General features: G+C 42.1%; 3 protein-coding genes and 1 pseudogene across 7 annotated transcripts; all 4 read right to left on the bottom strand.

Moving 5' to 3' along the window:
* Nucleotides 1-3,449: 3,449 nt before the first annotated feature.
* Nucleotides 3,450-6,445, bottom strand: C3H19orf53 (chromosome 3 C19orf53 homolog). The gene is made up of 3 exons (XM_001377524.4): nt 6,182-6,445; nt 5,709-5,764; nt 3,450-4,028 (listed from the first exon to the last, which is right to left on the bottom strand). Exons 1-3 carry the CDS (start codon nt 6,276-6,278, stop codon nt 3,885-3,887), a joined length of 297 nt encoding a protein of 98 aa, XP_001377561.1. The 5' UTR covers nt 6,279-6,445; the 3' UTR covers nt 3,450-3,884.
* A 1,113-nt stretch (nt 6,446-7,558) lies between these two features.
* MRI1 (methylthioribose-1-phosphate isomerase 1) lies at nt 7,559-16,369 on the bottom strand. The gene is made up of 6 exons (XM_001366715.4): nt 14,932-16,369; nt 13,747-13,985; nt 12,831-13,006; nt 11,433-11,609; nt 10,267-10,491; nt 7,559-7,844 (listed from the first exon to the last, which is right to left on the bottom strand). The coding sequence occupies exons 1-6, from the start codon at nt 15,061-15,063 to the stop codon at nt 7,726-7,728; spliced, it is 1,068 nt and encodes a 355-aa protein (XP_001366752.1). The 5' UTR covers nt 15,064-16,369; the 3' UTR covers nt 7,559-7,725.
* Nucleotides 16,370-18,750: 2,381 nt separating this feature from the next.
* Nucleotides 18,751-28,767, bottom strand: YJU2B (YJU2 splicing factor homolog B). Of its 5 annotated transcripts, none has more exons than XM_007489092.3 (11): nt 28,490-28,767; nt 27,207-27,408; nt 26,567-26,617; nt 26,204-26,257; nt 24,470-24,552; nt 23,519-23,574; nt 22,588-22,648; nt 20,599-20,741; nt 20,344-20,516; nt 19,624-19,762; nt 18,751-19,418 (listed from the first exon to the last, which is right to left on the bottom strand). In XM_007489092.3, the coding sequence occupies exons 3-11, from the start codon at nt 26,567-26,569 to the stop codon at nt 19,030-19,032; spliced, it is 1,101 nt and encodes a 366-aa protein (XP_007489154.1). In that variant the 5' UTR covers nt 26,570-26,617; nt 27,207-27,408; nt 28,490-28,767; the 3' UTR covers nt 18,751-19,029. The 5 variants fall into 5 exon arrangements, with proteins under 5 accessions (XP_007489154.1, XP_056678600.1, XP_001377571.2 ...); XM_056822622.1 differs by having other exon boundaries at nt 28,338-28,497; XM_001377534.5 differs by having other exon boundaries at nt 28,071-28,497.
* A 23,757-nt stretch (nt 28,768-52,524) lies between these two features.
* LOC100617558 (integrin beta-1-like) lies at nt 52,525-65,861 on the bottom strand (annotated as a pseudogene).
* Nucleotides 65,862-70,585: the final 4,724 nt, after the last annotated feature.

A 70,585-nucleotide genomic window follows, 5' to 3' on the forward strand; every position in this document is an offset into this window, starting at 1 on the left:
AGATGGGTCACTTGAGTGATAAGGACTGACCCCTTTCTCTGCCTTGGCTCTCCAGGGCCTTAAACTCCCGCTGTGGCTCAGCCTGAGCCAGAGCGGGTTTTGAGTTAAACTCTTTTCCTTCTCTCCCTCTAATATTTTCTTCCTCCTGTTGTAATTAAATCACCATAAAATTTGGCAGCTGACTTGGGTATTTTATTATTTGGGATTTCCCTTGGTAACCACTTAAATTTATATTTTTTTCAGTCTCAACCATAATTTCACCCTTAACACTGTCCCCAATGCCTTGAATGTGTTCCTTCCTCATCTTAGGCTCTTAGAATCCCTGGGTTTCTTCAAGTTCCATCTCAGGGGCCATTTATGAGAAATCTCGTCCTAGCTGTTGATGTGCTGTCAAAGAATCTTGGGTTTACCAGCCTTTTCATGTGTCAAATTCCTCAGAGGCTGTTTTTCATGTCTGTGTATCACAGTGCCTACCATATGGCCTTGGTTTGGGCAGGCTCTTACTGCTCCTGGTAGCAAAGTCAAAGCTCCACCCATAACCCCAGCCAGATCGTCTGACTCTAAATGCATACACGATTTCCACTATACCAAAGTTCTCTTCAATACTAGTATGCAGAGGAACATGTCTTCTTCCCTTTCAAATCTCTTAATTCTGACATTCCTGGAATTGCTGACGTTTGCCCAATAATCTTTCCACAAAGGCCTTGTTTATTGAAAGGTGGAGATTGGACCCAGATGACCATAATGTCTCCATTTCCACGTGGCAAGATGCTTGTAAAAAACTTACTAGGAGGGTCAAGGGATAGTAGATGTGATTCCCAGGAGGGCTAGGCCATGGGATTATAGATCATTGGCTGGAGAGGACCTTAAAGATCAGATAGCAGTTTTTAGTCTGTGATCTTGTTTTTAGAATATTTTGATCACTGTATTTCAATAAAACTGGTTTTCTTTGTAATCTTGTATATGCTATGCATTTTAAAAACTTATTCTCTAATTTTAAAAAGACTATTCATTGGGAAACCTCATTGTCTTGCAAGAATGAATCTTCACAGAACTCACTTCACAGAAACCTCAGTCCTACCTGCCCCTCTGGTTAGACCCAGACTAGAGGGCAAAGCCATGGACTCTAGTGCCTCTATTTAAAGAGGGGGCTCAGGGGGCAGCTGGGTAGCTCAGTGGATTGAGAGCTAGGTCTAGAGATGGGAGGTCCTCAGTTCAAATCTAGCCTCAGACACTTCCCAGCTGTGTGACCCTGGGCAAGTCACTTTACCCCCATTGCCTAGCCCTTACCACTCTTCTGCCTTGGAGCCAATACACAAGACAGAAGGTAAGGGTTTAAAAAAAAAGAAAATAATAAAAAAATAAAGAGGGAGCTCAGCACAGTTTTTTATCTGCTCCCATGTCAGACAACTTCTTCCTACCTCTACCCTTCCCCTTTCAGCTTCCTTTTGTGTGGTTTTACTCCATTAGATTGGAAGTTTCTTGAGCGCAGGAACCATCTTTATTTTTTATTGGTATTTGTATCCCTGGTGCTTAGTTCTTGGTGTACAATAAGCATTTACTTTATTGTATGTATATACATACAATAAGTACAATAAGCTCACTGATTTGACTTATTCAGTGAAGGGGCTAGAAGGCTTCATCAGATTGCCAAAGTGGGGTCCATAATGCAAAAAAATAAAATAAAAATTAAGAACTCCTGATACTGACCACCTCCATATGAAGAAATAAGAGTTCAAGGAATTTTACAAACACCCTACAGTTATTAGGTGTGAGCCAGGATACAACCAGGGTCCTAATGTTTGATTGAGCAGAACACTTTTCCTGCTCTAGTATCTTCCCTTTCTCACCTTCAGATGTTAGTCAAGACTAACTGAAGTCCTCCCTGGGCTCCATCTAGAACTTTCCTTTATTTTTATCCTCTCTTGTTCACTTTCAAACTAGCTTTGAGAACCACAGAATTTTCAATTGGAAAGGATCTCAGGAGCCATTTGGTCTAATACCGGAACATCATAACAAGTGGTCAAGGTGACCAGAAAATCCCGAGAAGTGATTATCCAGCCTCTGAAGACTTTTTTTTTTTTAAACCCTTACCTTCTGTCTTGGAGTCAATACTATGTATTGGCTCCAAGGCAGAAGAGTGGTAAGGGCTAGGCAATGGGGGTCAAATGACTTGCCCAGTGTCACACAGCTAGGAAGTGGCTGAGGCTGGATTTGAACCTAGGACCTCCCCTCTCTAGGCCTGGTTCTCAATCCACTGAGATACCCAGCTGCCCCCTTCTGAAGACTTTTAATGAGGAGGACTCTGTTACCTCCCAAGGCAGCCTGTTCCACTTCTGGCTAGCTTTGTTAGGAGGTTTTCTCTAACATCATGCCCGAAATGGAACCTTTCAATGGTTCCTAGTTCTTCTGTATGGTCTTTCCAAATTGAACAGCCTAATTCTTCATCTGCATGACAATCCTTTAAATCCTTGAAGATGGCTACAATGTCCCTTTGAACCTTCTTTTTTTTTTGGATTAAACATCTTTTGAGTGAACTTCATGTGGCATGGATTTAAGACCTTTTCTTCTTTTTGTTGCCCTCCTCTGGATAGTCTCCTGCCTTGAATGTGAGACCCAAGTCTGAACCTAGTGAATAGTGTGACTCTTCTAACCATTATTTTACTAATCATGACTATGTCCAATGCACTAAGGACACAAAAATTCTATTCCCAAGCTTTCCCTGTTCTGAGGTGTCCTTCCTAGATGCCTTTTTTCTTTTGTCCTCCAGAGATGGAAGAGTCAAAATACTGGGGATAATAAAATCTGGGCACAGAACAACTATCCTGTGCCTTAAGGTAGCATAGCTTCTTTTCTACCTAGTGATTTCTGTGCCTGCCAGGTCAGGCTCAGCTGGATGGATCAGGGAGTCTGGCTCCAGAGGCAGGATCCCAAGCTTTTTCCAAAGATGTCCTCTGACTTGGAGAATGTATAAAGTGAGACTCTAAAAAGATGCCACCAAATCAAAGGAATAACAGAATCCTATTTCTAAGCCTAGAGCCAGGCAGCATAATATGTAAGGCTCCTGAAAAAATGGCAACTTATATATATAGTGTGTATTTATTCACAAAATTCCTTCCTCTTCAAGCTTCCCTTCTCCCCAGAGGTGGTTAAGTACCTGATTTCAGGAACTCAGGCTGAGAACAGTGGCACTTTCATTAAGGCTTATAAAATGGTGTGTTCCCTTCCCTGCCCCCACACCAATCTGAAACAGAGACACCAACAGATTCTCTGACTTGCCTGCGGATCACAAAGCCAGTGGGGGACGTGTTAGAGCCAGCACTGAAATCTAGGCCTCCTGGCTCAAAGTCCAGTGTTCTTTCCACTGCCTCATCCTGTCTTTCCCCACATGTAGTCATGAGAAAGAGAAGCTCTTCCTCATGCATAGAAGCCCAGAGAAATACACAGCATAGAGCAACTGTTTCCTTTTTATTGCTTCAAGTTAGGTAGAGGGGATGTGGGACTCAGAGAGGGTATAAGGAAGGAGAAATGAGAAAACAAAGTAGGCTGAACTGATTCCGAGAGCTGCTGCAGACACTACCAGGCTCCTGACAGGCTGGGAGATGTTCAATCCTCCCCGGGAAGGCCTCTACTCTTTCCCATTGTACTCTTCAGGGGATTTGAGCTGTTTTGATCAAACTGAGGCCTGAGAGGTTGTGGCAAAAAAGGACAGATGACAGGGCAATCCCTGCCTGAAGAGAAACCTATTATTTTTTTTCCTCTAAAGCTCTCACAACACATATATCCACAAACATACCGGGGCATCAAAGATATCAGGGCCACAGGGCCAGACAGTCAAGCAGGGTCTGGGACAAAGAGTCTTCCGTTTCTTCTCTTGTCCCTTATCAGGGCTGATTCTTGCTACCAGTTTGCTTTTTCTTGGCTCCCTTCTCTGGGGTCTTCAATAGGGCCAGTTTCTTGGGCAAGCTTGTGCTGGCTTTCATCATAACCTCATGTTCAATCTTTTTTCGGATGCCAACCTCAAGGCCCTAAAGAGGAATAAGCAGGATTTGTAATTAGGAGGAATGAGGGAAGTTGGTTAGCTTCTAACCTGAAAATCCAACCTGCTTGCCCCTTTCCCAACAAAGATAAAAATATTGGATAAACCAGAGTAAACATGAAAAAAGGGGTGGGAGCAGGCAGTCTGTGCAGGAAGGTAAGTTTTCTTAAGTTTCCAAAAGCCAAATAACAGTTTAAATTGAGAACATAGGTCTGTGCATCAAAATTCTGTAGGAAAATACATAATACCTGGGTTAAAATCCTAAGCTGAAGATCTGACTATATGTGGGCAGATACAGTTAGTAGTCTTACCACACCCAGCCTTGGCAAAGACCTGGTTTAGATGTTCAACAGTTTGTTTTATAGGTCTTTGACAGTTAATTAACATAAGAGTTCAACAAGGTCACATGTTCAGAGTATATTAGAAACATGTTATAACATTTTGGTAACATTTGCTAAGAGTTAAAAAAATTCCAGTACAAGGCTAAGATAAGATACATTGTCCAGCATTTTAACTGGACCTGTAACTAAAAGCCTAGCACCCTCAGACTCAACCCTTCACCCTGACTCTGGGAAAAGACTTAAAGATAGGCCTGAGGCCCCTTATCTTGGTCATAAAATTCTAAGTATAAATCCTCACAAAAGCAAATATCACCCAGGCCTATCAAGGTTGTTTTCCTGTTATCTCATTAGGACAAACAACTCAAGCTATGCACTCAACATCCCAAATGACCACAGTTCATTTCCTACATGAGTTACAGTTCCCCTAGATTACTACAAAGTCCTGAAGTTTTATTTCTACAACAGAAGCTCTTAATATTGTTAGTTGCTATTAAATTTTAACACACTAATATGATTAATATCCTCTTTGGGCATTATAATTAGTATATTATAAGCAGTTAATTTAATAGCTGGGTCTATTTCTAAAATCATAGTTGCAGTTGCCTAAGTAAAGGATTATATATGGGATTCCTTGTTTTTATAATCATTGATACATAAAGCAATAAAAGCTATTTCATTTATAGTTTCTTCAGTTTATATGGGGGGATAGGGATGTGTGTGTGTGTGTGTGTGTGTATGTGTGTGTGTGTGTGTGTGAGAAAGAGAGAGAGAACATGTACTGGAAGGAAGAGAATGATATTGGGTATTCTTGGACTTATAAGAGAATTATGTATGCAGAGTGTGTATGTTGAGGGTGGGGTGGGAGAGAGAATAGGGCAAAAAAGTGAAGGAAACCTTAATTGTAGGAACAGTGTCAGTACTGGGATCCAACTGAAAAGTGTTAAAAGAGATATAGGAAAGTGAGGCTGAGCTCCACCGACAGCCTAAAGTAAGTGTGTATGGGGTGGGAGAACAGGCAGCCCTGGGACTGGGAGAAAAATGTGACAAAGTAGGTAAGTTAATAATACTTGATACTGGTTCCTGGAGAGAGGGAATGGGAAGACAAACTGAGCCTGTATAGAGGTGGTCAGCACTAGAAGTGACATTTTTGCAGAATGGGAAAGGAACTTGCCACCAGTCACCTTTGCCTCTAAATAAGGGGCACTGGGAGAAACTGGTATAAATAAGCCCTGTGGGTTATGGGGCAGTCATGACCTTCACAGGACAAGAGAGGTAAAGACCCTTGGTCTATTCCTCTGGGTTGGGTCCTTCCCAAGCAAGGCACTCACCTTTTTTAGCTTCCGCTGCTGGATGACCCGGGCCTTTTTGGGGGCTATGACTCGCCCTTCGGGAGAAAACAGGTGTAAGAGATGGCATGAGATGGGGAATTGGGGGAGGGAGACAAGCATGACAGAACGGGAAAAGGGGGCATAGGAGTGTGGGGATGCGGGAAGAACCATGGGAAAGGACAAATGTGTGAGGGCTTTGGGCCCTAGGGTCTTGGATTAAGGGCCAAGAGGTCCAAAGGGAGACACGGTAGAGGGGCCGTGGTCAGGATGACCATAGAGGCATGGAGGCACGAGAGAGGATGCTCTCGGGGGAGGGGGGGCATAGGAAAGTGGAGCTACAGGAGTTTGGGAGGGAACGTTGTTAGTGGGATCATGGGGTTGGGGGTGTGTGTGGAAAGACCGGGAACCTGGAGCGGCGCATGCAGGGACAGCTGGGCCCAGCCGCCTTCCTCTCCCTTTGCCCCGCTCCTTACCGCCTTTCTTCGGGCCCCGGCAGGCCGAAGAAGAAGTCGCCGCCGCGGCCTTCTTGGCGGGCTTTCGGGACTGAAACTTCTGCTTTCCTTGGGCCATGTCCGCGACTCCCCACCGTAGAAAGGGAACCCGGAAAGGATAGAAGCTGGCGGGATATAACGTACAGCGGTTTGGAATGCGCAGGGGCCGACGGGATACAGCATGCAGTGGGTCGAGACGCGCGAAGGCCGATGGGATACAGCGTACAGAAGGTTGAAACGTGCAAAGGCTCGTGGGATACAGCGGGGCCGGTCCCTGAATTAAAGAGATAGTACCCAAAATTTCAATGGGATTATAGAATCGTAGATTTAGAGCAGGAGGGAAGTTTACAGGTCATCAAACCCAATCCCTTCATTTCACAAAGGAGGAAACAGGAGAAAGGACAACAGGAGCATGTCCAAGGACACACCCTGGATTCAAATTTACACCTTCTTTCTCGTAATCCAATAGAAAAACTAACAGTCATCATTTGCTACCCCCTTCTTTAACAGCCTGGGAAAACTAAGGCATGAACGATTTAGGCAAAATTGCGCTAGTAGAAAGCAGTTTAGTGGGAATTTGAACCAAAATCCCAAAGCTCCAGACACTCTCCATTATGGCTGCTCCTTCCCTCCTTGTCTTCTTCCAAATTTAAAGTTTTCTTAGCCTGAAACTCCAGGAATCCTCCATCCTTCTCTGAGGAAAGCCTCTTCTTTCTCGATTTGGGAGGCAGCACAGAGGATTCCAGTCCCAGAAGTACCACTGATTGCAAATGAATGAGCCTCATTTGACTTTGCTTTCTCAGCTGGAGTTCAAATGATAGATTCAACAAACCTTTATGAGACATCCCTTAGTTGCAAAATCCCGTTTTTGTTTTTACTCTCTGAAATTCCTCATTCTCCAGACTTTCTCCACTAAACTAAGGCTCTTGGCCCCTGAAGATCCTCTTCTTGACTGGAACTTTCATTTTTAAGGAAGTGCTCGAGTCACCTGTAGTCTTCATTCCCCTCTGGACATTCTTCATCATGTCTCCAGGCATAAGTGGGCACTTTGTCGTCCACACACCTCCCCTGATCCACTTCACTTTGAAGTTTCTTTTTCTGTGTTTGTTGCTTTACCCCATTAGAATCCAAGCTCTTCAAAAGCAACACCTTTCTGCTTGCATTGTACTTCTAGTACTTAGGCTACAAGCTTTAGAAGAAAATGGTAAACCATTCCAGTCTCTTTGCCAAGAAAATCCCCAAATGGAGTCAAAAAGAATCACACACGACTACGGGGGTGATTGTGAGAATGGGAAGTGATAGGACTTGATGTCTAATTGTCAAGAGATAAGACAGGAAGATATAGGGACCAAGAATGACTTTTTTTTTTTGACAGGAGGATATTTAATCCAACAGATATTTATTAAGCAAGGCACTGTGTTTGGGACAGGAACATTTAAATAGACAGGACAGCACTCTCAAAATGCTTATAATAGAATCAGGAGGTAGAGGAAGAGAGACTTGGGTTGTGAGGAGTCTGAGTCCACTCAGGAGGTCAGGGCTATCTGGAGTTCCTTGGGAGAGAAAACTCCCCGCTCAGTGATGATGCCGCCAGTGATGAGCTCATGAGGGGTGACGTCAAAGGATGGGTTCCACACTCCAATACCTAAGGAAAAGGGAGATTGGGTGAGCTGGAGTCTCAGTTTGGATTACTGGCTTCAAAGAGAAGTTATGACCCACAGTCCGTAATCTCCTTTGACCAATAATAACTGATAGTGATAGTGTTTTAAAAGTTTGTTGACATTTCATTGGCTATCCTAAACAGGATGAAATGAGGTAGCTCAGTGGATAGAGAGTTAGGCCAGCAGATGGGAGGACCTGGGTTCAAATATGGCCTTGGATTCTTCCTAGCCATTTCATCCAGGGCAAGTCACTTATTCCCACTTGCCTAGCCTTTACTGCTCTTCTGCTTTGAAAGCAATGCTTAGTCTTAATTCTAAGACAGAAGGTAGGGGTTACAAAAACAAAACAAAACAAAACAAAACAAAAAACCCCCAACTCTGGATGAAAACACTGCTTTGTGAAGAAAGAATTCTATATAAAGGTGTATTCCCATCCTCCTTTCCTTTCCCTCCCCACTTCTTGAGCTCTAGAATGATCATAATTATAACTTTTAATTCTAAATCATTTTAAAGTTTATCAAATACTTAGTACAGATAGAGTGTTAGACCTGAAATCAAGAAGACTTTTCCTGAGTTCAAATCTGTCTTCAGATACTCATTATCTGCATGACCCTGGGCACTGCAGTCACTTAACTCTATTTACTTCAGTTTCCTCATCTGTAAAGTGAACTGAAGAAGGAAATGGCCAACCATTCCAGGATCTCTGTCAAGAAAACCCCAACTGGGGTCAAGAAGAGTTGGGCACAACTGAAAAATGACTGAATGAGAAAATGCTTTCCTTGGAATCTTATGCTCTAGGTAATGTAAGGATTATTCACTGATTATGCTTACCCAACTCTGATCAGCACAGCAATTAGAACAGTGCTGGGCACCTAGGAGGCATTTCATGAACGTTTACTGACAATACTAGCACTAGTACTTGAAAGGTGTGGAGTGGAAACAGCTCTGGTTTTGGAGATGGAGGACCTTGAGACGAGCTCAGGGTTGACTACTGTGATAAGACACATCAGTTTCTCTGGGCATCAGTTTCATCCGTGAAATGAAGCTGAACTAAGTGATTTCTAAAGTTTTCTCTAGGAAACATTTTTGTTTTGTCTAGGTAGCTGGTGGCACAACAGAGAGAGGGCTGGGCTGGGAGTCAGAAAGACCTGAATTCAAATCCAGCCTTGGAAACTTATTAGCTGGGGCAGCTAGGTAGTTCAGAGAACCAGGCCTGGAGTGGGGAGGTCCTGTGCCCAAAAGTGGCCTCAGGCACCTCCTAGCTGTGACCCTGAGCAGGTTACTTGACTCCAATTGCCCAGCGCTTACTACTCTTCTGCTTTGGAACCAATATTTAGTAAGGATTAAAAAAAAAAGAAAGAAAGAAGAGAAACTTATTAGTTGTATAACTCTGGGCAAGTTGCTTAATCTCTTTTATCTCAGTTTCCACAACTATAAAATGGGTATAAAAACACCACCTATCTACTTTGCAGAATTGTTGAGGGTACCAAATGTTTATAAAACATTTATATCAAGTAATATTTATTCTATTTCCCCCCCATGCATTTGGCTTCTGACATTTTGTGATCCAAATTCTCTCCCTCCCTCCACTTTCCCCTCTCAGAGACAGCAAGGAATCTCATATGGGTTATACATGTGTTATCATGGAATATATATTTCCATAGTCGTCCTGTTTACAAACATTTATACAGTGCTTAGAACAGTGCCTGGCACGAGGTTAGTACTACATAAAGGCTTACTCCCTGTCTCCTCCCCTTCCTTCTCTAATTCTTTAATTCTTATAACTACAACCTTCCTTCCATCCTTCCTTCCATCCTTCCTTCCTTCCTTCCTTCCTTCCTTCCTTCCTTCCTTCCTTCCTTCCTTCCATCATCCTTCCATCCTTCCTTCCTTCCTTCCTTCCTTCCTTCCTTCCTTCCTTCCTTCCTTCCTTCCTTCCTTCCTTCCTTCCCTTCCCTTCTTCCCTTCTGTCTTAGAATCAATACTGTGTATTGGTTCCAAGTCAGAAGAATGGTAAGAGCTAGGCAATGGGGGTAAAGTGACTTGCCCAGGGTCACACAGCTAGGAAATGTCTGAGGTCAGACTGGAACCCAAGAATTCCCACCTCCAGGCCTGGCTCTACTGAGCCACCTAGCTGCCTTGATTATACAGATATTTAAGCACTTACTCTGAGTCAGGCATGGTGTGAGGCACCCTTGCTACAAAATTGAAAATAAAATTACCCCTAGCCTGGAGGATTTTAACTTCTTTACCCTGCCTTCCCTGCTGATTAAATGACTTCCCTTTTGAGGAGGGGGTGGATGGGTCTGTTCTTTCCTTGCCGCCCATCCCCAAGGGGAGAGATAGGGTTGAGGACACAGCCAGGTCTGAGCTCTCTGGTCCTATCCTGTACTGTGATGGACCCACCTGGGGCAGCAATACGGGTCCCCCCGAGGCTGGTCAGCTCCTGGCTCGGCCGCTCTTCGATGACAATTTCCTGACCTGTCTTCAAGCTCAGATCACAAGAGGAAACAGGGGCAGCCACGTAGAAAGGGATCCCGTGGTACTTGGCTGTGATGGCCAGCTGGTATGTTCCCACTTTGTTGGCAGTGTCACCATTGGCTACCACTCGGTCTGCTCCCACGATGACAGCTGAGAGGAGAAAGAAAAGACCCAGAGAGTTGTTGGGTTGTAGGCAAGTCATGATGCCTCTGAGTTCCAGGTTCTTTGTCTATTACATGGGGGTAATGATGAGGAGTCAAGTAGGGTATAAACTCGGAAGAGCCATACAAATAGGTGTTATTGGGGTGGCTTGATGGATGGCGAACCGGGCCTAAAGATGGGAGGTTCTGGGTTCAAATCTAACCCCAGACACTTCCTAGTTGGGTGATCCTGGGCAAGTCACTTAACACCCATTGCCTGACCCGTAGGAACCAATTAAAAATTAATTAATTAGTTAAATAATTAATAAAAAATTTAATTCTAAGATAGAAGGTAAGGATTAAGAAAAAAGAAAAAGAAATAGGTGCTAATTTATTATTATTACAAAAAGGCAAGGGATGGAGTTTTGAAAGGGGGGGGTGCAATGGGAAAGAATGGTAGAAAGGACAAATAAGAATCACACAGACAGAGGAGGCATGGATGGGTTTGGAATTGCCAAACAGAGGGAAAAGATTAAAGGTCTAACTAAAGTGCTAAGGGTTGGGTGACAAGGAAAGAGAGAGAACAAGTTAGAAACTGCAGGAATGTGGCTAAGGGGATCCGTGGCATCCATGGGGGTGACAGGGATAAAGACTTGGTTATTAAGGCAGTAATGCAAAGAGCAGTGAATTTGGAGTCAGAAATCCTGGGTTCAAATTGATTCTGCCAATTAAATGCCTGGGAGACCTAGGTAGATCATTCTCTTTTTTTATTTTCATTTTTCAGATCATTCTCTTTTTCTGTATCTCAGTGTACACATCTGTAAAATGAAAGGATTTTTACTGTATCCTTAAGATTCCTTCCAACTCTTATGACCCAGGACTTCCAAAGAGCATCGAGGAGCCTCCAGGTTCTAGAGTTTTCCAGTCCCATACATAGTCCCCAGGCCTGACCTTTCACATCCTTGTGGGCCATGGCGGTAGCTCCCATGCTGTCGGTGATGAGGGTGGCAGGAATATTCTCATACACCAGCTCATAGGCTGTCAGGCGGGCACCCTGGTTGTTGGGCCGAGTCTCTGTGCAGAACACATGCTTCAAGCGGCCCAGGGCATGGAGAGATCTGATCACACCTGTGGAAGGCAGAAGAGATAATAAGAAGTCCTGTGCTGGGAGGGAAGAACAAAGGCCCCAAGGAGTGACAGAAAGCAAAGGCTTCCCAGAAGAGATGGCAGCTTGAGCTGATCTCTGAAGGAAGAAGATTAGGATTCTGAAGGGTGGACATGAGAGGGAAGGCATGAGGGCAGCCAGGATTAGGAGGGAAACAACAAACTGGGAAAAATGCTTTATAGCAAGTGTCTCTGGCAGAGGCCTCATTTCTCAAATATATAAAGAACGGAGTCAAGAATATCAAGCATTCTCCAACTGACAAATGGGCAAAGGATATAAACAGGCACTTTGGAGATAAAGAAATTAAAATGATTTCTAGTCATATGGAAAAAGTCCTCCAACAATGAAGGTACTTTAGCTTATTTCTTTCATTGTTACAATCAGGAGATAGCCAAATCCAGTCTTCACACTGAACAAATTGTGGTATATGATTGTAAGGGAATACTATTGTGCCATAAGAAATGACAAAGGAGGATCACCAAAAAATCCTGGAAATGAAGTGATGCAAAGTGAGGTGAGCAGAACTAGGAGAATGTTGTGCACAGGAATAGCAGTAAAGTAAGATCAACTGTGAATGGCTTAATTATTATCAACAAGGCAAGGATCCCGGACAATTCCAAGACAAAAAAGGCAACCCACTGGCCATCGAAGGAGCAGACAGTCTGAATGAAGATTGTAGAATACATTCTTCACTTTATTTCCTCCATGAATTTTTCTCTAGTGTAAGCAATGTGTGTCTAGTTTGAACATGACAAATAGGGAAAAATATATATATATATAATCACATAATGCATATTATGATCTCTATCTTATTACTGGCCTTTTTTGGGAGGGAAGGAGGAAGAAAACAAGGATTAAGATTGTTTTCTTGATTGCAAGAAGGATTGCAAAAAGTCAGAAAAAGAATAATGGAAATTGTATAGATTTATAAAATGGAGAAATGTATATTTAAAAAAAAGAATGCAGTAGGAGAAGTCATATTCCATAAAAAAAAAACCACCCTTACTTTCTGCCTTAGAATTGATACCATGTGAATCAGTTTCACAGCAGAAGGGTGGTAAGGGCTAGGCCATGGGGGTTAAATGACTTGCCCAGGGTCATCCAGCTAGGCATGTCCCAATTTAAAGAGACTTGGGTCCCTTCCAGCTTTCAGGCCTCTAATCCTACAGCCTTTCCCCACTCACCCAGGGCTGTTCCATAGCCCGCAGTGGCCAATGAGCCAGTGTTGCAATGGGTCAGCACAGTCACCTGGCCACCCCCGGGTGCCACCCGCTCTAAAAGGTGCTGGGCCCCAAGGTCCCCAATGCTCTGGTTGTCCTTGATGTCTTTCTCCAGCATGTGCTCTGCCCAGCAGATCAACCTGTGAGGGAGAGGGGACAGGCAGATGGCCAGCTGAACACTGCTCTCCTACTGTCCTCAAATCTGTTCCCTGCCACCCGCCACACCACTGACCTAAAAGGTTTTCCCATAGCTAGGGGGCACAGTGTATGGAGTTCCAGGCCTGGAGATGGGAGGTCCTGGGTTCAAATCTGCCTCAGACACTTCCTGGGCAAGTCACCTTGCCTAGGCCACTGCCTGGCTCTTGCCACTCTTCTGCCTTAGAACCAATTACACAGTATTGATTCTAAGACAGAAGGTAAGGGTTTAAACATTTTTTTAAAGGGAGGAGAAATAATAGCATCTACCTCCTAAGTTTGTTGTGGGGATAAAACAAAATAATATTTGCAAAGCATTCAGCACCAGTAGCTAGTTGTTGTTATTAGTTAACAGTGATTGGGGAATTTCCTTTATCCACGTTTACCTTGTACTGACTAGTTAGCACCCAGGACTGGAGCTCAGTATTTCTTCCGTTGCCTAAGGCAGAAAGCTCAGGGCTGGAATCTGTCCCCATCCCTTTCTAAGCTTCGGGTTCTTTAGAGGAGGCTGGCCTGGGTGATTCCTCTGTCTCCTCCTTCTCTTCTATGATCTACCCGACAGACTGACTCTTTTCCTTGGCCCTCCAAGTTAATGAAACTGAAGAGAGGGAGAAAAAAAAAAGCCACCAACAGACCTATAAACGCTTGCTTGGTCTGTTTTGGGGTCCAGAGCTCTTTCCCTTACCTTTCTCGGACTGCATCCTCTGTGGCTCCTTCTCGTCCAGCCTCCCGGGTGGCCACCTCGGACATCTCCCGAGCAGCCTGAGCCATGTTGACGGCCGTGGGCCTGGCCGTCACCAGGTCATTCAGTGAGTCCTGCACAAAGGTCACCAGGGCCTCGAGCCCCGGTCCCCCTGCTCCCGCCTGCAGCTCCACGGCCAGGCTCAGGCAGCCCACTATGGCAATTGCTGGGGCGCCCCGCACCTGGGACCAGGAAGAAAGTGTAAATCAAGGGGCCCGGCCTGCTAGGCCTCAGGCTAGGGTACATGCAGTTCTGGTGGCAGCCTGCCCTGCACTAGAACCCAAACTGGGCCTCGGTTTCCCCATCGGAGGTCAGGGACTGTTTTTTGTTTCTTTTTTCCCATCCTTAGCACATAGGAGGTGCTTAATACATGTTTACTGATTAATTGAGTTAAGTGCAGCATGGCCCCTGAAGAAGGGCTCATAGACTCAGTCCCGATTGTCAGGACAGGAAAGATTGGTTAGTTCAAATATCTCATTTTAGAGGACGCTCAGAGTGGTTCCAGCTTTCCCTGCGACTAAGCAGCCCATCCTGGTCCCCCGCCCCAAAATGTCTCATTTTAAAGCCAAGGAAACTGTGCTGGAAAAAAGGGGGCGTCTTTCCCAAGGCCAAGCTACCAGGCACAGGCAGAGGGAGATTTCAATCCGGGGACAACAGCACCCAATCCAAAGCTCTTTCCTCGGGCTGGGGGACAGGATAAGCTCAGCTTTAGCCCAGCGATGCTGATGCTGATGCTGATGCCCAGCGTCCACAGGAGGCCTCTGGCCCCTACCCTCAGTTACTACAGATATTCAGCTCTGACAGACAGGAGAGATGGATCAGCCCTTGGACAGAGAACATCAGGCTAGGGAGAGGGCTTCAATCATAGATGTCGACTGTAGAATGGGGTGTCGGATCTGGGGGGACTCTCAGGACATGGGGTGTCGGAGCGTACACAGTGTGAGGGCTGGGATGGCTGCAGGACCCAGAAGGGGTGAGCTACGGAAGCCTTTATGGATTCTCCAGGCACCCCCGCCCCCAGTTGCCCCGAGCTCACTTCGCCCCGGCAGTCGGCCTTGGCTCGCTCCAGCTCGGGTCCTCCAGCCCTTCCACCCGGTCCGGGCCCCACGCCCCCTTCCCTCCGCCTACCTTCATGGCCCTGATGGCCTCCCAGGCTTGGCGCACGGAAGTCACAGCCTCATAGCGGCACTCTTGGGGCAGCAGCAGCTGGTCCAGGACGAGCAGAGAGCCGCGGGAATAGCGGACCGACTCCAGGGTCATGGCAGGCGAAGGAAGGAGCCCCGGGACGAGACCCAGGAGCCGAGCAGCGCGGAGGCAGCCGAAAGTCGGATGCTCACACTTGAGCGGGCTCCCCGGGGGCCCTAGAGAGAGCGGCAATTCGGGGCGGGGCCAGGGCGGGGGATCGCGCTTGCCCTTAACTTTAGAAATGTTTCCAGATTAAGACCTTCCTCCCCGCGCGGCTTCCCTTCCGGGTGTCTAACCTTTGCTTCTCTAAGTAACAGCTGTCTCCCTCCTGCCCCGAGGCATGTGCTTAAGCACCTCCCTCCCGCGGGGGTCCTGGAACAATAGAGGACTTGATTAACTCTTGGGAGGGTCTAAAGAACCCAGCGGGGAGGTGACAGCCTAGTCTGAGCCCGGGGCTGTTAGGGCACCGCTTCTAAACCCGCCTGGCCTCGTCCTTTGGCAGCAGAATCTAATTTGGCTATCCGAATCTAATTATCTCAGTAGTTCCGCGGACAAGTCATTTCCCTGGACTTAGGGATCTAGTGAGACGCCTGGAGATGGTGTCCACTGCTGCTCCAAATCCACGATCTTATAACTAGACGAACATTGAGATCCTTTTGTTTCTAAATCTACGATTCTATCCTATTAACGGGCTAGCTACGCGGTGGTTAAAAGCCCTGGCTATGCAGTCAGAGTCTGGATCTGAAATCTGGTTCTCGCGTGGACCTTCCCTTGGAGCAGTTTCCTCAAACTTAAAATGAGAGGGTTGCGCCTGTAATCAAATAAATGAATAGAACACTGAAATAAATGTTGAGTAGTGCCTAACGATCAGACTTGGTGCTAGAGAAGGGAGCACCTCCGTCCTTTGGAGAGAGCAGGGACTGGTGTGAAATGTTAGCCAACACGCTGTCATTTTCGGTTTCATTTTGTCTGACCATTTTTGTTCCGGGCAAAGATGAGCATACTTAAGAATTGACAGATGGAAAAAAGGCAACATAAACCTTTAAAAAAAAAAAGAACTCTTACTTCCTATTTTAGAATCAATACTGGTTCTAAGGTAAATTTCAGCCAGCAGCTCCATTAAAACATTTCTTAAAAAAGAAGGGGAGGAGGAAGGTAAGTGTCTCAGTGTATAGAGCCAGGCTTGGGGACAGGAGGTCCTGGGTCCAAATTTGACCTCATACTTCAAAGCTGTGTGACCCTGGGCAAGTCACTTGACCCCCATTGCCTAGCCCTTTACCCACCCTTCTGCCTTGGAACCAATAGTATTGATTCTAAGACAGAAGATAAGGTCTTAAATTTTTTAAAATTAGATTTTCTTAATTTTTAAGGGCTTTCCCAACTCTGATCTAGGACCTTCCATGCTAATTTAAAGCTTGCATGTCCTGGTGTGCTTTACAACTAATATAATTTATCAAGTAGCTAAGGTATCCCCTTCTAACCCTGACACTTCCTTTCAAGCCTGTAACCCAAGGAGTGCAGAACTTAGGAGAGTCTGAGAGGCCCTTGAAGTCCCTAAAGCAATTGATATCTCTCCTCTTGTGGTTCAGACTGTAAACCTCAAATTTCCTTAGACTTATAAATGTTGGAAATTTCACCATTGGGATATTTCATACTTGGAAAATTTCTTACTGATAGTCTATTGGAATGGGAACCCCATTGGCATGGGAGGTTCCTTCTCTTCCCTTCTTAAGATTACTTTAGGACAGAAACCCTTTGCTGAACAATGGAAAGGACTTTGACCTATGCTTAAGCATAGAACAGGAATTTCTTTGAGTCTTGATTGATTTTAGAATTGATACAATGGAGATACTTGGAATCAATCTCCACCCTATTCAGTCCTAATAGGATTGAGTAAGGGCTGCAGCCTAGATCAAAATTTAATTATTCCAACCTCTACCCTACTCAGGTTAACAGGATTTAGAAAGGGCTGTAGCAAAGGAGTAAAGATTTAATCATTTGAAAATATGACCTTCAACAGACATGTGCAAAAGCCAGAAACCTCTGGGCGGTCCTGGGTTAAGCTAGAGCCTCCACTGGCACAGGGAAATTGATGAACGGTGATTGGGAGATGGGAGAACTGAGGGGAGGAACTTGGATGGTTTCCTTAAAGATAGGGGGTCTGAAGACTCCAGGAGAGGAGGTGGAGAGTTGGTCGGTGTGGTTCCTGTGGGCTCTGAGAAGGCTTGCTCTGAAGGAAGCTGAAGGTGGGGGCCTCTGAGACTGTTTCTCCATTTTGGACACGTGAGTAATAGGGACTGATCTCTTTTCTTTGCCCCAGCTATCTAAGGGCTTGGGCCTTTTGGCCCAGCCTAAACAGAAGGGGTATTTAAGCCCTATTCCCTTCTCTCCCTTTTTCTCTCTCTCTATCTCTAATTCCTTTCTTACTCCTATTGTAATTAAACTCCAAAAAAGGCTGACGGCTGACTTGAGTTTTTCATTTAGGAATTACATAGCTGATTCCTTGGCGACCTTAAATTAATATATATCAGTCTTTTAAAGTAATTCCCTTGTTACAAGACATGATCCTATTTGGGATTTTCTTGGCAAAGATATTGGTTTGCCATTTCTTTCTCCTGCTCATTTTACAGATGAGGAAACTAAGGCAGTTAAGTGACTTGCCTAGGGTCACCCAATTGATGCATGCCTGAAACTGGATTTGACTCTATCTTCCTTACTGTGGGAATAGAAATGCAGAAGAAAAACTGCTTGATCACATGGATTGATGGGGATATGACTGGGGATGTAGACTCTAAATGATTACCCTTGTGCAAATATCAAAAATATGGAAATGGGTCTTGATCAAGGACACATGTAAAACCCAGTGGAATTGCTTGATGGCTATGGGAGGAGGGGGATAGAGGGGAGGGAAAGAATCATGTAACCATGGAAAAAATATTCTAAATTAAATAAAAATTTCCAAATTAAAATATCTTTAATCCAGAGCCAGAGCTCTATCCTCTGTGCTACCTAGCTGCCCTCCAGCCTCTCCCCTCTTACTCCCCCCCTTAAATTCTGGAATGCAGATTCTTTAACCCCTTGGATTGGTCAATAGCAGGTAAACTGACTTGCCTTTCTGTTTCCCCAGGAGCTGGACTGGCAGCCATCAGGGTTCAGCAGATAGAGCTCACAGGGCTTGCTGTTGTTTTCCCAAGGGCTTAAAACCTCCCCAGGACAATATGTGTATGTGGGGGTAGGGCGGGGGGTAATGGTTCCTTAGGATCCAGTCCTGGGACTGCTGATTTCACTGTTTGACCAGTTTTCATGGAAACCAACCATAAGTGCATTTCTGTTCCATCTGTGCCCAGAGCAAAGAGGTCCATCTCAAATATTGAGTTGGCCTGTGTAGGCAGTACAATGTAATGTTAAGAACTGTTGGATCTGGAGTTAGAAGACCTGGATTCCTTAATCTGAGTCTCCTTCCTAATCTGTTAAATGAGTATACCTTTTAAACTACCTATTTTACAGTTGTGAGAGACATGCTTTGTGAGCCTTAAAGCACCATTTTATTTCCCATGTATATATGTGTGTATGACTGAGTCAGAGTGTATTTTTATGTGTGTATGTGTGAGACCTGTGAATCCTTGGTCAATTCCCTTGCCTTCTCTGAGGTCCCTTCCAGGTCAAACCTCCCTGATTTCTTTAGTCTCACTTAGGAGAGACAGTGGTTGGGCTCCATCTTTTATCACTGCCCTCTCCACCAATATACACAGCAAAGAGGGCTGAATTTAATAGGTGGGGGTTTAATAATTCAAGCCAGATACCATGCACCTCCCTCCTCAGTAAAATAAATAAAAACCCAATTATTTACAGGGAAATCAGGTCTTGGGAAAGAAAAAAAAGTTTCTTAGAAGGCCTGGTAGGAAGAAGCCCAGGTATAATCTCTTTGTTGAGAGGGAGTCTTCCTGGGAGTGAGCACATACTTCAGCTGGCAGAGGTAATCCTGAATTTCTTGGAGAGGGAGGTGCAGGTGGAGACCAGCCTAGGATGGAGGAAATGACATTAGTCACTCTCAGAGTCTGAATAGTCTGCAACTAGTGAAGAATTGAGGATAGAGGTGCTAGGCCCCCTGTGTGTCTCCACATCTGGAGAATAGTCTCTAACTGCTGAAGATCCTCCCGGCTGGTTTTCTTCTTCCGCCTTCATTTCACTTGGCTCTGGAGCTTCTCCAGATCCTTGAGGACTCTCCAGGCCATCCCTGGACTTCCTACGAACAATTCCTAGGTCGCTGCTAGAGATGGAGGACCCACTGGGCATGAATTTCCGACTAACTGCAAGCTTCTTGAGGACGTTGTTCACCTTGCTGTTGCTGGTTCCAGGTCCTGAGGCAGAAGGGAACCAGGAACGGCCAAAGATTTCTGTTCGTTTCAATTTCTGTTTGTCTTCATATGCTGGCAAATGGAGATGAGGTAGAGTAAAAGGCAGGGCAGGATCCAGTATTTCTTTAGCCTGCTCCAGACAGGCTCTAATATACTCAGTATTAAGGGTTCCCCTAGCCTCCACTCCCACACTCTCCATCCTCACCCTTAATTAGACATCTCCCCTGTACCCATCCCCCACTCCCAGTCCACAACAGGTGACAGGAAGAGGACGCACAGTCCAGACTGTGGTACTTGAGTAGGGCAGCAAGTTTCCGGTCCTCCTCTGTTTCAGGCACCAGGGGGATACTGAGGTTCGCTTTGGTCTGTAGGGCCAGTGTCTTTTCCTCTTCTTCTTTTATGGCCTTTTTTTTTTCCTAAAGTAAAAGATTCATAAAGGGAGGAGAGAAAGAAAGTTGGGGAGTGGAAAACTTCCTTCTGATCACTGCCCTCTGAAAACTGAAGGCTTTTTTCTGTTCAGGAACAAGAGCACAAGTCAGCTCCATTGCTCCAAGGCTGACTTGGCAACTCGGAGAAAGGCCTTTCTCTCTTCAGTCTTGCCCATGGAATGGAAACAGTTTTGATTTTAGGCAATTTAGAAAGTCTCTTAAACTTCTTTGGGCCTCACTTTTTAAATCTGTAAACCGAGAGAGCCAGACTAGATGGGACAAAGACTCCTTCCAGCTCTAGACCCTATAAACTTATTCATTATCTATGACCTTTGTCCAAATCATTTAGCCCTTCTAGGATTCTGGTTCCTCCTCTAGAAAGCAAAGTGGTTGGATTAGATATGTGAAGTCTATTCTGGCTCTAAATTTCATGATCCTAATATGGGAGGCTCAAAAAGTTCTATTCAGAGACTGACACCCCTCCCTGAGCAGCTCAGACTGAAAGGTACGGACCTACAGTTATTGTCCAGGATACAGGTAATTCTCCCCTGAGCCCCAGCCCTCCTCACCCTAAACTTCCTCCTTAGCATGCTGTTAAGGGCAAAGTCGTCCTTCCAGGCGTTCTGGGCTTCCTGGATGTTGGACAGGGTGGGAATGGCCTTCTGCAACTTGCTCTGGTCTGTTGTGCCATGCTCCAGGCGGAACATGGCGTCCGTCTCCAGCTTCTGTTTCTTCTCCTGCTCTGGAAGGAAAATGGGGCTGGGTATTTGAAGGTCCTGCTCTTGGGCAGGGGAGGGCCTGGAGGGATGGAAGGCAAAGCTCACCTGTGGTCAGGATCTGTTCATTCTCTTCCATGTCCCAGCGCTCCTCCTTCCTCTGAGCACCACTTACAATCACATAGTCACAATTGGCAGGATCTGTCTGCATCTCGATGTAGTTGACACAGAGGTGACATTTCATTCTGAATCTGGGCAGAAATTTATAGATAGCAACCATGAGGATAATAAGCAATCAACCTATTGTGATTTACTAGTGAGTCCCAAAGAGCCAAAGCTGCAAAGTGGGTTCCATAGGAGCTACTGTAAGAGAAAGGGACTTCTAGGCTAGGCCCTCTTTGTGTAGAGACGTAGGCAGAGAGAGTAAGGCAATGGAGATGACATCCATAGCCTGAGACCTGGAAGGGACCTTCAAACTTATTTAGTTTATTTATTTATTTAATTAAAAAAAAGTATTTTTTTCCATAGTTACATGATTCATTTTCTCTCCCTCCCTTCCTGGAGAAGACAAGCAAACTTATCTAGTTTAACCCCCTCATTTAAGAGATGAGGAAACTGAGGCTCAGAGAGCTCAAGTGATTTGCCAGAAGGTCCAGAGTTCCAGCTCAGGCCCCTTCCACAATATCATGCTCCTCCATGAATAACTCTTATTTCCAGAGAGTCTTATAAAGACTTACAAAGTGCTTTCTCCACCAACCCTGGAAGGTAGACATTGCAAAGAAGGATAATTGACTTGCCTGTAGGCACATGACTATCAAATGTCAGTGCTGAATCAAATAACTTGGGTCATTGACCATGATGGGAAATATAAAGCAGTCAGAGAGCAGGATAAAACTGGAAAATGACCTAGTGAGACCAAAAGTAGATGCCAAAATGGCAGAAGTAGCAGGGAACTTGTGAGGCTCTAATGAATCCTGCATCCAGAGGATAACTAAACATGGGCACTCACTGGGTCATTAACATCTCTGTGCTTACTCTCTCTCAACCATGTGCTTATTTGCAAGGTCCAGGTAGCTTCTGTGCAACCCAGCAGCATACCACTGAGGCTGTGAATTTTAAAATGACTCCACCCTAATTAGACATACTTTAGGGGAAGAAAAAGTTGTAAACTCCTGATTGAACAATGAAAGTACTTAACTCATACCTTAGAGTGAAGCTAGAACTTTAAGCTAAGTCTATTTCTAGATCTAATACAAAAGGGTTTTAAAAGGTTAAATTAATTCCAAAAAGGTCAAGTAACTCACAAAAGGTAAGCTTAACAAAGAAGTGTGAAGTACCTCAGAAGATATAATCTAACCAGAGAAGGTGAGAACTAAAGAGTGGATGGATAGTCCTGGAGAAAATCTAATCAAAGAAGGTGAGAACTAAAGAATGGGCAGTCCTGGAGAAAAGTGTCTACTGGTAGATGTGAAAATTTAGGGGAGGTGACATAAGAGAAAATTTCTTTAAAAGGAGGCTAGAAAAGGCAGTTTGATTCAGTTCAGAATTCAGAGTTCAGTTCAGGACTGAAACTCAGTGTTGGAGGATCTCTCCCTCAGACAGCTTCTTGGAGATGGTCTAGTGGTGAGTGATAAGACTGACTCCCTTTCCCTTGGGCTCAGGGAGGCCACTTTGGCCAAGGCCTTTAACTACTGCCTGGCTCAGCCTGAGCTGGAGCTGTTTAAATTAACTTGCTCTCTCCCTCTCTCTTAATTCCTTCTCTCTATATTAATTAAAATCACCACAATTCCCAGCTGACTTGGGTATTTTATTATTTGGGAATTTTCCCTGGAGACCAAATTAACTAGATTTTAAGTCACAATGCTAAAATTATCTTACAAGGCCTGGATATTTATTTAGTAGCATGTATCTGATTTGAGAGGAGATGGTTTAACATTTTACTCCACCAGAACACAGTTGGGCCACTGGAGCCTGAGTATCTTGAGTATACATCCTTGACCCCTTTCACTTATTTTCCTCCAAAGACACCTGAGTTTTCTGAAGCCTTCCCCTTTACCCTCCATGGTACTTGTGACACCAATATAAAGCTGCACTCACCTATATATTGGGGTTGTGTAATAATTTCCAACTTTCTTCTTTTCGGCATTGTAACGAACACCTGGAAAGTAAGGGCAAGAACAAAAATGAAAGACTCAGGAAAATTTTGTGGGCAAACTATAACATACTCTCAAATTCTTCTCACTAGTGCTCTGCCACATCACTCCATTCAGTTAACATTTATTAATTGCCAACTGAATATGAGGAAATGTGGTAAGCACTAAGGTTACAAAGATGAAAATAGCATAGTCCTGCCCCAAGGAGTTTACAATCTAAATCTAACTATGATAGGAGGTAAAATATACTCATAATATACCCAAACAATTACAAAATGAGAAGAGGTAGAGATCACTTTTAGTTGTGGGGTAAGTAAATAAGAGGAGATCTCTTGGAGTGAAGTGGGCCCTGAAGGAAGAAAATGATTTTAATGGGAGCAGAGTCAGAGAGAGTATTTACCTGGTATAACAGATAGCCTATTCAACTGCACAAAAAGGGGAGGGGATGAAGACAGAATGGGAGACAGTGTATATGATGGAAAAAAGGTAACTGTGAAATATGGCTGGATCACAGGGACATCGATCTAGAGGCCATCTAGCCCATTTACCAAATGAACCAGAGGATGAAATAGCATTCTGTAGGCAACAGAGAAACAATAAATATTTTCAAATGGGGATGGGGTGGGGAGTGATATGATCAAACTTTTGTATTTGGGAGATTATTAATCTTCCAAATTACCAATGCTGTGTAAAAGACTTACAGAAGGGAAAGATTAGAGGTTGGAATTCAGTTACAATAGTCTAGAGAAGAGATGGTGGAGAAGGGCCCCCAAATAGGCTGGTATCAAAGGGCATACAAAGAGGGGGATAAATGCAAGAGATATTTCACAGATGGAATCAACAGGTTTAGCTGGCCTCAAAAGATGATGACTCACCCATGCCAATGTGGTTCTTACAGCCATCACACCATATGTTATAGGGCATCTCAAATCTACTCCAAAAAAATAAAGAAGTTAGAGCACTATTTCCAAATGCCTGCTTGAGATTAATACCCAGAAGGTATTCACACATCCAAGCATGTTTCTACTCTAAATGGCAAAGAATTAATGGTCAATTGTGGAGGAAGGCAGAGATCACGGGTATGCCCAGCAGCTTTGGAGAACCATAGTAATGAGGCTGCCCTAAGAGAATTTCACATGGGGGAAGAAATATTTACCATCTCACCCTAACAAAACTCTCCCTAGGAAGATTGATACCCACAACAGGTCTGGGTTGGTTATTTTTTAAACCAAATCTCAACAGGTATATTCATTAATTTATACTGAACAAACGTTTATGAAGTACCTGTATTTGGTGATCTATAAGGTAAGGTACTGGGATGCAAGTTTAGACAGTATTGCATAATAAACATTAATACTATTATAAGAATAACTCATAGCCCAGATCTATCATTTATACTGATCTAAGGAAGCATTTCCATTAGTTGCTCCCCTGATCACCCCTAACTGGTGTTAGCATATCTCCTGGGGGGGAAAAAAAAGAGCTCACAGGGAAACTTTAGTATCATGCTTCTAGCCCAGGTAAGGGTGCCAGAAAGGCTGAGGAGTGCTTGACAGTTGGGGTGGGAATGTCCATTATGGCCTCTCCTTTGCTCTATAATATCCTAGGCTTGTGTGGGGTATCTTCTGCTTTAGTCCTGGGACTATTTTTCTCAAATAAGCTTGGGAGTCCAGAGAGGTAATGTCAATATCCAGGTCTCTTCCAAACATCATTCTCCTTGTTATGACACCACTGGAAATTCCTATTATCTAGATTCCTAATTCTGCTTAGTTTGTTAATGAGGCACTCAGGCTCAATTCAAGGGCTCCAATACCAGGAGACCTTACCTGATGACAAGAATACCCTGTGAGAGTTTCCGTGCCCTCTCCCGAAGGGGGTGGCTGTGGTGGTATCGATTGAGAGAGCCATGCTGTGAGACAGAAAAGAATAAAACTGATCATCACTACTGGTCAGTGTCTAGCCCAGTGCTCTACAATGACCATAGCATTTCTATGAAAACCCCTCAAAGGGCTTGAAAAATACTGTGTCAGTCCTATTATGTAGACCAGGGGTCCCCAAACATTTTACACAGGGGGCCAGTTCACTGTCCCTCAGACCGTTGGAGGGATGGACTATTAAAAAAAATTTGAACAAATCTGTATACCACTGTCTGGGATAGCGGAGGCTGCAGCGCTGGCTGTGATAGGCCTGTCACACCTTGCACAGGCCCATCACCTCCATCACTATACCAGGCAGAAGTATACACAGTGTGGAATCCATCGCCTCTCACCATGTTGATGTCTTCCATTATGCAGCCACATAATCCTTTGCATGGTGCCTCATTATCTCAGAACAAGGTGCTTTGCAAAGGATTATATCACTGGAAGTAGTACTGTACATGAGTGCTGCCGCACTTTGCGGCGCTGCCATATACAGTGCTCCTCTCACTGACCACCAATGAAAGAGGTGCCCCTTCTGGAAATGTGGTGGGGGCTGGATAAATGGCCTCAGGGGGCTACATGTGGCCTGTGGGCTGTAGTTTGGGGACCCTTGTAGAGTATTTGTGGACATTGTAGAGTATCACTATACTGGGAGACTGAAGAGGAGCAGCCCATTCAAAGAGAAGCACAACCCAAGGTCAAACCTAGAAAAGTCCAGGCCTTGGACCACCTTTTACACACAATGATTATCATTATTCTAAGATTCTTATGCCTGGGTTATGAGATCATAGATTTAGAACTGAAAGAGACCTCACAGGTCACTCAGTCCAACTATTTCATTTTATAGATAAAAGAACCTAAGGTGAAGAGACCACAGGCAGTAAATAATCAATGATTGTCTACTATGTGAAGTATAGTGCAAAAATGAAATAATTCCTGTCTCTGAGTAGTATTCTATTTGAGGAGATAATATGTAAGTCTATACATTTGTGCAAAGTAACATTTTTAGGGAGAAGGCACAAACAAATTGGGGTGGGGGGGAGGAAAGGTTTCATGTTGAAAAAGGTTTGTAATAAGTTTTGCATTATTTTACATGTATAACTAATATGTTGCTTGAATACTCAATGGGTGGGTAAGGGAAGGAGAGAATTTGGAACTAAAAACTTTTTTTTAAGTTAAAATAAATTGAAATTAAAAAAAGAAAACGGTTAATGAACTGAACTGGGGGAAAAAAACCAAAGAATTCTAATAGGTAGCAGTTAGGAGGAAGTGATTCCAATAATGGGAAGCAGGCAGGACAAAGGCCCCAGGACCAGAGCTGTAAAAGCTAAACAGAGGAGTTTGTATTTGATCTCAGAAGCAAATAAGGAGTCATGGAAATTTATTGAGCAAGTGAGTGACATAACCATACCTGAAATTTAGAAAAATCTGTAAGGAGGATGGATTAGTAAGTACTAGAGTTGGAAATCAAATCCAGGACCTACAAATCTAAATTCTGTGGCCTTTCCATTGCATGATGCTGGCTCTCTGGCACTCTCATATGCCATCCATGTGAATGTTAGGTTTCTGTCAGACCCAAGACCATGTTACCACATAGATTTCTTGGTCACAGTTTGATAGAGAAATGAAAATATGCCTTACCTTTGCTGGATCAAAGTCTGGAGGGTAGTACTTGTTTACACCTTTTCTTTCACCCTGAAAGCCCAAAATCAGATGTTATTGTATGTTAAATAAAAAAGATATCTCAATACAGACTGTATGATGAAATTTCTAAGAGGAAACAAATAAATGGCATGGTATAGAGAAATAATGTCTTTTCAGAGAAAACTCACTGGGATCAGGGTAAAAAAATTCTGGTAATTAAGGTAGATCTGTAAGCATGTAATAAAAGGGTGGACCAATGGGGAAGAGGAGAGGAGCTAATATCTTTGGGGTGATGACTTATGCAATTTGGGAACTTCTTAAAGTGGCTGAATTTGTTTTTTCAGAAGTGACTCAACTCACCATCTTGGAAAATGTTGATTTCTCCTTCTAAGTAAATTGAATATGTCCAACCTGTAAAAGACAATCAAATACCCTGACTGTACATGGTTCATAAAGATACATATATACCCACACTTTTTCTATAGTTTGCAAGGAAGTTTGGATGGTTCTATTGAATTTCCTACTGGAAATTAGGGGGACAAGGGATTATTTTCAGTTTACTAGAGGGCATGGGCCCATTAGGTACTCTCCTCAAAGTCTATAAATGATAGACTAAAAAATGAGGAACTATTACAGAAAAACAAAATATAGTAAATGCTCCTAACATCAGTGAAGAGGGATTTGTTCACCAATCTCTGAATGCTAAACTTAGGGATACTTTGAAGAAGTTCTAGGATGAATAAAAGGAAGTTCTTTATATAGCATATCCAAAGAGCACTGGACTAAGAGTGAAGCATTTTGGAGTTCTGTCCCTGCCATGAAGTACCTATTATAATATCAATCAAGTCACTAACTTCTCTCTGATTTGGTTTTCTCCTATGTACAACTCACAAACTACAGGGCTACAAAGTGCTTCCTTCACAACACTGTGTGCCAGCTAGTGGGAGTATTACTACCATCCTTTACTTTACAGACAAGGAAACTGAGGCTCATAACTTACCCACTGCCACAAAGCTAGTGTCAAAGCCAGGATTTGAACCCAGGTTTCCTGGATCTTATGCCCAGTGCTCTTTCCAAACACCATGTGGTGTCTTGGGGCTAGACTAGATGATCTTTGAGGTATCTTCCAGCTCTGATATTCAGTAACTCCATGTTCCACACATCTACCTTAGGAAGTAGTCCAGGTGAGAAATATGAAGTGGCTGAGGATGAATTTAGACAAATTAAAGGATGACAGATCCCCATATACTGTTTTAGGTGGAAGTTATGGCTTTTCAGGGCTATGATCCTAAACTGGTGTGAAGGTTCTGCCACAAATGACCTTTTGAATTTATACCAGATATAATAATGGATTCAATTAACCATGGGGGTTAAACTAGAGGGAATCATGCTTTTAAGTCTATTGATGAATCTTTAGTGTCTAGTCCTGGGTCATCAGGGGACTTTTACCTGCACCTGCTGTAAATTATCTTATTCCGTATTCTCACAGCACTAGAATCATAAGATACAAAACTGAGAAGGGCTTGGAGATTATCTACTCTAAATCTCTCAATTTACAAAATAGGGAAGAAAGGAGAATGACTTCTCCAGGATCCACCATGTAGTGAGTCACATATATGGGATTTGAACTCGTTTTCTAACTTCAAAATGAGCTCTTATTACATCACATTGAAATACAGGATTTTTGCCATTCTCAAATATCATTAGAAGAATCTTCTAGTTGTTGTTTTAAGGCAATGGCATAGTAGAAAGAGCTGTAATCGGAAGCCCTGTATTCTTTGCTGCAAGTGGACTGTGTGACCTTGGATTGATGCTTTCTCTCTGGGTCGGTATCCCCACGTGCAAAATGTGAGAGTTGAGCTACCTGATCTCCAAGGTCGCTTCCAGACCTGATATTGTGATTCTTTGAACAGACCTGGTTAGAAGGGGTTCAGAGAAGAAGGCACTGCAGGTTCGGAGAAGGGGCACTAGGGATGTAGGTGATAAAGTTGACAGTTCGTAGCTACACACTCTTCCCCCTTCCCAACCCTTCTGGGGCTAGTCCCGCCCTTCTCCCCTCCTCCCCCGCCCCTGCCCCTGTCCCCGGCCTTCTCCTTCCTTTACGCCACTAGGGGCCGGGGCGGTTTCTTGCCCCGATGACGCCGCGGTGGCAGGAGTAGGCTCCAGTTCAGAAGAGATCGGTCCCCGGAATTCCTGGGACTGCTCCGGGGTACGAAACTCGAAGGCCCAGCGAAGCCCGCGCCCTACCGCCACCTCCGACCGCCTCACACCACCAGCGCTTACCTGCCCTCTTCTCTACGTCATCACCAGGCGCCGCCCCAGAGACGGGTGTCCGGGCCGGCCCAGCCCACGTGACTAGGGAGCCGCTGTCAGGCCTACTAGACCCGGAATGCTACGTAGGTCGACCCTGAGGCTTGGGTGGGGCTGCGAGATCCATTCTAGCCCACGTGATCGGGATTGCTCCGCCTACGCCCTCCACGAGGCGCCTTCTGGCCCACGTGACAGGGACTACTATTCGGCCTCTTGCAGCAGAGACTGGGACGTGAGGTTCGGGATGTGGAAAAACTCCGCAGTTTCCACCTGCGGCTCTTGGGGCTCCTCCCAAAAACTCTCTCCTCTGCGTCACTTACTTTTGAAATTGTTCGGCTTCTCGCCTCAGCAAATTACAGAATTTCCGGGCACTAGAGAAAAGAACTTGAACCACAGCGAGTTGGGGTGTTGGGAAAGGGAGGGTGAGGAGAGGGATGGAGTTCATTGTCAGGCTTTTGTCTTTGGTGTCCTGCTGCAGCCTGGACAATGAAAGAGCCACTTGTGTACAGAGAGCCCTAGGAGGGGACTAGGGTGAAATTCTCTTCCTGTGAAATAGGGGTGTTCCTGTGACTCTGCCTGTCTTCTTCACTCCACTGTTTTCTTTCTCCTAATTCGTCTTCTTTCTCCTTTTCCCTCTTCCCCCTCATTTCTTTCCCTCTTTTTCTTCTCTTCCTCCATCCTTTTTTCTTCTCATTCCCATTCTCCCTTCTTGTCTCCCTCCCTCTTCTTTCTCCTCTCATCCATCTTTTCCTCTTTTAGTCTTCTCTCCCACTATCCTGTACTTCCCTCATCTGCCTTTTCCCCCCTATTTCCCCCTCCTCTTATCTTCTTTCTCCTTTGTCTAACTCTTCCCCTCACCTCCTTCTATGTCACCTTTGCTTCCCTTCTCTTCTTTTCCCCTCTTTCTCTTCTATCTATCCTTCTGTCTCTGTCTCCTCCTTTCTCTCCCTCTCCCTCTCCCTCATGTCCTGGCTAATAGTACTCAAGCCTAATATCACAATGGAAGTTTCCTAAGCAAAAATGGGGAAGACCCTCCCTTCACCAAACCTCTTGATGATCTGTTTATAGAAGCACTAGGAACAGGAGTGGGTGTTTGTGAAACCATTCCTGGAAATCAAATGGAAGAATGACTTTTCTTAAAAGGTCACCTGGGTGACTTGGGAGAACATTCTGGAAGATTGGTCCTGGGGGAAGTGGAAATGTGAGATGTTTATTAGGTTACTGCTGCTGGGAGTTTTAATATTTTCTGATTTAACTTAGTATGTGTATTTTGAATGTAAGTATGACACGGCTAGGTCCTGCGATTTAGAAGGTAGGAGAGGAGAATAATTTTCTGTCCCTGGATTTCACAATCTCCAGAAACTCAATCTGCCAGATGAAATCAACTCTGAAACTCACAACTCCCTAGCAATCCCTGCAACTGGGTTCCCTCTGGTTGGAGAGGATAGGGTTGGACATCTTGGAGCTACCCCCCCCCTTTTTTGGAGGAGGCCAAGGAGGGAATTCACCTCATAATTTTCCACTTTATTGATCTCCTAGGTGTTTTTCAGAAACTCATTTGGCAAGATCAAACAACTGCAATTTACACTTCAAATTATTTCTCCCCTTGGCTGCATACTTCATTGTCCCTGTACCTTCCACTTTTCAGCTTCTTTTTATGTAGTCTCCCTCAAATAAACAGAGTTCCTTAACAGCAAGGACTCTTTGTATCCTCTGTGCTTAGTACTGCACCTGGCACATAGTAGATTCTTAATAAAAATGTTTATTAACTCTTAATATATTGGGGACAATGATGCAAACAAAATGCTCCAAATTAAAACAAAAACCAACCAACTCTTACCTTCCATCTTGAAATAGAAACTAAGCATTGATTCCAAGGTAGAAGAATGGTAAGGACTGGGCAATTGGGGTTAAGTTGTTATGGGAGAAACACACCCAAGTTTATAGTAGGGTCTCACCCCAAGAATGGGAGAAAATAATTTTATTTGAAGAAGAGGTTTAAGATGTTATAATAGCCAAATAGCATGGGGGCTACCTGGATAGCCTGGAGGCTAATGGGTTAGTCTGGGGGCCAATAGGGTAACCTCAGAGTGATGGAGTGGCAGCCTTAGGTGTGGAGTAGCAACCAGGTGTGGACCAGGGTTCTAATATTTATTGAGGGTCTGGGAACTTCCAGGGAAATCATTCCTTTCTCCCCAGACCCTGGAAAATGGGCATGGCTAAGTGGTGGAGGTATTATGCTTCCTGTTAATATGACTACTGACTGGTATGATGGTCCAGTCATTTATGCCCTCCAATTAATTTCCAACAGTTCCAACTGTCCTAAACCCTTCATTGCACCTCTTATTTTGGGTATCATTGCACTCACTAACAACCTTCCCTACAAGGAGTCCACACTACACAGCCAAATCATGGATATCAGTCACTCTGGTACCTCTCTTTATTCAGCGTCATCCATTGCTAATTCCTTTTAATTAAAAGCATCTCCTCCTTTATCTCCAACAATGATTTGACCCATACCTTTATTGCTTGTGGATTTGCTCTTGTCTTATTTTTTCTTATTCTTTTTTGCTTTCCAGTCATCAGCCAATACCTAGGTTCTACCCTACCTCAAGTTCAAATTGAATTGAAGTCACTTTATTTAAAAAAACAAAAAAGGGGGAGATGCTGGGAGCCACAATGCTTTGACAAAGTCACTTGTGGTAGCTAAGGAGGCCACAGAGTGACCCTTGGCAAGATGTGACTGTCCACTCAATCCCCTTTGCATAATCTCTCTCATTAACATTCCTTACCTGTGGAATTGACATGATTGCTATTCCCCCTAAACTCAGAAGGAATAATACAAGAGCAAAATACTTGTACTCTATTTCCCCAAAACATCACCAAAAGATCAGACCCTCAAATCCAATCCCAAAAGACTACCATGGGTTAACTAATTCTCAGCAAAATCGTAGCTACAAGCCAAGCCCAGAACTTTCCCACTCATAGAAACTTATTCTCATGAAGCCAGCATACAAATCAGTCATAAAGGCCCATACAAAATGTACAGGTACACCAAGCTTCATCATGCCTCAGAGACTTGATTCTTCCCCTTGAGAAACTCCCTAGTAAACTCTGAAAAATTATCAGTCTAATATTACATCTGAATTGTGTTCCCAGTACCTCTCAACCTCAATGTTATGATTGTGGAATTGTCTTTAAGAATTTCTGATTGATTATTTCTTTTTATTAAAAGTAATAAGTAAATTTCCTTGATTGTAATCTCAAGTTCCCAAGGTAATGAGAAAATTAAGCCACCTGTGACAAAATCATTTATCTTGTGTGAAACCTTTATTCTGTCAAGAATCTATAATCACAATACAAGAATATAGAATGTTAATCAAGTGATTTGTTAAAAGTTAATGTATCACTTTTCCAAATATCTCTATTTAGACATGTGTGTTAGGTAATGTATCTGTGTGCCAAAAAAAATGGGTATAAAAATAAACCCCAGGCCTGGGGATGGTGGAGCAGCTATCAGGTGCAAAGCATCTCCATGGCCATTAAATATATAGCTGTCTTCCATTTGTTATTTTCTTGACTGATTGTTTGCTACCTGTTGGGAAATCCTGAAGTCTCCAGTGAGGCTGGACCTTGCCTGTGGCACCTTAGGCCAAAGTCCTTTACCAAGGTGAACCAACCCTTGGCTGGCTCTTTCCCTTTTGTGTCCATTGTAAAGCATCAGCCCCTCACTGTTATTCCCGTCTGGATCTCCTCATTTTCTTTTATTACCATTTGTTACAAGGGAATCACTTTAAAAGACTGATATATATTAATTTAAGGTCGCCAAGGAATCAGCTATGTAATTCCTAAATGAAAAACTCAAGTCAGCCGTCAGCCTTTTTTGGAGTTTAATTACAATAGGAGCAAGAAAGGAATTAGAGATATATATATAGAGAGAAAGGGGAGAGAAGGGAATAGGGCTTAAATACCCCTTCTGTTTAGGCTGGGCCAAAAGGCCCAAGCCCTTAGATAGCTGGGGCAAAGAAAAGAGATCAGTCCCTTTCACTCACGTGTCCAAAATGGAGAAACAGTCTCAGAGGCCCCCACCTTCAGCTTCCTTCAGAGCAAGCTTCCCCAGAGCCCAGGAACCACACCGACCAAAAACTCAATCCTCTCCCCAGTCTCCAGACCCTCCTATCTTTAAGGACACCATCCAAGTTGCCTCCCCTCAGTCCTCACATCTACCAATCACTCTTCATCAATTTCCCTGTCAATGGAGGCTCTCGCTTAACCCAGGACCGCCCAGAGGTTTCTGGCTTTTGCACATGTCTGTTGAAGGTCATATTTTCAAATGATTAAATCTATACTCCTTTGCTACAGCCCTTTCTAAATCCTGTTAACTTGAGTATGGTAGAGATTGGAATAATTAAATTTTGATCTAGGCTGCAGCCCTTACTCAATCCTATTAGGACTGAATAGGGTGGAGATTGATTCCAAGTATCTCCATTGTATCAATTCTAAATCAATCAAGACTCAAAGAAATTCCTGTTCTATGCTTAAGCATAGGTCAAAGTCCTTTCCATTGTTCAGCAAAGGGTTTCTGTCCTAAAGTAATCTTAAGAAGGGAAGAGAAGGAACCTCCCATGCCAATGGAGTTCCCATTCCAATAGACTATCAGTAAGAAATTTTCCAAGTATGAAATATCCCAATGGTGAAATTTTCAACAATTATAAGTCTAAGGAAATTTGAGGTTTACACATTGTAAAGTCAATCAACTGTCCGTCTCATCCTCAGCCCCCATGTTTTACCTAGAAAGGTATTTAAGCTCCCCAACTTTAACGGTTCCTCAGAATTGTCCAATCTAGCGTGGTTGGCTTTTCCAGGGGTCAGTGTCCAGAGCGACCAGAATTCAATCCTTGGCTCTTCGTAGGCATGTGGTGCACAGCTCTCTGTAGAGGTCTACTATTGCACTGAACTCCTTTCCCTTGATTAAAGAGTGGTTTTCCCGACTATTTAATAGTTCTGTGTTTTTTCCAAGTCAACACTGATCAACAATACAGATTCTGCAATTCATGCTTGAATAATACTGTTTGCAGTTTATGTTTAACCAGTGCTAACTGGTGAGAAATGCAAGATTTCAGAGTATGAAGGTCCTGTTCCTACTATTGCCTGTCACTGCCCACTTCCAGCTGACATAAAAATAATTTGCCTGGGGTCACACAGTGAGGAAATATCTGAGGTCAGATTTGAAACCAAGTCCTCTTGACTTTAAAGCTGGCTCTAAATCTACTGAATTACTTAGCTGCCCCTTCAAATTACTATTAATTAGAGAAATTCAAATTAAAATATACCACCTAACACTGGCTAATTTAAGAAAAAAGGAAAATGAAAAAAAAAAGAAAAAAGGAAAATGATAAATGATGGAGAGAATGTGGAAAAATTGGGATATTAATACATTGTTGTGGAGTTGTGAATTGATAATCATTCTGAAGAACAGTTTGGAACCATGCCCAAAAGAACCATAAAATTGTATATACTTTTTAGCCTAGCAATACCACTATTAGGTCTGTATCCTAAAGAGATCGAAGATTGGGGGAAAGGACCTATAGTACTTGTACAAAAATATTTGTAGTAGCTCTTTTTGTGGTAGCAAAGAACTGGGAATTGAAAGGATGTCTATCAATTGGGAATTGGTTGAATAAGTTGTGACTGTATGATTAGATGAATATTATTGTAATGAAATACTATTGTATCATAAGAAATGACAAGATGATCACCAAAAAACCTGGAAATACTTAATATGAAATGATACAAAGTGAAGTCAGCAGAACCAGGAGAATGTTGTACATAGTGGTAGTCTCTTGGTGACCGAGAATGACTATTGTCTTTGTGCATTTTCATCTACGGTGTACCCTCATGTGGCTTTGGAGCCCAAAGACTGAGGCACAGAGTTTGTGGCACATGGGGCATGGGACGCCAGTTGTTACAGGAGATGCAGTTGTGGCCTGGTGTTGGCGTTCACGCGTAGCGGCAAGACATCGACATTGCTCATCTTCAAAGGTGGTGGCGGCATGGTTAATGTGGGCTCGCCAGCTGCTTCTGACAGAGGCAGCAAGTTCTAGTTGCTTTGGTGTCATGCCAGCCCACTTCAAGTTTGACTTTAGCTGATCCTTGTATCTTTTCTTTGGTCGGCCTTGTTTCCTGAGTCCAGCGGACAGTTCACCATAGAATACCTGTCTTGGTATTCGCTGTGGGTCCATGCGGATGACGTGTCCAGACCATCGTAGCTGAGTTTTGAGGACCATTACTTTGATGCTGGTGGAGTTGACTCTGTTGATGACTTCCTGATTGGTGATTCGGTCCTGCCATCAGATCCTCGTGATTGACCGGAGGGAGTGTTGGTGGAATTGCTCCAACTGCTTCATGTGCTTCCGGTACAGTGTCCATGTCTCACAACCGTACAGGAGCGAGCTGAGGACCACTGCGTTGTACACTTTGAGCTTCGTCGCAGTGCTTACACCTCTGTGTTGACTTTGGAGTGCAGCCGCCCAAGTGCCTGGCTGGCCTTTTGGATCCTGGCATTAATCTCGTGGTCTAGGGACCTGTCGTTGGCGATGGTGCTGCCCAGGTACTTGAAAGTGTTGACGTTAGAAAGCTGCGTGCCATTGATTGTAATGCATGGCTGGTTAGTTGGCCTCCCTGGTGCAAGTTGGAACAGCACCTCTGTTTTGCTGAGGTTGATAGTCAGGCCAAACAGTTTTGTTGCAGTGGAGAACCTGTCCACAATGGTTTGGAGATGATTTTCTTGGTGGGCCATGAGAGCACAGTCATCTGCAAAGAGAGCTTCCAGGATGAGTCTCTCTGTTGTCTTTGTTTTTGCAGTCAGGCGGCGAAGGTCAAATAGTGAGCCATCCAGCCGGTATTTGATATAGATGCCCAGGTCTAGATCCATCACAGCATGTCGTAATACTTAGGTGAAAAATAGGTTGAATAGTACCCGAGCGAGGACACAGCTTTGTTTCACGCCATTGGAGATGTTGAAGCGATTGGAAGTCTCTCCACCAGATAGGACTTCCCCTGTCACGTTGACATGAAAGAGCTGGATCAGTTTGATGAATTTTGCTGGGCAACCGAGCTTGCTGAGGATCACCCACAATGCGTCCCTGTTCACTGTGTTGAACGCCTTCGTCAGGTCTATGAAGGCAATGTAGAGACTCAGGTTCTGCTCAAGGCATTTTTCCTGCATTTGCCTCACTGTGAAGACCATGTTGATGGTGCTGCAATCTGGTTGGAAGCCACATTGTGATTCAGGCAGGTTCTGCTCTGAAACAGATGACAGGAGTCTGTTGAGTATAACACAGGCAAAGATCTTTCCAGCAGTGGAGAGTAGTGAGATGCCTCTGTAGTTGTCACAGGCTGCTCGTGAGCCTTTGTTTTTGTATAGGGCTATGATGGAGGCATCTCTGAGTTCTGGGGGCATGTCTTCTTCTTCCCATATGCTGGTCAGCACTATGTGGAATGCCTGGAGCACCTTTCCATTTAAGGCCTTGTACACCTCGGTTGGGATCCCGTCTTTACCGGGTGCTGTTACAAGGGAATCACTTTAAAAGACTGATATATATTAATTTAAGGTCGCCAAGGAATCAGCTATGTAGTTCCTAAATGAAAACTTAAGTCAGCCGTCAATCTTTTATGGAGTTTAATTACAATAGGAGGAAGTAATTAGAGATAGAGAGAGAGAAAAGGGAGAGAAGGAAATAGGGCTTAAATACCCCTTCTGTTTAGGCTGGGCCAAAAGGCCCAAGCCCTTAGATAGCTGGGGCAAAGAAAAGAGATCAGTCCCTATTACTCACGTGTCCAAAATGGAGAAACAGTCTCAGAGGCCCCCACCTTCAGCTTCCTTCAGAGCAAGCCTTCTCAGAGCCCACAGGAACCACACCGACCAACTCTCCACCTCCTCTCCTGGAGTCTTCAGACCCCCTATCTTTAAGGAAACCATCCAAGTTCCTCCCCTCAGTTCTCCCATCTCCCAATCACTGTTCATCAATTTCCCTGTGCCAATGGAGGCTCTAGCTTAACCCAGGACCGCCCAGAGGTTTCTGGCTTTTGCACATGTCTGTTGAAGGTCATATTTTCAAATGATTAAATCTTTGCTCCTTTGCTACAGCCCTTTCTAAATCCTGTTAACCTGAGTAGGGTAGAGATTGGAATAATTAAATTTTGATCTAGGCTGCAGCCCTTACTCAATCCTGTTAGGACTGAATAGGGTGGAGATTTATTCCAAGTATCTCCATTGTATCAATTCTAAAATCAATTATGACTCAAAGAAATTCCTGTTCTATGCTTAAGCATAGGTCAAAGTCCTTTCCATTGTTCAGCAAAAGGTTTCTGTCCTAAAGTAATCTTAAGAAGGGAAGAGAAGGAACCTCCCATGCCAATGGGGTTCCCATTCCAATAGACTATCAGTAAGAAATTTTCCAAGTATGAAATATCCCAATGGTGAAATTTCCAACATTTATAAGTCTAAGGAATTTTGAGGTTTACAGTGCCTTGCCTGCACTCATTTGTTTAATGGCTTTTTGGACTTCCTCTATTGAAGGAGGGACATCAAGTTGTTCAATGGAGTGGTTTTGGGGGATCTGGTCAAGGGCACTTTGGTCGACTGAAGAGGGTCGGTTGAGAAGCTGACTGAAGTGTTCTTTCCACTTGTTGCTGATGCCTTTTTTATCTTTTATGAGAGTGTCACTGTCAGAGGATAGCAAGAGAGTGGTGGTGGGGTTTAATGGCCCATAGACAGTCTTGAGGGCACTGAAAAATTGTTTGTAGTTTTTCGTATCAGCAAAACGCTGGATTTCTTCTGCCTTTTTTCCCCCACCATTGGTCTTGCATCTTCCTGATCTCACGCTGCGCCGTGGCTTGGAGAGACTTGAATCTGTCCTTTTTAGGAGCAGAGTTTGGGTTATTTTGCCACTCCATATAGGCTTTGTTCTTTTTGCTCAATAGGTCTTCAATAGCAGTGTTGTTCTCGTGAAACCAGTCCTGGTGGTTGCGTTGTTTGGGGCCTAGGACTGCCTTTGATGTTTCCTTCACTGCGTCTCTGAACTGGTTCCATTTCTTGGTTGAGCTTCCAGTGAGTGGTCCCTTGGCAGACAGCTTGTCATCCAGGTAGGACTGGAATGTTTGCAAATAAGATGGATCTCTAAGAGGACTCCCATTGTAAAATGCGCGAACTGTCTGGGCCTGTTTTGGATGGCGAGGCGCAATGCGCATTTGAAGAATCACTCTAACCAATTGGTGGTCTATCCAGCATTCAGCTCCTCTCATGGCTCTGGTGATCTTTACATCCTGGATGTCTCGCTGGTGTATGATGATGTAGTCAATGAGATGCCACTGTTTTGATTGTGGGTGTATCCACGTTGTTTTATATTTGTTCGCCATTCTGAACACAGTGTTCGTGATGGTGAGTTCGAACTCTGAGCATTTGCTGAGTAGCAGTAGGCCGTTGTTCATTTTGCCCATGCCATGTTTGCCGAGCACTCCTTTCCATCTTTCATGGTCCTGGCCGACGCGGGCGTTGAAGTATCCCAGTAGTATCAGCTTGTCATTTGTGGGCACTGAGTGCAAGACGGCACTCAGGTCAGAGTAGAACTGCTCGATGATCTCCTCTGTGCTGGTCAGTGTTGGGGCATATGCACTGATGATTGTGGCATACTGGTCTTTGCTGAGAGGCAAACGGATCTTCATGAGCCTCTCGCTGATGCCCACAGGCAAGTCTGGCAGCTGTTTGAGCAAACTGGTCTTGATAGCCAGGCCAACACTGTGAATTCTGTCTTCATTTGAGGCTCTACCTTTCCAGAAGAAGGTGTATCCAGTGGTGGGTTTGCTGAGTGATCCTTCTTCTGGTAATCGTGTTTCGCTTAAGGCTGCGATGTCGATGTTATATCGCGCCAGTTCTTTACCGATTAGAGATGTTCTTCTCTCAGGTCTTGGGGTGTTCTCTCTATCAAGTAATGTCCTGATGTTCCATGCTCCTAGTAGGAGTTTCTTTGTATTTTTTCTTTTATTTTGACCACTTAAAGGGATGACCCGCCAGCCTTGGTGTGCTGACCAGGTGTTTGTAGGGCAGGCAATGGGATACCTTTTCTAGTCCCCTCCCTTGATTAGGGTGAGTAGTGCTGTCCTAGAGAGGGCTGCTCAGTCACCCAGGATGCTGCCGAACGTCCTTGCTGCCCTACAGGGCCGAGAGACCACTGGTCTGTGGGCCGCCTACGTGCAGGATCGTGACTGCAACTGCCAGTGGTCACCTCCACCTGTTGCGTCGCCACTCCCCCATCGCTGCAGGTCTTGAAGAGGGTGGACGGGGTTAGGATAGATGAGTGTGCACAAAGATACTTGTGTGTGAAAGAGATTTAAGTGGAAAAGTCGATGCACAGAGACAGTCCCACTCTCTCAGCATTGGAAGCCCGGGTCCAGTGGCACGAAAAATTGTTACGTCTGGAGACTTCCTCAGCTGCATTGGATGGCCGTGTTGTCTTTTGTGTTCCAACATGCCCTAAGCACTCCACAGTGCTTTGCCGCGTCACCATCTCAGCCATTGAACTTTCTTATTGGTTTCTTCTGCCTGTTCTGCCGAAGCAGTCTTCACATGCTGGGTGAGCAAAACCCTGGTTCACCAGGGGTCGATGACCCGATGGCTACCCTCACAAGATTTAGCCGGCCTGTCGAAGCCGTTGTCCGGGGTGTGGCCGCTGCTACATGCTAGCAGCTACTGGGAGCCACAAGTGAGAGCTGGGTGTCAGGTGGGGGTCAGAGGCTGGAGAGCGGCACCCCATACACCCCATACAACATATGTTGTACATAGTCATAGCGATAATGTACAATAATCAACTGTGAATGACTTAACTGTTATCAACAGTGCAAGGATCCAAGAAACTGTGAATTTCAAAACTACTCAACCCTGTTCAAACCATTCTTTAGAGAATGGGATTTGGCTATTTCCTGATCAATAACAATAGAGATACTTGGAATGACAGAATCAGGTCTTGGAAACTACAATCTCCACCCTACTCAAGGTAACAGGATTTAGAAAGGGCTGCAGCAAAAGCTCAAGATTTAATTATTTGAGAATATGGCCTTCAACAGACATGTGCAAAGGGGACAGACCTCTGGGTGGTCCTGGGTTAAGCTAGAGCCACCATTGGCACAGGTGAGACACAGGAAGTGAGGTAGAGGACAGCTGAGGAGGGCTTCCTTCTTCCTGTGTGGAGGAGAGTGGGGTGGTTGGAGCCTGGTGCTTGGAGTGGAGGCCCTCAGACTGTTTCTCCATTTTGGTCATATGAGTGATAGGGACTGATCTCTTTTCTTTGCCTCGGCTATCCAAGGCCTTGGGCCTTTGGCCCAGCCTAAGCAGAGTGGGGTATTTAAGCCCTATTCCCTTCTTTCCCCTTTCTCTCTCTCTCTCTCTCTCTCTCTCTCTCTCTCTCTCTCTCACACACACACACACTTTCTCTCTCTCTCTCTCTCTCTCTCTCTCTCTCTCTCTCATACCTTTCTTCCTACTGTTTGTAATTAAAAACTCCATAAAAGGTTGACTACTGACTTGAGTTTTCATTTAGGAATTACATAGCTGAATTCCTTGGCGACCTTAAATTAATATATATTAGTCTTTTAAAGTGATTTCCATGTCACAAAACTCATGACAAAAAAATCTATCCACTCACCACCATAGAAGGAACGAATGGAATCTGAATGCAGATTGAAGCATACTATCTTCACTTCTTTCTCTAGTGTAATGAATATGTATCTTCTTTCACAACATGATGAATATAGAAATATGTCTTGTATGATAACACATATACAACCTATATCATATTACCTGTCATCTTGGGGAAAGAGGAAAGGTAGGATGGATTGAGAAGGACATGGATTGCAAAATGTCAGAAAACAATCGTCAAAAATTGTGTCGGGGGGCAGCTGGGTAGCTCAGTGGATTGAGAACCAGACTTAGAGATAGGAGGTCTGAGGTTCAAATCTGACCTCAGACACTTCCCAGCTATGTGACCCTGGGCAAGTCACTTAACCTCCATTGCCTAGCCCTTACCCCTCTTCTGCCTTGGAAGCAGTATTGATTCCAAGACGGAAAGTAAGGGTTTAAAAAAAAAATTGTGTCAGCATGTAGTCTAGGAAAAAATTAGAAAAAAAAGAATAGGGGCAATGGAAACTAATTTTGATTACCTTAAGAAATATGATTTTGTATGTGTTATATATCTTAGAGCTACCCAGAAACCTGGGCAGGTACCAGGAGACTGGGAATGTTTCAAATCTAGGAAGACAGTCCATGGATGCACATGTGCAGTAGGTGTGGGCTCCTTGCCATTTCGTAATTTGTACTGAGATTGCTCTGAGGAAGTGAGAGAAATCTAACTTTAAGATAAATGTATTAAGAGGACCTATTAGAAGTCAAGAGTACTGACTTAGGTATCAGTGGTACATTATGGTCCATTAGCATATGTATAATATATGTGTTAAAATTACATCATGTTCTAGTCCCCTTGATTTCCCTTCCCCATTTCTAGTCAGTATAGGAAGCAAGATTGCAAAAGGGAACCTGGAAGTCATTCACAAAGATCTAAGGTAAATAATTCATTTATGTATTTATTTTTAAAGAACTCTTCATTGAATGAAGAGCTTTCATTAAAAACATTTTCCCAATTACATGTAAAAAACATTTTTAATGTTTGAAAAAAATTTGACCTCCAAATTCTTTCTCTTCATCTCCTTACGACACCTTAAGAAGGTAAGCAATTTGATATTGGTCCTATATGTGCAGCCATGCAAAACATTTCCATATCAGCCATGTTGCAAAAATGACATCCTGACAATATATCATGTAGACATTACTATCAGGGGTTTTGGGTCCTATGATATATAAATCTCTGATAAGTTCCAGGCTTCCTCAGTAAGACCAGCAGAACACCAGATAGTGTTCATAAGTTTGAGATAATGTGGATATGTTAACTTTAAAGTTGTACTGACAACTGAGAAGATTTGGACTTGTTAATGTCACAGATAAGTGTTTCCCTCCCCCAAATCCTATAGCAGTGAGACCTCAAAAAAAAAAAATCCTGCTTCTAGCACTCTTCCATCTCCATGCTGTCCAGTGCTCCCAACTCTAATCCATGGTTATGTGAGTGATCATCTGTGTCTCTTTCTCTCCTCATTCTCAACTCATACTGTTTGTCTGCCTTTACCATTCTGTTCCCTGCCCCATGTTGCTTGTCTCTGTACTTCCTGTTCCAGCTCCCCCCTGCAGTTATTAAAGTGCAATTGCAGTCTCAAGTCTTGCTGCTATCATGTTCTTGCCTGGTGATATCCAAAGAACTGGACCTTATTTTATAATTTAAATGATCAATTTGATGACTTTAATAGTTTTGAGAATTAAAATTCTGAAATTATAAATCAAATAACTGAGTACTCTGGGATGATTGCGCTGTTGAGGCCATGAATTTCACAGTATAAATTAGAAAATCATATTCAACTAGCATTTATTAAGGATCTATTATGTGCCAGGCTCTGTATTAAATGGTGGAGAAACAAAGGCAAAAAACAAGCACCTCATAGTTTAATGGTAGAGAAAACAACAACAACAAAAAACAGTGGGCAGTTTAATTACATGTGGATACAAGTTTAAATAATAATTTCCTGACATTTTGTGATCTATGTTCTTTCCATCCCTCCCACCTGTCCCTTTCCCCAAGATGGCAGGCTATATGATATAGGTTGTAAATGTGTTATCATATAATATATATTTCCATGTTCATCTTTTTGTGAAAGAAAAGACAAATCGCTTACATGAGAGAAAAATTCATGGAGGAAATAAAATAAAGAAAGGTATTCTTCAGTCTGCATTCAGACTCTTGTCAGTTCCTTTTTTTTCTTTTTAAGCCTTTACCTTCCATCTTGAAATCTGTTTATGTATTGGTTTCAAGGCAGAAGAGTGGTAAAGGCTGGCAATGGGGTTTAAGTGACTTGCCCAGGGTCCCATAGCTAGGAAGTGTCTAAGGTCAGATTTGTACTCAGGACTTCCAGCCTCTAGGCCTGCCTCTCAATCCACTGTACCACCTAACTGCCCCTGTCAGTTCCTTCTATAGCAATGGATAGCCTTTTTTTTTTTAATCACAAGTCCCTTATCCTTGAGTTGCTGATAATAGTGGAGTACCTGTGTTATTTAGAGGATGTTAGGTCTTATGAAGGCATTGAAATTAAATAGGACTTGGAAAGGCTTCTTGGAGAAGGTGAAACTTTAGCTGAGATCTGAAGGAGGGCAGAGAAACTAGGACATTGAGAGGAGTTGGGAGAGGGTTTCAGCCATGGAGGATAGAGAAAATGCTTAAGAGCTGGGATTCAAGAGTGTTGTGTTCCAAGAACAGCAAGAAAAACAGTGTCACTAGATCAACTAATAAGTGGAGTAAGAGATAAGAAAACTGGAAATGTGTGCCTGGAGAGTCAAGTTCTGAAGGGCTTTGAACACGGAACAGGATTTTGTATTCGATCCTGGAGGTGACAGGGGGCCACCAGAGTTTCTTTAGTATGGGGTTGACACGGTCAGATCTTTTCTTTAAGGAGATCATTTTGGCAGCTGTATGGAGGGAGGACAGGAGTAGGGAGAGATTGCAGAAAACCAAATGTTGGGCTGTTGCAATAATCTGGATGTGAGGGGTTGGCATCTTGCACTTGATATGTGGTACTATCAGAGTGGAGAAGGGACTGATACAAGAGACATTTCAAAGGTAGAAATGAAATGACAAGTTATTTAAAATTTTATTTTTATTATCATGCAAAACATTTCCACAGTGGTCATTGTAGGAGCACACTCTTACATAACCCAAACCCCCAAATAAAATAATAAATACACTGATGTGAAAGATAGTCTGCTTTGATCCACATCCATCCAACTGAAACAACAAATCTTAACCACTGAATGGCCAGGATGGGGTGAGGGAGTGAGGAGTCAGGGATGACACATAGATTTGACGACCGGGAAGTTGGTAGTACCCTTGACTAATAGGAAAGTTAGGAAGAGGAGAAGGTTTTTTGAGGGAAAAAAATGATTTCAGTTTGTACATATGGAGTTTAATATGTCTATAAGGCATTATTCATGTACTAAAAAAACTCAAATGACTCATCTTTTGTCTTAGAATTGATACCAAGTATTGATTCCAAGCCAGAAGAGTGGCAAAATCAGGGTTAAGTGACTTGCCCAGGACCATATAGCCAGTAAGTGTCTGAGGCCAGATTTTAACCCAGGTCCTCCTGACTCCCAGCTCTGGCTCTCTATCCACAGAGCCACCTAGAATGTCACATCCCTGACATTCCATTTAAGATGTTCAATAAGCAGTTGGAGATGTGAGACTGGAGGCTGAGAAAGGGTGGGCTAGACAAGTACAGCTGAAAGTCATTTGTATAGAGATAATTGAAACCAGAGGAGTTGATGAGATCACTAAGTAAAATAGTATAGAGGAAGAAGGAAAGAAGGATGAAGAAGAAAAGTGCCAATCCTTTGGGGACTCACCCTGTTAGCAAGTCTGATGAATGAAGATCCACCAAAGGAGACAGGAGAAGTTTAGACTGGTGGAAGAACCAGGAGAAAGCAGTGTCAGGAAAACCTAGAGTCACTGCATTTGAGGAGGGCCTGATTTAATGCATCAGAGAGAGTGGAGGGGGTGACCAGAGGAAGAATGAAGCATGAAGCAGGAGCTGAGGATGAATGAAGACATGAGGTAATGAGAAATGCTGCTCATAAAAGATAGTATCAAGAGCTGAGCTGACTGGTAGACTTTGCAGCTAGCTGCTTTACTGGGAGGTGTGTTGATTGGAAGAGCAAGTGTTTTATGTTTTTTTTTTTAAACCCTTGAATCAATATGATGTATTGGTTCCAAGGTAGAAGAGTAAGTAGTAAGGGCTAGCCAATGGGGGTTAAATGAAGATTTGAACATAGTTTTTCTTTTTAAACCCTTCCATCTTGGAATTAATACTGTGTCTTGGTTCCAAGGCAGAAGAGCAATAAGGTCTAGGCACAATGATGTTCAGTGACTTACCCAGGGTCACACAACTGGGAAATGTCTGAGGCTGGATTTGAACCCAGGCCCTCTTGTCTCTAGGTCTGGCTCTCAATTCACTGAGCTACCCAGCTGCCCCTAAATGTTTCCACAGTGGATAGAGTGCTATGCCTAGAGTTGGGAGGTCCTGGGTTCCAATGTGTCCTAGCTGTGTGACTGTGGGCAAGCCACTTAACCCCAGTTGCCTAGCTCTTACAGCTCTTCTGTCTTGCAATCAATCCTTAGTAAGGGTTTTTTAAAAAGCCATTGTTAACTGGTGACTGCTTTTATATAAATGGATGTGTGTATGGAGGAGGGGAGGGATCAAGAACTGAGTGATAGGAGTGGTAGGAGTGTATTCCCCTCAAAACTAGGGTTACTCCTAGAACCTTAAGAGAGGTGAGTAAGTAAAAACGTATTTGATTATCCCCACCTCCACTTTGTTTTTTTCAATTAATTTATTTTAAAATAATTTTCCATGGTTACATGATTCATGCTCTTCCTGGAACCAACAAGCACTTCTGCTGCCATCCCCCACTTTGGAAAAAGAACTCAGTCCTGAAAGTGTGAGTGTGTGCTGGGAGTGAGTGGGCCAACCTATACCACCAGAAGTGGGTGCCATGTATGGTGCCAGAGAGAACTCAAAAGTTCAGAAATGGAAGGCGAGGGAAAGAATGTGAATTCAGCCTAAGAAGGCTTAGGATTTGTGTAGCAGCCGTCTTGCCCCAAATATCTTTACCGACATCAGCTGAAATTCCACAAATCAGAACAAGTAAATACTTAGGAAGCCTTACGGGACTACTAATCATTCACTTATTTTGAATTACTGGAATAATAGGAATTCTCCGATGTTGCTTAGTGTACTACTCCCTCTACTGACCAAGATCATAAACTCTTCATTGCCTTGATAGATTTAGGGCCAAAAAAGAAAAAAGAAAATCGGCATCTTGTGGTGTATCTTCTTGTGACAAACCTCTCTGAATTTAGCATAACATGGATGATCAGGGAAGATCCTTGTCAATCTGATAAATTCCTCCCCCTCTACAATTCCAATCAATTTGATGACATTACAAGGAATAGACTTTTGTCTCAAGGGCATCCCCTCAGGCTATCATGCTCCATCTCATTGCCCAGAGGACAAAGGGAAAAACAGACTGGGCTCCAGTGACTGGGGCTGCCTCCAAGAAAATTGCTCATCAAGAGGGAGAGGCAGCTAGGTAGCACAGAATGCCACACTTCGAGTTGGGAGGATCTGGGTTCAAATTTGACCTCAGAAACTTCTTGGCTGTCACTTAATCTGCCTAGTCCTTACCACTTCTGCTTTGGAACAGACACTTTGTATTGATTCCAAGACAGAAGGTAAATCTTAAAAATAGAAGCCCCAAATGGTAAGGGGCCACTTTTGTTGGAAGGCCTGCCCTTTCCCTGTAGTCTATAAAAATAAGCTGTGCTTTGATTTGCCTCATTTTCTTTTAGTATACTTTTGATCCCTGGGTTTCCAGATCTGAATGTGGGGATGGAGGGCTGGTGGGGGCCGCACAGATTTCTCTTTTTCTCCTCAAACGGTGGTGGCTTGCAATCGATGCAAGTGCTGAGCAGCCTGTGCGTGTCAAACCAAGCCCAAGAGAAGAGTTCCTGGATCTCCCATTCCTGGTGACTAGCTACTGGAGGGATAGCGAAGGAGCAAGAGCAATTTCATCTGCAGCCCTAAACGGAACCCAGACATAGACTTGGTTCATTACTTTCTATAATAATAACTAATATTTATATGGTACTCATGATTACTAGCCAAGCATTGTGCTAAATGCTTTGCAGTTGTTATTTGATTTTCATAGCAACTCTGAGAGAGAGGTGCTACTATTATGCCCATTTTGTAGTTTAGGAAACTGAGGCAAATAGAGGTTAAGTGACTTTCCCAGGGTCACACAGTTGATGTCTAAGGTTGAATTTGGACTCAGGTCTTCCTGACTCGAAGACCTGGCACTCTGTGCACTTTGCCACCTAGCTGCCCCTTGTAAGCCTCATTATTGATCTGTCACCCACTACTAGCCCAACAGCTTCTCTTCTCTCTTTATTCCTGTGTTTATATCTATATCTATATCTATATATCTATCTCTCTATATATATATCTATATATCTATCTCACTAATATAGGAGAAAACTATTCCTAATCCCTACCTCTCATTTCTATCCTCAATCCTACTAAACTGATGTTCTACACCAACTTTGCCCGCCTTTTCTGTTGTGTCCTCTAGAATTTCCAATCCAGAATGAGCAAATTTTATTATTGTTATTATTATTCTTAAACTCTTTCTCATGTTCCTATTTATTAGCCTTCACTGGAGATCTGGCTCCTCCCTTACCAACCTGCCCCTTACTTTCCCCACTGATCCTGGAGGGGAGTCAGAATACTTTTGGTCCACATTGTCTCTTCCAAACTCTCCATTTGCCTCTGTTAATCAGCAATCTTTTCTTCGTATTCTACTCAATCAAAATCTTCCAACAACAAAATTATGGTGGCCATAATATGTTGAGCCTCAGATCATTTCTCTTTCTTTCTCAAGGAGTTCAGTACCTTTAAAACCCCTTAGCCTCCTTTCTATCTTGGCCACACATAGGGATAGTCGAATTGTTATTGTTCTTCATTCTTTTTTTTTTTTAAATTAAAACCCTTACCTTCCGTCTTGGAGTCAATACTGTGTATTGGCTCCAAGGCAGAAGAGTGGTAAGGGCTAGGCAATGGGGGTCAAGTGACTTGGCCAGGGTCACACAGCTGGATTTTTTTTTTTTCTCTGAAGATCAGTGACACCACATGGTGGAGTCTTGATTTGCTAGGGAATTGGATTTAAGTGAGGCAGATTTGTACAAAATCATCAGCCTTGTTCTTTTCCAATAGAAGTCCAGTGCAGGACAACTGGTAATGTCCTGGGATACAGTGGATGATCTTCCATGTCTGGGCAAACTCTAAACACTCCAACAATGCCTACTTTAGGCACCTTCGTGGCTATTGGAATAAATTGTTCTCATCCATCCACTCAGGTTTGTGGCCACCCATCAGTTACTCTCAACCTGGTTTAGACTGTCTGCTGAGATGGTTTTTCCCAGGTATAGCTGCTTTGCGTGCTACAGCTTCTTGGAGTGGTGGAGACAGTTGGGTGAAAGGTGGACACAAAAGGTGGGTGAGCAGCGCATAAGAGGTCTTGGCAAGCCATAACACCAGAAGTACCAGTCCTTCCTGGACACCCCGGACCCCATCCAGTGTGTTACACACTAGATCTCAGCATTTCCCACAAGTGCTCCACTTATGCCTACTCTGACTTTGCTTTTTCCTCTAATCAAAACCCAGTAATTAGTCATTTTAATTCTATATTGTCATAAAATCAACAAGCATTTATTAAGCACTTACCTTGTGTCAGGCAATGTGCTAAATTCTGAGAATACAAATACAAGCAGAAAGAAAGACAGCCCCTGCTCTCAAGGAGCTTCCATTCTAATCAGGAAAACCACACATAAAAAGACACCGAAATAGAGTAAGGGGGAGTACTTACTTGGGGGCAAAGTAGAGAAAATCCATAGAGGCAGGAGTATAGTCTAGAGAGGGATGAAGATAGAATTAGCCTGAGAACTTTCCTTAAATTGAAGGGTTGGTTAGTTAGGTAGCTCAGTGGATAGAATGCCAGACCCAGGGTCAGGAGGACCTGGGTTCAAATTTGGCCTTAGATATTTCCTAACTGTGTGACCTTGAGCCAGTCACTTGACCCCACTTGCTTAGCCCTTACCTCCACTCAGTATCAATTCTTTTTTTTTTAATATTTTATTTGATCATTTCCAAGCATTATTCATTAAAGACATAGATCATTTTCTTTTCCTCCCCCCCACCCCCATAGCCGACGCGTAAATCCACTGGGCATTACATGTTTTCTTGATTTGAACCCATTGCTATGTTGATAATATTTGCATTAGAGTGTTCACTCAGTATCAATTCTAAGACAGAAGGTAAGAGTTTATTAAAAAAAATTTTTTTTTAAAGGAAGAGTTTATGAGGAACCAGAACACTTAGGTGATGCAGTAGATAGAGTGCCAAGCCTGGAGTTAGGAAGATGAGTCTTTCTGAGTTCCAATCTGGCCTTAGATACTTACTAGCTATGTGACCCTGGGCAAGTCACTTAATCCTGGTTGCCTCAGTTTCCTCATCTATTGAAGGAAATGAAAAACCACTCTAGCATATTTGTGAAGAAAACTCCCCAAAGGGGTCATGACAAACCAGCCACAAATCTGAACAGTGAGAACAAAAATGAGGAACCAGCCAAGGAGAAGAAGCTGTGGGAAGAGGGTGGATACATTTCTAGTGTGAGAAGTCCAGGGGTGAAATGAACTTTCAGGGTGAGGAAACTTCTATGGTATGGTTGAGAAAGGCCAGAGAGTCAAGGATGGAGCCTGGTGAATGAAGACATAGCTGGCTGGGGAACTTTCTTAAACATGGGAACCTCAGGCATAGTTATGAAATCTATTTGAAGATGTTCAAAAGATGTATAAGCCAGAGGACACCCACCAAATGCTTTGCCATGAAAGGCATGTTGGTTAAATGCTTGGCAGGCAGGCAGGGTAGGCTGTAAAGTTTAGAGGCTATAGTAGTTATACCAGGGGCTATCCATATTCTTTTAACAGAGTCTACAATACTCTGGGTACCAAAGTGACCATTTTAATGCATGGAATGGCAAATTTGTTGATAAAAACTTCTAGGAAGCAGGGGTTTTCCTTCAGATGACACCCATACTCTATTAATCTGTTTTGCTTTTAATTTTTGCTTCCATTTCTCCACTTCCTTTTCATTATAGGAAAGTGGTAAATCTGATTCATTATTTGTTGTCAAAGTTAAAATTAATTCAGGCCCTTCTACAGCTGCTAGTTTTGCAGTAGTATCTGCCTGGTTGTTTCCCTTAGAGTCAGGGTCAGTGCCACCTGTATGGGAAGAGCAATGAACTATAGTTAGGGCTTTGGGTAGCTGGAGAGCAGAAAGAATTTCATTAATAATTTTTGCAGTAGCTATAGATTTTCCAGCTGAGGTTAAAAATTCTCTCTGAAGCCATAACGTACCCACTGCATGACAAATTCCAAATGCATATCTGGAATCTGTATAAACTGTTGCTCTTTTGTCTTTGGCAATTATACAGGCATGTTTTAGGACTATAAGTTCTGTACCTTGAGCACTTATATTTGAGGGCAGTGAAGCTGACCACATAGTGGCAAATTCTGTGACTACAGCAGTTCCAGTGTAATATATGCCATCCCTCATGAAAGAAGAACCATCAGTAAATAAGACTAGATCTGGGTTATCTAAAGGAGTATCCAGGAGATTATCTCAGTTTAAACATTGCTCATCACCACCCTCATCTTCTCCTCCACCAAAATAGGTTTTTTGCACCTCTTTAGGTGAGATAATTTACCCTGTTCTGGCTCCCTTCTCTTTTCTCTAATTGCAATCTTCTTTTTTCACCCCTTGATTTTTATTTGCATGTCATTTCATCCTAATCAACTTACTCCTGCACCCTCTGTCTAAGCATATTCCTTCTAACCACTCTAATACTGATAAAAATCTTAAAAGTCACAAATATTATCTTTCCATGTAGGGATGTAAATAGTTTGACCTTATTGAATCCCTTAAATTTTCTCTTTCTTTTTTATCTTTTTATGTTTCTCTTAAGTCTTATATTTGTGAATCTCAAAATTTCTCAGACTTGTGAATGTTAAAAATTCTCAGACTCTACCTTAGAACATTTGGTTAAGACCATTCCCCATTTTAAACAATGAAGGGACTTAGTCAGGAATGTGAGAACTCTAACATTACTCCACCCATACTTAAGCATACTTTAGGGGAAGAAAAAGTTGTAAACTCCTTAGTGAACAATGAAGGTACTTAACTCATACTTATAGTGAGGCAAAAGCCTTAAGCTAAGTCTATTTAGGTCAAATTAATCACTAAAAGGCCAAGCAACTTGCAAACTTGCAAGGGGCAAAGAGATGTGAAATACTCAGAAGTGTTAGTCTACCCAGAGAAGGTGATAAGATGTGAATTAAGAAGGTGATAACAAGATGTGAATTAAGAATGGTCAGTCCTATGGAAAATGTCTACTGTGATTGGTAGATGTAAAAATTTAGGGGAGGTGACATAGGAGAAAATTCTCTTTAAAAGGAGATCAGAAGCTGAGAGAGGGGAGCTCTCTCTGAGGAGGGCAGCTTGAAAAAGAAAAATTCAGCCTTGGAAGCTGAAGTGGAGCTCAGGAGCTGAACTTGTGGGTCTCTCTGAACACTAGAATTTTGCTTGGGACAAATCTTGTGGTGAGTGGATTAAAGACTGACTGATCTCTCTCTTAGGGCTTGGGCCTAGGCTGGCCTGGGCTGGCCTAGCCCTTTTCTCATTGTTTCCTCTTACTCTCTCTCTTTCATCAATTCCTTATTGTATTAATTAAAACCTCCATAAAAACCCAGCTGACTTGGGTATATTTCATATTTGGGTATTTTTCCCTGGTGACCACTTTATATTTGATTTGAAACCATATTTTTGCGGTTACAGTTTATAACAACCACTCTTATAACTGTCACATATTTGAACATTAAATTTTATGTTTAAGTCTGGTCTTTTCATCGGGAATACTTGAAAGGATTCTATTTTATTAAATGACCATCTTTCCCCTTGAAAGAATACACTCAGTTTTGCTGGGTACATAATTTTGTATTGTAAACCTAGTTCCTTTTTCTTCTGATACTTTAATGTGGAAGCTTTGAAGTCCTGTGTAATCCTGACTATGGCTCCATGATATTTGAATATTTTTTCTGGTTGCTTGCAACATTTTCTCCCTAGCCTGGAAGTGCTTGAATTTGGCTATAATATTCCTTGGAATTGTCATTTGGGGGATTCATTTCAGGAGGTGATTGGTGGATTCTTTAAATTTCTATTTTACCCTCTTGTTCAAGAACATCAGGCAGTTTTCTTTGATAACATAATGTTTAGGCTTTTTTTTTATCATGGCTTTCAGGTAGTCCAATATTTCTTAAATTGTCTCCTCAGGAACTATTTTCCAGGTCAGTTTTTTTTTCAATGAGATATTTAATGTTTTCTTTTTTTTTATTCTTTTGATTTTGTTTTATTGTTTCTTGGTGTCCCATGAAGTAATTAGCTTCTACTTGCTCAATTCTTATTTTTAAGGAATTATATTCTTCTGTGAGCTTTTGAACCTCCTTTTCCATTTGGTCAATTCTACTTTTTAAGAAAATATTTTCTTTGTTGGAATTTTGTACCTCTTTTCCCATTTGGTCAATCCTGCTTTGCATTTCTTTCATTTCTCTTTCCCATTTCCCTCTGCCTCTCTTATTTGATTTTTGTAATCCTTTTCAACCTCTTCTCTGAGTCCAAGACAAATTCACATTTTTCTTTGAAGTTTTGCATGTAGCTGCTTTGATCTCACTCTCTGCTTATGAGTTTGCACCTTGCTCTTCTTTGTCTATATAATAATTTCCTCTGATTAGATTTGTTTAATGTTTGCTCATTTTCCTAGCCTTTTTCTCAACTTTTATTTTAAGGTGGACTCTGTTCTCAGGGTAGAGGGGGAACTCTTTTAAGCTTCAATTTTTCCTTACTACTACCCTCAGCTCTAGTTCTGGGTTTCTGCCTGGTTTAGTTCTTTTAAGGTGACATGATGGCCTGTGGGCTAGGAGCTTTGGAAGCCACCTCCCACTGCTGATTCAGCCTCCCCCAGGGATGGCTGATGACTTGCAGGTCTTAGAGCACTGTGATCTACTTTGTGCTGAGGCTCAGGGCCTAATCCTAGGCTAGGGAAGGGATGCTGGGTCTCAGTCTGGGCGTACACTGGCCAGTTGCATTGACTTGAGCTGAGGCTTGAGGTATCACTTTGGGCTTGGACAGGAGCTTCAAGCTTCGCTCAGGCTACACCAGCTAGGTGCACTGCAGACTGACTGCCTTGTGCTGGGGTTTAGGTCCTCACTGCAGGCTTGTTCTAGGGCTTGGAACTTCAAGAGGTGGGTGTGGGAGGTGCACTATTATTGGCTTAGTCAGGGTCTTAGGGTTTGAAGTTGAATTTTTTCCCAGATTCAGAGCCTGGAGGTAGGTGTGGAATGAGAGGAGACTTGCTGTTGGCTTGTGCCAATACTCATTGGTGCACCCTTGTTGAGGGTTGCATGGCCTTGCTGTGAGCTGTGCTCCCTTCTTACCCCAGTGAACAAGATCCAATCTGCCTACCTTTTTTTTTTAAAATATATTTTATTTGATCATTTCCAAGCATTATTCGTTAAAGATCATTTTCTTTTCCTCCCCCCTACCCCCCATAGCCGACGCGTAAGTCCACTGGGCATTAGATGTTTTCTTGATTTGAACCCATTGCTTTGTTGATAGTATTTGCATTAGAGTGTTCATTTAGAGTCTGTCCTCTGTCATGTCCCCTCAACCTCTGTATTCAGGCAGTTGCTTTTCCTCGGTGTTTCCACTCCCATAGTTTATCCTTTGCTTATGAATGGTGTTTTTTTCTCCTGGATCCCTGTAAGTTGTTCAGGGACATTACACCGCCACTAATGGAGAAGTCCATTACGTTCGATTATACCACAGTGTATTAGTCTCTGTGTACAATGTTCTCCTGGTTCTGCTCCTCTCGCTCTGCATCACTTCCTGGAGGTTGTTCCAGTCTCCATGGAATTCCTCCACTTTATTATTCCTTTTAGCACAATAGTACTCCATCACCAACATATACCACAGTTTGTTCAGCCATTCCCCAATTGATGGGCATCCCCTCGTTTTCCAGTTTTGGGCCACCACAAAGAGCGCAGCTATGAATATTTTTGTACAAGTCTTTTTGTCCATTATCTCTTTGGGGTACAGACCCAGCAGTGCTATGGCTGGGTCAAAGGGTAGATATTCTTTTGTCGCCCTTTGGGCATAGTTCCAAATTGCCCTCCAGAATGGTTGGATCAATTCACAACTCCACCAGCAATGAATTAATGTCCCTACTTTGCCACATCCCCTCCAGCATTCATTACTTTCCTTTGCTGTAATGTTAGCCAATCTGCTAGGTGTGAGGTGATACCTCAGAGTTGTTTTGATTTGCATCTCTCTGATTATAAGAGATGTAGAGCACTTCTTCATGTGCTTGTTAATAGTTTTGATTTCTTTATCTGAGAACTGCCTATCCATGTCCCTTGCCCATTTATCAATTGGAGAATGGCTTGATTTTTTGTACAATTGATTTAGCTCATTATAAATATGAGTAATTAAACCTTTGTCAGAGGTTTCTATGAAGATTTTTTCCCAATTCGTTGTTTCCCTTCTGATTTTAGTTATATTGGTTTTGTTTGTACAAAAGCTTTTTAGTTTGATGTAGTCAAAATTATTTATTTTACATTTTGTGATTCTTTCTATATCTTGCTTGGTTTTAAAGCCTTTCCCCTCCCAAAGGTCTGACATGTATACTATTCTGTGTTTACCCAATTTACTTATGGTTTCCTTCTTTATGTTTAAGTCACTCACCCATTTTGAATTTATCTTGGTGTAGGGTGTGAGGTGTTGATCTATTCCTAGTCTTTCCCACACTGTCTTCCAATTTTCCCAGCAGTTTTTATCGAATAGTGGATTTTTGTCCCAAAAGCTGGGATCTTTGGGTTTATCGTATACTGTCTTGCTGAGGTCGCTTTCCCCCAGTCTATTCCACTGATCTTCCTTTCTGTTTCTTAGCCAGTACCAAATTGTTTTGATGACTGCTGCTTTGTAATATAGTTTTAGGTCAGGGACTGCAAGGCCCCCATCGTATGTGTTTTTTTTCATTATTTCCCTGGATATCCTTGATCCTTTGTTCTTCCAAATGAACTTTGTTATGGTTTTTTCTAAATCAGTGAAGAAGTATTTTGGTAGTTCAATGGGTATGGCACTAAATAGATAAATAAGTTTGGGTAGGATGGTCATTTTTATTATATTGGCTCGTCCTATCCATGAGCAGTTAATGTTTTTCCATTTGTTCAGGTCTAGTTTTAGTTGTGTGGCGAGTGTTTTGTAGTTGTGTTCATATAGTTCCTGTGTTTGTCTTGGGAGATAGATTCCTAGGTATTTTATTTTGTCTAAGGTGATTTTGAATGGGATTTCTCTTTCTAGTTCTTGCTGCTGAGCTGTGTTGGAGATATATAGAAAAGCTGATGATTTATGTGGGTTTATTTTGTATCCTGCAACTTTGCTAAAGTTGTTGATTATTTCAATTAGCTTTTTGGTTGAATCTCTAGGATTCTTTAAGTAGACCATCATGTCATCCGCAAAGAGTGATAACTTGGTCTCCTCCTTGCCTATTTTGATGCCTTCAATTTCTTTATCTTCTCTAATTGCTACTGCTAGTGTTTCTAGTACAATGTCAAATAGTAGGGGTGATAATGGGCATCCTTGTTTCACTCCTGATCTTATTGGGAATGCATCTAGTTTATCCCCATTGCAGATGATATTAGCTGTTGGTTTTAGATATATACTGTTTATTATTTTTAGGAATGACCCTTCTATTCCTATGCTTTCTAGTGTTTTTAATAGGAATGGGTGTTGTATTTTATCAAAGGCTTTTTCTGCATCTATTGAGATAATCATGTGGTTCTTGCTAGTTTGCTTGTTGATGTGGTCAATTATGTGGATGGTTTTCCTAATGTTGAACCAGCCCTGCATCCCTGGTATGAATCCTACTTGATCATGGTGAATGATCCTTCTGATCACTTGCTGGAGTCTTTTTGCTAGTATCCTATTTAAGATTTTTGTGTCTATATTCATTAGGGAGATTGGCCTATAGTTTTCTTTCTCTGTTTTTGACCTGCCTGGTTTTGGAATCAGTACCATGTTTGTGTCGTAAAAGGAGTTTGGTAGAACTCCCTCTTTGCTTATTATGTCAAATAGTTTGTATAGTATTGGGGTTAACTGTTCTCTGAATGTTTGATAGAATTCACAGGTGAATCCATCAGGCCCTGGGGATTTTTTCTTAGGAAGTTCTTTGATGGCTTGATGGATTTCAATTTCTGATATGGGATTATTTAAGAATTCTATTTCCTCTTCTGTTAGTCTAGGCAGTTTGTATTTTTGTATATATTCATCCATTTCTCCTAAATTGGTGTATTTGTTGCCACATAATTGGGCAAAGTAATTTCTAATGATTGCCTTAATTTCCTCCTCATTGGAGGTGCTGTCCCCCTTTTCATCTTTAATGCTGTGAATTTGCTTTTCTTCCTTCCTTTTTTTTAATTAGATTGACCAGTACTTTGTCTATTTTGTTTGTTTTTTCAAAGTACCAGCTTCTTGTCTTATTTATTAAATCAATAGTTCTATCACTTTCGATTTTATTAATTTCTCCCTTAATTTTTAGGATTTCTAATTTGGTTTTCTGCTGGGGGTTTTTAATTTGATCGCTTTCGAGTTTTTTCAATTGCATTTCCAATTGATTGATCTCTGCTCTCCCTTGTTTGTTAATATAAGCTTTCAGGGATATGAATTTGCCTCTGATTACCGCTTTGGCTGCATCCCAAAAGGTTTGAAAGGATGTTTCGCCATTGTCATTTTCCTTGATGAAATTATTAATTGTTTCTATGATTTCTTCTTTAACTAAACGGTTTTGGAGTATCATATTGTTTAATTTCCAATTGGTTTTAGATTTGGTTTTCCATGTACCATTACTAATCATTATTTTTATTGCTTTGTGATCTGAGAAGGCTGCATTCATTATTTCTGCTTTTTTGCATTTGTGTGCTATGTTTCTGTGACCTAATGTATGGTCAATTTTTGTGAATGTGCCATGTGGTGCTGAGAAGAAGGTGTATTCCTTTTTATCCCTATTTATTTTTCTCCATATGTCTATTAATTCTAATTTTTCTAAGATTTCATTCACTTCTTTTACCTCTTTCTTATTTATTTTTTGATTTGATTTATCTAAATTTGATAATGGTTGGTTTAAGTCTCCCACTAGTATGGTTTTATTGTCTATTTCTTCCTTCAATTCGCCTAGTTTCTCCATTAGAAATTTGGGTGCTATATTATTTGGTGCATACATGTTGATTAATGATATTTCCTCATTGTCTAGAGTCCCTTTTAACAAAATATAATTACCTTCCCTATCCCTTTTGATCAGGTCTATTTTTGCATTGGCTTTATCAGATATCATGATTACCACTCCTGCCTTCTTTCTATCAGTTGAGGCCCAGAAGGTCTTACTCCATCCTTTAATTCTGACCTTGTGGGTGTCAACCCGCCTCATGTGTGTTTCTTGAAGACAACATATGGTAGGGTTTTGGATTCTAATCCATTCTGCTATTCGTCTACGTTTTATGGGTGAGTTCATCCCATTCACGTTCAAAGTTATGATTGTCATTTGTGGACTCCCTGGCATTTTGATTGCCTTCTCTAATTCTAACCTTTTCTTCTTCGGCTCTACCTTTTAGTCCAGTGATTTACTTTGAATCAGTGCCCCTTGTCCCCTCCCTTGATGTTTCCCTTTTTAGTCCCTCCCTTTTTCTTCCCTCCCCCTCCCCCCTCTCTTTCCCTCCCTTTTTGTTCTCCCTCTCCCCTTCCCCCCCTTGGTTTTCCCTTCTCCTTACCCTTGTTGGGTAAGATAGAATTCAAGATCCCAATGGATCTGGATGTTTTTCCCTCTCAGAGTTGATTTCCCTGAGATTGAGGTTTCAGTAACCCCCCCCCCCCCTCTTCCTCTCCTTCTTATAGGAGTTTTCTTCCCCTCCCCTTCCCATGTGAATCTTTGTGTGAGAACCATTATTCTATTTGGTCTTTCTTTACCCCCTATTTATACATTACATTTTCCCCATATGTTAGTATACATAGATTGATATAAATGTAGTCCTTATAGAAGAGAGTTTGAGTAAAAGAAGAAGATAACATTTTTCCCCTTTCCTTAATATTTACCTTTTCAGGTATTCCTTGCTCTTTGATTTTCGGTATCAAACTTTCCACAGAGCTCTGGTCTTTTCTTTGCAAAAAGTTGGAAGTCTTCTATTTTGTTGAATGCCCATACTTTCCCTTGGAAGTATATAGTCAGTTTTGCTGGGTAGCTGATTCTTGGTTGGAGACCCAGCTCTCTTGCCTTTCTGAAGATCATGTTCCATGCCTTACGATCATTCAGAGTAGAACTTGCAAGGTCTTGTGTGACCCTGATTGGTATTCCTTTATATCTAAATTGTCTTTTTCTGGCTTCCTGTAGGATTTTTTCTTTAGTTTGATAGCTTTGGAATTTGGCAATTACATTCCTGGGAGTTGTCTTTTGGGGGTTTAGTGTAGAAGGTGTTCTGTGAGCTCTGTCAGTGGCTGTATTGCCCCCTTGTTCTAGAATCTCTGGGCAATTTTCTTTGATTATATCTTGTATCACCATGTCCAGTTTGGTGTTTATTTCTGGCTTTTCTGGGAGTCCAATTATTCTTAAATTTTCTCTTCTCCCTCTATTTTCCAGATCTATCACCTTGTCGGTGAGATATTTTATGTTCTCTTCTAATTTCTTGGTGTTTTGGCTTTGCTTTATTAGTTCTTGCTTTAAAGCCTGGTTTTCTTTTACAGTTTGGTCAAACTGGTTTTGTAGATGCATGAATTTCTTTTGCATTATTTCCCACTTTTCCTCCCAGAGGGCTTCCATCTTTTTGGTCATTTCTGATTCAAATTCTTCATGGGTTTGTGGAGAGTTTCTATTTCCTTTGGAAGATTTTGGAGAATTTTCTTGTATATCTTCTTCTATCTGCTCTGTATTTTGTATTTTGGCTCCATAGAATGTGTCCAAAGTCGCCCCTTTCTTCTTATTTTTCTTGGTATTTTGGGGCTTCTGTGCTTCTGTGGAGTTTGTCATCTCTGAATGTGGAGGATTAGCTTTTCTTATCTCTGTCTGGTGTTGAGGCTTTAGTCCTGGGCAGATGTTGGTTCTATGAGCTTTCCCTGGGTTAAACTGAATGTGCCTCACTGGAACTGGAATGGAAGGGTCGGACCACGAGGCCACCCTCTCCCCCCAGCTCGCTTTCCGGAAGTTGCCTTCAGAATCGCTGGCCGTGAGGCTGTTTCGTTGGCCTTCAGGGGGGATGGGCTGCAGCTTTCCCAAGCTCCGAGGGCAAGGACTTTCGCTGAGACTTGGATAGCAGGATCCAGCCCGTGAGGCTGTCTTGCCCGCCCTGAGGGTTGCTGTTGTTTAGACCAGCTCTCTGCAGCGGAAGCCCCAGGCAGTAACTTTCACTGGGACTCGGGTAGAAGGCCCTGAGGGTTCTGCTCTCTGAGCCCAGCCGGGCTGCGGCTTCTGGGATCCTTGGACTCTGCGCTCCTACCCCTGAGGTCCGAGTGATCTCGGGTTCTGGCTTTTGAGGGGAGCCGTACCTTTTGAACCGGGTCCAGGTCCAGGAGGAGGGTTCCCAGGGTCTGTGCTGTTGATCGTTTTGAATTTCAGCGCCTTAGGAGCTTATATTTTGAGATCGGTAGGGAAGGGTTTTCCGGAGATCTGAGCTTTAGCTTTCTCTAAGCCGCCATCTTAACCGGAAGTCCTGCCTACCTTTTAAGTTGTTTTCTGCAGGAAAATTGTTTCACTCCATTCCCTTGTTGGTTCTGCTACTCCCATCTTTGTTTTGAAGCATTGTTTTAAGGTTGGGTGGAGAGGATTTTCATAGAGATTTCCCATGCCTCTACTCTGCCATCTGGGCTCCTTTTTCCACACTCAAAGTTAAACTTAAATCTATCTATCTATCTATCTATCTATCTATCTATCTATCTATCTATCTATCTATCTATCTATCGCCCCCCCCCCCCACCAGAAGTCCCATTGTTAAACATGTCCCTGGTGCAGTTAGTTCTTTAGCAGAGGTCTCTAATGGGCAAAGATTTGGTATCATCTTCCTCATTGCCTCCCTGGGAAGGGGAGATTCTGGCTGATGATGTAGGGAACATTGAGTAGGGCAAGTTTCAGTGTTGACCTAGGCCTCAGGAGTTAACAGCTGTGGGTTTTTAAATTAATATTCAATAACTATTATATTTTATAAAGTTTTATTAATAATGACTAAAGTAAAAAAAAGAACTAGCTAAAAAAGTTACTAATCCAGCCCATTTGCTAAAGAAGAGAGTGAGAGGGAGGAGCCACACTCACTATATACCAACAATGTAACAAAGCAGATACATGAAAGGGAAAAGGGAATTTTGGGAAACTTAGTCCAAGGGTTCAAGATTACACAACATTCAACAAGGTAAGGTCCTCTTACAGATGACCCTGACCCTGAGATGAGGCTCATAGTCAGTCAACTAGCATTTTTTTCTTTTATAAAAAATTAAATATTTTGTTTTTTTTCCAATTGTATATAAAATTATGTTAACATTCTTTTAAAAACAAATCAAAAAACTCCTTACCTTCTCTCTTAGAATTGATACTAAGTATTGTTTCCAAGGCAGAAGAGAGTTAAGGGCTAGGCAATTGGGTCAAGTCACTTACTCATGGTCACATAGCTAGGAAGTATCTGAGGGTCACATTTGAATCTAGGACCTATGATCTTCAGGCCTGGCTCTTTATCCACTGATTAGTTGCCCCTTAACATTTGTTTTAAAATTTTTTGAGGTTTCTAAATTCTTTCCTTCTTTCCTTCTCCTCTCCCATCATTGAGAAAGCAGAAAACTTGGTAGAGGTATTACATGTGTAGTCATGTAAAACATATTTCCATATTAGTCAATAATAAGCATTTATTAAGCACTTCCTATATGATAGGCATTGTCTTGATGTTCTTGATACCACTCCCATTCATCCTTACAGCCTTACATTGGGAGATTCACCGTGAACCACCTTTAATCTCATATTCCCCCATTCCCCGCTTCATGGAGGGTGAAGACCAGGGGTTCAGTCCTTTCGAAGAGATGGTTATCACTCCTCACTGTCAAAACAAAAAGCCACTTTCAATTAATTCATGTGCTTTTTATAGTCTTCTTCTACAGACAATAGAAAAATAGTAATAAATATTTAAAGATTGTTTTGACACCTTTAATTCTCAAACCTGCTAAATAAGTTCCAACTGTGTAATTAGAAATATGTAATAGGCATATCTCAATAAGATAAGGTTAAAAGCAAAATTTCTAGTAGGCTAATAGATGAACAATTACTTTTCTTTATGCCTCTAAACTCAAGCCCTCACACTTTTGCAAAGCTAAAATTATATTGCATTACTTAATGGGTAGATCTTATCATGATGGCTACTTTAACCATTTTCCTTTCAAATATTCAGACAAGAATCTTATATTTCATAAAAATCTAGATTTCAATAGTTTAGAAGGAAAAAAAAGGTGGAAAAAAGGCACTATGTAATTATAGCTGGCTAAGATAATCTAGATCATTTTCTGATAGTCCCTGTCACTGATTCTAACTTTATATGGAAAAAGAAATATATATATGTATATATATATATATATATATATATATATATATATATATATATATAACCTATATTTTTAAAGCCTTCATGGGAAATATCTAATAATAATAGTTCTGGCTAACATTCATACTATGTACCACAAACTGTGCTAAACACTTTATAATTATTATCTCATTTGATCTTAACAAAAACCCTGGGAGGTAGATTCTGTGTAATGAGTTGGCAAAACCACTATGAATTTGTCCTAAGGCTATCTTCCTGTGTCTATAAAAAGCTGTCCCCTACAGACAATTGGTTGACTCCAATTAGTTGACTCCTCTCTGTAAAAAGGATTTTTGCCCATGTTCCATTCACATTCATTTTCTCTTTCAAATTTAGCAGACTCTTTTCTGTGATGAATTATCAACAGCAGCTTCCCAAGGGCATGCCAATATCTCCACCACATGAAAAACAGCCTCATTGTTCCCCTGGAATGATATATGAAATAGGAGCAGCAGTCACCCACATCTTTCTCTTTATGGTGGGTTAGAGATAAATGGGAGCCAGGCTGGGGCAAGTGATACCAATCTTTTACCAGGATAATATCAAAATGTTTACATTCCTGGATACACACATATGTCTACTGCCCCCCCCCCAACACTCTACACTGAATATTAACTTTGTGCTCAGCACAGACCCCAGAGCAGATCTGACAAATCTCACAAGTAGGCCCTTGGTACTGGAATCTGTGTATTTACAAGAGCCTTACTCCCAGTTTCCTCACCCATTATATATTTACACATTCCACATCACATAGAAAGAGACATCTAAAGAATAATTGTAAGCACTCTCAGTGAACCCCAGGTTACATTCACATACTCCATAATGTAAAAAAAATTGTTTGTTACATTAAAATGCCCAGGTAACTCCCTCCTCTTTAATGTATTAAAAATTATCCATTTTATATCTTACAATGCTTTCTATTTCTTGTTTATTCATAAATTTTTCTCCTATCCATAAATTTGATAGATAATATGTTCCCTATTCTTCTAAATTACTTGTAACTCTTATCTTGGTAAATGGTGTAAGATACTGGGTCTGCATCTAGTTTCTGCCAGACTGCTTCCATTATGTGACCAACTTATAAAATACTTTTTATAAAAATAAAGTCAGATTTAAATATTGGAGAGATATTAATTATTTATGGGTGGGCAGAGCCAATATAATTAAAATGACAATCCTACCTAAACTAATTTACTTATTCAATGCTATTTTAATTAAATTACCAAAAATTATTTTATTGAGTTAGAAAAAATAATAACAAAATTTATTTAGAAGAACAAAAGATCAAGAATGTCAATGGAATTAATGAAGAAAATATAAAGGAAGGAGGTCTAGCAGTACCAGATTTTAAACTGTATTATGAAGCAGTAATTATCAAAACTAAGTGGGACTGTCTAAGAAATGAAAAAGAAGATCAGTGGAACACAAAGATATACAATAAACAATTGTAAAAGATTATAGTAACTTTGTGTTTGACAAAAGTAATGATGCAAGCTTTTGGAATAAGAATTCACTATTTGGTAAAAATTGTTAGGAAAACTGGAAAGCATACTCCATGCTTGCAAATACCATTTCCTTCATAAAATGGGATGGATCACAGTTAAAACTGTCATGCTGACAGAACTGATTAGAATAAATTTCATTTTCATCCTCACTCTTCTTACAGCTCATAATATCCACAGATATAATATTCATTGTTGGTGCAGGTTTTGAAGTTATTTCCTTTCCTCCAGGAAGGCTTTCTTCATCTGTGCTCCATTCACAATTCTTACTAGTATATCCTTCATTGTACTAGCAGGCTTCACACTCAAATGTCCCAATATCCTGACATGTCTGGCTATAAACAGTTCTTCATACAAATTTGTCTTAATGTAAAGAATTCTGAAAGAAATACACATTCCCCCCAAACTCCCATCTATATTAACTTTATTGTACAGTACTGTGTTTTCTCTTTCCTGTCCTTAGCTGGGCACTCTATGGCCTTCCATCCCCTGCCCAACAATAAGAACAAAAATAACCTTTAAAAACCCTCTAGGTGAAAGGAGAACTGAAGCACAGACAAGTCACCCCTGCCATGGATTGTGGGCTTACCTCCAATGCTCAGAGAAAAGACCTTTAACTCAATCTGCCCACCAGCACAGGTTTCTGGCCCCTTTGTGTCTGCCTTTGTTCTGTCTACCCTTGGGTACCATGTGTCTGTCTCTGTCCTTTCCTGTCTGTCTGTGTCTGTCTCCAACATATCTGCCCTCCTCCCTCTTTTTCCTCTTGGTTTTGGCCAGTTCTCCAAGTGTCAAACTCCTGCTCTTGATTCTTTGCCCTCAGCCCCAAATACCCTTGAAGTGTATGCCAAGATCTCTCCTTTTAAGAGGCTTGGCTCCTTTCCTGCCTCCTTCCCCCCTTCCATTCCTACTTCTGCAGGAAAATTCACATTAAGTAAAAATCACTTTACATAGAGATCTGTGGAATGGTCCACTTACTGAAGACAAAGACTATATTCAGAAAGGATTCAATTTGGCACCCACATTCACAGATAAACTGAGGAGTAATCAATACTTCTTCAGTGAACCCCAGAGGCTTAGACTTCTTTGTCCTTACTGGGACATTTGTTAGTAGTCATGCTAATCTCAAATTGAATTTCATCCCCAGTAGAAACATTAGTACATTTTCTTCCATTTTTTCCTGTTCCAATCACCCCATTCTTGCAGTAAGATTTGTAATTTATTGTTACTCCCTCTGGCAACTTGCTGCTTTCCAAAATGACTTCTGAAGATAGGGAATGGCACGCATCAATGATCAACTGAATTATGTTGCTGTAATTTGCAGTCAGTGTTCCCATTACTGAGTTTGGGATTGAAATGTTTGGTTCCTTGTAAACAGCTTGAAACTTTTCTGGAATGGCAAAAAAGTCCGAATGTTATTTTTGCTGAATTTCTGGACAAGATGAGCAATGGAGGGATTATTATATTATTATCACATTATATTATACAGATAGAGAGAGGGCTCATGGTGTACAAATTATCCATCTTTGGGTCAAAGAATTACACCAAGTTTACTGTCTTCAGCAAAGTGAAACTCAGGATCAGTGGAAAAAAACTAACTGTTGTGTAACATTTTCCCAGCCAATTCATGACCCACAAACAGCAACTTGCAACAAATAGCAACCCACTTTGTGGAAAATCCAGAGAACCAGGAATGTGCTGTTTCCCTAGAAGCTCATTAGACACTTCCCTTGCATCTGTAAGGCTGAGCACAGTTCTGTAGCTGAATGGGTTGGTGCAGTTTTGGTCTCCAGTGCAAAAAAGGGTCCCTAAATTTAGCTATTGTGTTATTAGAGGACATCAGTCACCCTTTCCCCTCCAAAGGAACCAAATCCAGTTTGGAAACCCAAGGTGATTCTCTTCATTTTGTTCACTAGGTCTGTTCCAAGGCTTTTCACATATTCCAGGTCATTTTTCACAGAGTATGAAAGACTTATAAGAGAGGAGAGGTTGATGGGGTAGTCTTCAGCTCTCCTGAATTTTAATGTAACTGTCATCAGTTCCCTGGATCTGGGTAATATCTTCTGGCTATAGCTTTTCTGCTGGGCCCTTACTGTGATTTGTTGCTCATTTATTTCTCCTGATATCTTTGTGGCCTCAAGGACTTTCTCTGTTCTCTGGATGGCTACCCCTCCTTTCCAAGGCCTTGACATCATCACATCTGGCAGAAGTAGGATTTCTTCCTTTAGAAATGATGGACTTGAGGGCAGCTGGGTGGCTCAGTGGACTGAGAAACAGACTTAGAGATAGGAGGTCCTGGGTTTGAATCTGACCTCAGATGCTTCCTGGCTATGTGACCTTGGGCAAGTCACTTAGCCCCCATTGCCTAGTCCTTACCTCTTCTGCCTTTGAACTGATGATTAGTATTGGTTTTAGAACAGAAAGTAATAGTTTAAAAAACAAAACAAAACCTAAAACACTGGAGCTAGAAAGTGAAGTTAGGGCAGGGAGGATGGCCAAAGGGAGTGTGTGTGTTGGGAGTGGCTCCACAGATGGAACAACTAGGGGTCAGATTTTTATCAGAGCAATTTGATGCAAAGAATTTTCTCCTTCTTTGTGTGGCTTTAAAAGCCAAACTGGTATTCTTCCTGCCTTTCCAGTCTTCTTATACTTTCTCTCCTTCATCACCCAGAGACATTGGCCAGCTTTCTGTTTTTTTGCACAATATATTCCATTTCCTTACTGTGCATTTCCTCTCCTCTCCTCTCCTCTCCTCTCCTCTCCTCTCCTCTCCTCTCCTCTCCTCTCCTCTCCTCTCCTCTCCTCTCCTCTCCTCTCTTTTTCTTTCCTTTCCTTTTCTTTTTTTTTCCCAATTAGAAAGCATCTTAAAAAAAAAATCCTTACCTTCTGTCTTAGAGTTAATACTAAGTAAGCCCAGGGGAAGTTCTTCCTGAGTGATAAATGGAGTAGTCCAAAAATTGCCTTTTTTAAACAAAAAAACCCCTTACCTTCTGTCTTATGATCTATACTAAGTATTAGTTACAAAACAGAAGAGCGGTAAATGCTAAACAACTGAGGTTGTGACTGGCCCAGGGTCACACAATTAGGAAGTATCCATGACCACATTTGAACCCAGGATCTCCCATCTCCAGGACTGGTTCTCTATCCACTGAGCTGTCTAGATGCTCCTAGGAAGTATCTATGAAAAAAAATCAATTTACTGTTTCCCCTGCCTCTTCTCTGACTGGGCAAATTACCCCAAATACCAAAAATACCAAAAAGCAAAGTCTTCAATACATAGCTGGTAGTCTAGCAAAAATAAATCACCACATTAGCCATGGGCGAAAATGTTTCTTCCTATATCTTAAGTTTATTTCCACTCAGGAGGTGAATAGCATATTTCAGCTTTATTCTCTTGGTTTGTCATTGTTTTAATCAGAATTCTAAAGTCTTTTAAAGTTGTTTTTCTTTACATTATCATTACATTGATTGTTCTAGTTCTGCTTATTTTACTCTGCATCTATTGAGGTCTTCCCAGTTTCCTCTGAAATGATCTACTTCATCATTTTTTATGGTGCAATAATATTTTATAATACCCATATACCACAATTTCCTTATTTCCAACTTTGGACTACCATGAAAATGTCTGCTACAAATATTTTTGTATATATTTTTCCTCTTTTTTTCTCTTTCTTTGATTTCTCTGAGGTATAGACCTTATAGTCATATAACTGGGTCAAAGGATATGCACAGTTTGATAACTTTCTGTTCCAAATTATTTTTCCAGAATAACTGGACCAATTCACAGTTTCATCAAAAGTGTACCAGTGTACCTGCTTTTTCATAGCTCCTCTAACATTTGTCTTTTTTGTCACCATCTTTCTGATCTTGTGGATTTGAGGTAGAACCTCAATGTTGTTTTAGAGCATTTTTGGTGATTACTACTAGTTGTTTATTAATAATTAATTAATTACTAGTGATAGAACATTTTCTCACATGATTGTTGTTATCTTAGATTTTTCTCTTTGAAAATTGCCTGCTTATATCCTTTACCTATATATCTATTTTCAGGAAATTGACTCTTACTTTATTGCCTTGATTTCTTTAAACTCCTAAACTTAAGATGACTCTTAAATCTAGTTTTAGCTTTAATTTCTTATTTGAGTTCCAGGCTTGAATTTTCAGCTGCCCAGTGGACATCTCTAGTATAAATTAGTTATTTTATTAATTTAATAATGTCCATTCTTCCAATTTAATGTGACCAAAACTGAACTCCTCTTCTCTCCCAAAGCATTTCTTCTTCATGGTGCTGTTATTGTCTCATTCATCATGGTTTCAAATCTTGGAGTCAACGTTGACTTTTCCCATTCCCCTCATCCCTCATGTCCAACCAGTTAATAGGTGCTATTGATTCTACCACTGCAGCTGCCTTCAGATTTGTCTTCTCCATTCTACCACCACAGCCACCACCATCGTAGGGTCGTTATTCTCTCTCTTTTCTGGGCTATTTATTGCAGGAACTACATAGCGGGTCCCCCTGACTCCAGATTGATGCAGCAAGGTGATTCAGGGGATAGAGAGCTGGGTCAGGAATTAGGAAGACCTGATTTCAAATCCAGCTTTAGGCTTTAAGTAGCTGTGTGACCTTGGGAAAATCACTTAACTTGTCTGCCTCAGTTTCCTCAACTTTAGAAAGGAGATAATAATAGTACTTACCTCACAGGGTTGTGAAGATAAAATGAGATAGTATTTGTAAATCTCTTAGTATAAATACATGGCACGTATTTACATAACACTTAACTAATGCTTATTCCTTCCTCTTTCTGGTCCTTTATACCATTGCCCAGATCACCTTCCTAATATTCAAGTCCAGTCATGCCCCCTTTCTGCTCACACATCTTCTGTAGTTCTCCATTGCCTACAACATAACATATAAACTCCCTGACAGCGTTCATGGGTCTTCATGTCTGGATCAGTCCCATATTTCCAGCATTATTTCATTGCCCTTTACATACTCTACATTCTTGACAAGCTAGACTAGGAGACTGCCTGACTCTTCTGCCTCCATGCCCTTGTGAACCTTACCCAGAGATCTAAACCAAACAACTTCCAGCTCTCTGCTTTTTTGGAATTCTTCCCTGCCTTTAGTGGCTATCCTCAGGACCAGCTCTTCCATAAAGCCTTTGCTGGGGGCCCTAGCTAGGGGAGACCTCATTATTGGTGTACATGTCTATTCTCCTGTCACACTTCCTTGAGATCTTTCTCCAAGTCCAGAAGCCAATCCACTGCACACCTAGCAGCCACACCCTGGTAAAACCATCTCAACAAACGGGCTAAACCAGGTTGAGAGTAACCCACAGACCTCACACCTGCCAGTGAGTAAGGGAGATGTCTACCCCAAGCATGTTGGACGGGATGGGCAGATGAGAACAATTTGTTCCAATGGCCAAGAAGGTGGCTGAAGCAGGTTTGACCAGACACTGAAGATGCCAAGGGCATCCACTGCATTCTGGGCCATCGTCAGTTGTCCTGACTTTTGTCTTGTCACTGAACTTTGATGACTCTGGAAGAGAGAGTGAAGCTGATGACTTTGCATAATTCTGCCTCACTTCAGTCCAATTCACGTGCAAGTCAAGACATCAACCTCATGGTGTCATTGGTCTTCAAAACAAAGTACAAACAATAACAGTTGCCTTTGATATAAAGAATACTATACATTGTGATTAAGTATGGAGGCTACAAAGAAATCTAGTAAGATCTTTTTGAAATTATTTGAAGAGAGGACCTAGAATCACAATTATACTAGCTATGAATGTTTAAAAGGAAAGATTTATAGGGATGCATCTTTGAGGAACAGGGAACCAATAGTGCCACTGTTGCCTGCCCTTGTCAGACCTTATCTGGAGTACCGTGTTCACTTCTGAAACATTATGGACTGAGGTCTTTGAATAGCTGGAAAGTGTTCAGAGGAGGGCAACCAGGATGGTAAAGGGCTTTGAATACATGACATATAAAGATCCAATGGAGGAAATGGGCACGTTTAGCCTAGACATGATAGCTTTCTTTGATAGTATTTGAAGGGCTTTCATCGGGAAGAGGGATTATATTTGTTCTTTTTGATCCCAGAAGGCAGAACCAGGAGCAAGTGAGAAATTATAAAGAAGCAAATTTAAATTAGATGTAGTGTCAGGAAAAGCTTCCTAAAATGAGAGCTGTCCAAAGTTGAGTTCCTTCTTTTTGGAGGTTTAGGTTAGACAACCACTTGTTGGGTATGTCATGGTAGGGATTCCTTTGGTGTATGGGTTAGCCTAGGTGGCCACTGAGGTCTCTTCCACTTCTCTAAGTCTGGGATTCTGTAATACTCAGTAAATGCTTAGTGAATGAACTATGTACAAAAAAAAAATCACTAAATCAGTTTCCTGGTGTGGAATGTTGTACAGTGCATGAGCACAATCAATTTACTCTTACTTATGATAATTAGTGCAACAAAAACTTGAATTAGATTTATACTTCTCAATGCTAGCAATCAAACTTTATTGATCTAATTCATGCAAATCTTAATTTCAATTATCCATTAAGCAATATAAATACTAATCCCATTAGGAGCCACTAACCTGAGTTTCTAGGGCTTCTCAGTAAGTATGTCTTTGTAGCGGTACTCCGTGGGAAGGTTGCCTCTCTGTCCAGCTGGAGATCATGTCAGCAAATCTCAGTCAAAGAGCACCACCCTCAAGTGAACACAAATATGGGGATTCTTGAGTTTTCAGTGCGGGGGGGGGGGGGGGGGATGCAGGTGCTCACCTGTCTGGACCAAGGTCAAGTTGAAGCCTCGGGGGTCTGGGGAATTTCTAATAGTTCTAGCAATTAGCTAGTTACACCCTAATTCTCATTGGTGTGGTCACCCTTTAATTTGCTTACCAATGATGCTAGATGATATCAATTAATGGTGAGATGTTCAATTAGGTCAACCACTTAATGTGTTTACCAATTAATTTGATACTAAATGATATCAACTAATGATGAAATTATTAATTAGGTCAACCACCTAATGTATTTATCAATTAATTTGATGCTAGATGATTATCAAGAAATGATAAGATTGTCAATTAGGTTAACCACCTAATACATTCACTGATTAATTTGGTGCTAGATGATATCAATTAACAATAAGATTGCTTAACAAAAGTTCCCATTGGTGGTCTGTCCTCTCTAAGGAACGCATATATTTATAAACTGTTTATGAACACAAACATGTTATTTACCAAACCACCACAAAATGTTGGCCTAATGCAAAATGGAGTCAATTGTATTAAGGCAACAAATTTACTCTCACTGTTAACATAGATTCAAATCCTGTAAATTGTTCCCAGCACAATCCCTATCAGTAAGATCAGTTCAAAGTACAATGCACAAAATAGGGTGGCTCACAGTTGAATTTCCCAGAAGGCACTCTTGGGATTCTAGGGTTTAGGGCAGTGATGGCAAATGTTTTAGAGGGGCAGTGACGTCTTTAGGTGTGTGTGGAGAGGGGGAGGGGAGCAGCCCTTTGGCTTTCTAGTAAGGGACTCTGGCAAACTCTGTGCTGTGGTGATGGGCGGGCATGCCCACAAAGAGGGCTCTGAGTGCCCTCTTTGGCATACATACTATAGGTTTGCCACCATGGGTTTTAAATGTTTTGAATAGATATTCTTAGGTCTAAGGAGGTTGGAAGGGAAAGATGAGAGGATCCAGGTGAAGGTGTTTTGTTTTGTTTTTTAAACTCTTACCTTCTGTCTTGAAATCAATACTGTGTATTGGTTCCAAGGCAGAAGAGTGGTAAGGGCCAGGCAATGGGGGTTGTGACTTACCCAGGGTCACACAGCTAGAAAGTGTCTGAGGCCAGATTTGAACCCAGGACTTCCCATCGTTAGGCCTGGCTCTCAATTCACTGAGCCACCCAGCTGCCCCCTGTTTGTTTTTAAGACCACTCAGAAATGTTCAAAGTGCACTTTGGGAAAACAGGTAAGACGTTCAAAGGGCACAATAAAAAAGAGAAACTGATCTAGGTAGGTTTGCACTTCTAG

The sequence above is a fragment of the Monodelphis domestica genome, chromosome 3, assembly GCF_027887165.1.
Source record: "Monodelphis domestica isolate mMonDom1 chromosome 3, mMonDom1.pri, whole genome shotgun sequence".
In the NCBI taxonomy this organism is placed as follows: domain Eukaryota; kingdom Metazoa; phylum Chordata; class Mammalia; order Didelphimorphia; family Didelphidae; genus Monodelphis; species Monodelphis domestica.

Excerpts from the sequence above, each read along its gene's own strand:
- MRI1 (XM_001366715.4), bottom strand. The coding sequence starts at position 15,063 with ATGACCCTGGAGTCGGTCCGCTATTCCCGCGGCTCTCTGCTCGTCCTG. Across the intron at positions 13,986-14,931 it reads AGGCCATCAGGGCCATGAAG|GTGCGGGGCGCCCCAGCAAT; the intron begins GTAGGCGGAGGG and ends TCCTGGTCCCAG. Across the intron at positions 7,845-10,266 it reads GACCCGTATTGCTGCCCCAG|GTATTGGAGTGTGGAACCCA; the intron begins GTGGGTCCATCA and ends CCTTTTCCTTAG.
- YJU2B (XM_007489092.3), bottom strand. Across the intron at positions 24,553-26,203 it reads CAGACTTTGATCCAGCAAAG|CATGGCTCTCTCAATCGATA; the intron begins GTAAGGCATATT and ends TCTGTCTCACAG. Across the intron at positions 20,517-20,598 it reads TGAACAGATCCTGACCACAG|AGCAGGAGAAGAAACAGAAG; the intron begins GTGAGCTTTGCC and ends TTTTCCTTCCAG.
- C3H19orf53 (XM_001377524.4), bottom strand. The coding sequence starts at position 6,278 with ATGGCCCAAGGAAAGCAGAAGTTTCAGTCCCGAAAGCCCGCCAAGAAG. Across the intron at positions 5,765-6,181 it reads CCGGGGCCCGAAGAAAGGCG|GGCGAGTCATAGCCCCCAAA; the intron begins GTAAGGAGCGGG and ends TTTCTCCCGAAG. Across the intron at positions 4,029-5,708 it reads AGCAGCGGAAGCTAAAAAAG|GGCCTTGAGGTTGGCATCCG; the intron begins GTGAGTGCCTTG and ends ATTCCTCTTTAG.